The sequence below is a fragment of the Lactuca sativa genome, chromosome 3 (assembly GCF_002870075.4).
Source record: "Lactuca sativa cultivar Salinas chromosome 3, Lsat_Salinas_v11, whole genome shotgun sequence".
NCBI classification, from domain to species: Eukaryota; Viridiplantae; Streptophyta; class Magnoliopsida; order Asterales; family Asteraceae; genus Lactuca; species Lactuca sativa.
Window position 1 is genome coordinate 49,236,927 of NC_056625.2, and position 60,948 is coordinate 49,297,874.

At 41.6% G+C, this 60,948-nt stretch overlaps 2 protein-coding genes across 2 annotated transcripts; one reads left to right on the forward strand and one right to left on the reverse strand.

Moving 5' to 3' along the window:
• The first annotated feature begins 35,587 nt into the window (after positions 1 to 35,587).
• On the forward strand, positions 35,588 to 41,686 carry LOC111884361 (katanin p80 WD40 repeat-containing subunit B1 homolog KTN80.4). The gene is made up of 17 exons (XM_023880667.3): positions 35,588 to 36,156; positions 36,424 to 36,554; positions 36,657 to 36,774; positions 36,857 to 37,083; positions 37,181 to 37,283; positions 37,388 to 37,458; positions 37,671 to 37,889; positions 37,988 to 38,198; positions 38,303 to 38,830; positions 39,733 to 39,792; positions 39,965 to 40,098; positions 40,217 to 40,342; positions 40,446 to 40,520; positions 40,625 to 40,737; positions 40,834 to 40,950; positions 41,029 to 41,097; positions 41,189 to 41,686. The coding sequence occupies exons 1-17, from the start codon at positions 36,126 to 36,128 to the stop codon at positions 41,250 to 41,252; spliced, it is 2,397 nt and encodes a 798-aa protein (XP_023736435.1). The 5' UTR covers positions 35,588 to 36,125; the 3' UTR covers positions 41,253 to 41,686.
• An 807-nt stretch (positions 41,687 to 42,493) lies between these two features.
• Positions 42,494 to 43,108, reverse strand: LOC111884431 (uncharacterized). Its single transcript, XM_023880758.1, has one exon. It carries the CDS (start codon positions 43,106 to 43,108, stop codon positions 42,494 to 42,496), a length of 615 nt encoding a protein of 204 aa, XP_023736526.1.
• Positions 43,109 to 60,948: the final 17,840 nt, after the last annotated feature.

Consider the following 60,948-nt stretch of genomic DNA (forward strand, 5'->3'; position numbering starts at 1 on the left):
CCTGGTTCCCGATACGTAAATCTTATTTGAGTATTTTCCATTTTTATCCTTGGACTCGATGAGTCATAGGTCCGACTCATCGAGTAGGGATGGGACCCCGGGACGCGTTTAAGTTGATGACTCGGCGAGTCCATATTCCGGACTCAACGAGTCGCCGCTGCTGGATGAAAACCTAAGTTTCTGGGGTTTGCACCCTATTTAAACAACATGTCCGCCCCAAGCCAGCCCCCATTTTCCCCCAGAACTTCCAACCCTCGTTCTAAGCTGGTTCATTGAGAGTTTGAAGCAATTGTTGTGTGTTCTTGAAGGTTTTGAGGCAAAAAGGGAATTAGATCAAGAGGAAGGGAAGGAATCCAAGCATCCTTGTGCTCTCTCAGCAGTTCCTTTGAGGTATAACCCGTTTTCCCCCTGTTTCTATGCATATTACTTCATTTAAGTCATTCTTGAGCCAATCCCCAAGCTTGTATGTGCAATATAGGTCGTAATAGGTTGATTGGCCTTTAGATCTAGGCAAGATTGAGCTCCAGGAGCTCAGATCTGTTACCTTTATGGACCCATGTTGCTTGTTCACCCTAGATCTACCCTTTTGAGGCATTTTGAGCCCTAAATTCCTCATTGGTGAGTATCTACACGTAAAGTTGGAAACTTTACATGTCATTCATGCTCTAGGAACCCAGATCTGTAAATGGCATGGACTGGAATTGAGAAAAATCGCGTATATAGCAATTGCATGGCGACGACTCGGCGAGTCGTTCATCAGACTCGGCGAGTCTGCTCGCGAGTCTTCGAGTTGTCCCCTTTTCATAGAGTCGAGTGTGAGCAGTGAGTCACGGGGTGTGACTCAGTGAGTTGGGAGCTGAACTCACCCATGGAGGAACTCGGCAAGTCAATGCCCTGACTCGGCGAGTTCAAGGCAATCTCCTTAGATCAAGAACAGACTCGGCGAGTTGTTCATACAACTCGGCGAGTCGCAGCATAAGTGTTCATCGGATGAAGATGAACTCGACGAGTTGTTCATACAACTTGGCGAGTAGGATGAAGGACTTGAATATCAGTTTAGAAGGAGAACTCGTCGAGTCATCGCCTAACTCGACGAGTAGAAACGGGATTCCGGACAATCGTCTGGGTAGGGACTCGGCGAGTTGGAGAGCCAACTCGGCGAGTCGGGTCAATTGAAAGTTGACTCTGACTTTGACTTAGGGCATGATCAGGGGTAAAATGGTCATTTTACCCAAAGGACAACTAGCAGTGTTTGATTGAGTATGTTGTGGGATTTGCAACCGGAGGATTTCCGGAGCAGCAGCAGTAGACAGTCAGTTCCCGATCAGATCAGCAGCTACTTCGAGGTGAGTTACCTTCCAGTAGCGGTGGGTCTACGGCTACAATGTCGGCCCACCAGTAGGAGTCGTATGTTAGATGATTGTCTTTGTGATATCATCTAGGTTTGCTACTACCTGATATGTTATACGCTAGCATGATATGTTATATGAGATAGAAGTAGAGATCGGTTGATAGGACCGAAGGGTAGTTCAGACACCCCAGAAATGTCTGACAGTACATGATGATATGTTTGCATGCTGGTTTGTTATGTTATATGCGATAGAGGTAGTAGGAGGGGACTAGTCCCCGAAGATCGGTTGTTAGGACCGATGGGTAGTTAGCACCCCAGAATGGCTTGACACGGGTAGTCAGCACCCCAGAATGGCTTGACACGGGTAGGACGGCACCCCAGAATGGCCGCACGGGTAGTCGGCACCCCAGAATGGCCGTACCGGGTAGTCAGGCACCCCAGAATAGCCTGGCAGTATGTATGTTATGTGTTTGTATGGTATGTGGTACAGTGGGGGAACTCACTAAGCTTTGTGCTTACAGTTTACAGTTTTGGTTTCAGGTACTTCTTCTTCAAAGGGGAAGGAGCCGGCGCGGTAGCGGCACATCATGCACACACACTGGTTTCCGCATTTACGAGATTTCTCTGGGATTTATACTCTGATATTTCGATTGGTTGTATGATTGGCTTTTAGACATGGTTTACGTTGTGTTGTGGTTTGATCAAACAATGTTTTTAATTATTAATGTTTTCTAAAGTAATGTTTTAAAACGAAATTTTTGGACGTGAAAATTGGGTCGTTACAAGTTGGTATCAGAGCCCTGGTTTGAGGGATTTAGACACACCTTCGGGGTGTCTGAACTCAAATCGAAGGATTAAAAGATTTTCTAAAAGAAAATGTTTTCAAAAAAAATTGAGAAAAGAGTTTCGAGAAAGAACGAAGTGTGTGATGTGTGCGACCGGCCGAGCTCAAGTAAGTATTCCCCAAAGTACCCATACAAGTTTATGTTATGTTTATCAGCTTTTGTAGAACAACATGCTAGAATAGGACTAAGGATCTAGGAGTGATGCCTTATGTGCCGGCTTTATGTGTTTTAGTTGTATGAGAATTGCATGCTAGTTGTTGAGTAGACAGCAAGTAGGATAGCCTGATTAGGTTATGCCTGATAGTATGAGCTTAGCACTTTATGCTAGTACAGTTCCTGTAAGCAGATAGAGTTGATTGAGATTGTTACCCTTGACTGAATGCTGCTTGCTTCGTGCTATGTGGGACTCTGAATAATGGGAATTAGCCATTAGGCGAGTACGTCACGTCACATGTGATCAGGGTTGAATAATCTTAGAGTATCGGATTTGATCCTACTGCGCAACTCTTGTTTGAGTCCAACCGTTGTAGGGACGAGTCAGGTACTCGAAGGATTATCTGAGCCTCGTCACGTGTGATGGTATTCGGGTAATGGCTAATTGGCATTACAAGGAGGTCTGCAGCAGCTGAGGGCTGGATCGAGTAGAGTCGGAGATTTCCCCTAGGGCGAGCCTAGGATGAGTATAGTAGTGATCAGCCATAGTGAAAGGGATCTGGTGGGGTCGAGGCAGTCCTTGAAGAAGGTACGGATAGATGTGGAAGGTAGTATGGGCCCGTACTACTGAAAGCAGAGGATCCGTACCCGAACCAAGGAAGGCCAAGATAAGACAAGGGAACTTGTAGGTAGTTGTGATCCCTCAGGAAGTATTAGTATCACTAATGATTGTTGTGATGTATTGCAGAATGGTGGTACTTCGATCGAGGCCGGTGGATGGCGGTTCAGGAGAGGGGTTAGGTTCGGGATCAGGTTCCGAGCAGGTAGATGAGGGACTACGCGAGTTCATCGCGTCAGAGATCACCAGGGGTATCCTTGAGTCGACTCCCATTATCTTCGGGTCGATCAAGGAAGGGATCATCGAGTTGATGGAGGATCGCCTCAGGGCGTTCAGGAGCGACATGGCATCTGGCCAATCGGGTCCTCGTACACTGTCCTTTAAGGACTTCAAGGGCAGTGGTGCGCCAGATTTCCACGGGGTGAAAGACCCCATTGTTGCCAGGCGATGGATTGCAGACATCGAGTCTGCACAGTTGACTAGCTTTTGCCCCGAGAGGTCGAAGGTGAGGTATGCAGCAGGGTGTTTACGGGACCAAGCCCGGGATTGGTGGGAGTCAGTGGGTGACTCGTCGGGAGCCTCAACTATCGAGGCTATGACCTGGTCGGACTTTGTGACCAGGTTCAGGGCAGAGTTTGCGCCGGCTGTCGAGCTTCAGCAGCTGGCCAGGGAGTTTCTAGACATGAGACAGACGACGGAGACTGTGGCGGAGATCACCGCCAAGTTCCGGGAGAGGGCTTTGTTGGTGCCCCAGTATGCTGGTGACGAGGATATGAGGAGGACCCGTTATCATGATATGCTACGAGCTGACATCCGGGAGCATGTTAGCTTTTCGGCTTGCCCTACCTTGGACTCTATGATTGCCAGGGTGAGGGAGAGGGAGATAGATTTGGAGCACATCCGGAAACAGAAATCAGAGGAGGGACAGACAGGAGGGGCTTCGGGGAAGAAGCCTAAGGGATCAGATGGTAGGCCGAAAGGCCAGTTAGGACCGAGCCGCTGCAGGAAATGCGGCAGGCCGCACGAGGGGGCGTGCAGAATGGGATCATCAGGCTGCTACAAGTGCGGCAAGTCTGGGCACTTTAGCAGGGATTGCACTGCTCTGACAGCAATTATTCAGACATCGGAGTTGCTATGTTTCCACTGCAACCAGAGGGGCCACAAAAAGGCCAATTGCCCCCAGTTGACAGTTTCAGCGCCGGTGAAGGCGCCAGCTCTAGCGACCCTGCGGATCACGGATGGCCGGCAGGGCAAGGCAGAGGCTCCGGTGGTGAGGAGTTGAGCATTCCAGTTGACTACTGAGGAGGCACGCGCCGCACCCGATGTGGTGACAGGTATGATTTTTTCCCTCTATTTTATTTTTATGATGTTATGATATTGATATGTGCTCCGTATGTATATGTATGCATTAGGATCATTCCATGTGAATGGCATCCCAGTTTAGGTGTTGTTCGACTCGGGTGCATCCCGATCGTTTGTTTCCCTTGCGCTTAGCAAGAAGTTTCATGGGACTTCGGGCGAGTTAGATCGCCCTTTAGAGGTAGAGATTGCTGATGATCGATCGGTGCGAGCATCGATGGTGTTTCGAGATTGCGTATTGCGTTTGTTTGAGGAGCGCTACTTGGTAGACTTGGTTCCTATTCCGTTGCGCGGGAACAAGGTGATTATAGGCATGGATTGGTTGAGCCCTAATGGGGCGGTGATAGACTGCACGCAGCAGCTAGTGCGGGTCAGGACCCCAAGCGGGGGAGAGTTAGTGATTCATGGCGAGAGGCCGCAGTGTGGACCCGCAGTATGTTCAGCAGCGAGGGCGAGACGCTACCTTCAGCAGGGATGCGCAGGATATGTCGCGTACGTGATGGATACCCGGGAGGCGGGTAAGGAGATAGTGAGCGAGGTTCCGGTGGTGCGAGATTTTGCAGATGTTTTCCCGGAGGAGCTACCTGGGATACCTCCGGAGCGACAGGTGGAGTTCAGGATTGAACCGTTACCCGCTCCCGAGGATTGATGACCTCTTTGACCAGCTTCAGGGAGCATCTTGGTTTTCCAAGATTGATTTGCGTTCGGGATACCATCAGATGAGGGTCAGGGAGGAGGATACGCAGAAGATCGCGTTTCGGATGCGCTATGGCCACTATGAGTTCGTGGTGATGCCGTTTGGGCTCACCAATGCTCCTGCCGTTTGGGCTCACCAATGCTCCTGCCGCGTTCATGGACCTCATGAACCGCATATGCAGACCGATGCTGGATCGGTCTGTGATAGTCTTTATCGATGACATCTTGGTTTATTCCAAGACTTAGGAGGAGCATGAGGAGCATCTGAGAGAAGTGTTGGAGACCCTGAGGAGGGAGAGCTTGTATGCCAAGTTCTCCAAGTGTGAGTTTTGGTTGCGTGAGGTGCAATTTCTCGGACACCTTGTCAACCAGAACGGGATTCTGGTCGATCCGGCCAAGGTCGAGGCCGTGACGAGATGGGAGGTTCCGAAGTCTCCATCTGAGATTCGGAGTTTCCTGGGATTAGCAGGCTACTATCGGAAATTTATTCAGGATTTCTCCAAGATAGTCGTACCCCTGACGCGGCTAACGAAGAAAGTCGTGGTCTTTCGGTGGGGACCCGAGCAGCAGGCTGCATTTGAGACGCTGAGACAGAGACTGCGCGAGGCGCCGATCTTAGCCCTGTCAGAGGGCGTAGAGGATTTTGTGGTATACCGCGACGCGTCCATTTCAGGGTTGGACGCGGGACTGATGCAGAGGGGGCATGTCATTGCCTACGCTTCTAGGCAGCTCAAGCCTCACAAGGCGAACTACCCGACGCATGATTTGGAGTTGGGGGCAGTGGTTTTTGCCCTCAAGTTTTGGCGGCATTACCTCTACGGGGTTCGATGTACCATTTATACGGACCAAAAGAGTCTGAGGTACCTCATGGATCAGCCGAACCTGAACATGAGGCAGCATCGGTGGTTGGACGTGGTAAAAGATTATGATTGCGATATCCTATACCACCCAGGGAAGGCCAATGTGGTGGCCGATGCGCTTAGCCGCAAGGCGGCACCGATCAGGGACGCTTGCATGAGGTTGACCGTGGTGACTCCCCTGTTGGAGCAAATTCGGGAGGCTCAACAGGAGGCTATCAAGGAGGAATATCGGAAGAGCGAGCGTGTGGTGGGTCAGGTTTCCTCCTTTGATTATGATAGCCGAGGACTATTGGCACTACATCGTAGGGTGTGGGTGTCGTATCACGGAGGCGTGCGCCAGATTTTGATGGAGGAGGCGCACAAGTCCCAATTCTCTATTCATCCCAGGGCGACGAAGATGTATAGGGATCTTCGTCTAGATTATTGGTGGCCCTGAATGAAGCGGGATGTGGCATGGTACGTTGAGCGGTGCATGACTTGCAGGAAGGTTAAGGCCGAACATCAGAGGCCGCATGGCAAGATGCAGCCGTTGGATATTCTACTGTGGAAATGGGAAGATATCACGATGGATTTTATCACGAAGCTTCCCAGTACCACGCGTGGAGTGGATTTGATTTGGGTCATCGTGGATCGATTGACCAAGAGTGCTCACTTTATCCCGATTCAGGAGAGCATATCGGCCGAGAAATTGGCCGACATCTATATCAGGGAGATCGTGGTGCGGCACGGGGTGCCAGTATCGGTTATCTCGGACAGGGATGTGCGTTTTACTTCCAGATTTTGGAAGAGATTTCATGACGAGTTGGGAACTCGTTTGCATTTTAGCACCGCCTTTCACCCGCAGACGGATGGTCAGAGTGAGCGGACCATCCAGACTCTGGAGGATATGTTGCGGGCGTGCGTGCTAGACTTCGGTGGTAGCTGGGATACCTATCTTCCCCTGGCCGAGTTCTCCTACAACAACAGCTACCATACGAGTATCGACCGCCCTCCCTTCGAGATGTTGTACGGACGGAGATGCAGGACCCCGATATGCTGGGGTGAAGTTGGCCAGAGAGTCTTGGGGAGCACCGAAGTGGTGCTCAAGACGACCGAGAGGATCCAGCAAGTTCGGAGCAGGCTTCAGACTGCTCAGAGTCGGCAGAAAAGTTATGCCGACAAGCGCCGATCCGACCTGGAGTTCCAGATTGGGGATATGGTTCTCCTGAAGGTGTCGCCTTGGAAGGGCGTCATTCGATTCAGGAAGCGGGGCAAGTTGGGCCCGAGGTTTATTGGGTCGTTCAGGGTTGTAGCCCGGGTGGGCAAGGTGATGTATAAGCTAGATCTGCCAGTCGAGCTCAGCCATATCCACAGCACTTTCCATGTTTCTCAGCTGCGGAAGTGCCTAGTGGACGACTCAGCAGTAGTGCCGTTAGAGGATATTTAGGTTGATGACAGCCTGAATTACATTGAGCGCCCAGTCGCAATCCTCGACAAGAAGTCGAAGGATTTGAGGAACAAGATGGTGGAGCTAGTGAAGGTGCAATGGCAGCACCGCAAGGGTTCGGAATGGACTTGGGAGCCGGTGGACGAGATGATGGAACATTACCCCGAGCTGTTTCAGGATCGAGCAGCAGACTTCGAGGACGAAGTTTAAAATAAGCGGGGGAGATTTGTAGCACCTAGTTCCCGGTACGTAAATCTTATTTGAGTATTTTCCATTTTTAGCCTTGGACTCGACGAGTCATAGGTCCGACTCGTCGAGTAGGGACGGGACCCCGGGACGCGTTTAAGTTGGTGACTCGGTGAGTCTATATTCCGGACTCGACGAGTCGCCGCTGCTGGATGAAACCCTAAGTTTCAGGGGTTTGCACCCTATTTAAACAACATGTCCGCCCCAAGCCAGCCCCCATTTTCCCCCAGAACTTCCAACCCTCGTTCTAAGCTGGTTCATTGAGAGTTTGAAGCAATTGTTGTGTGTTCTTGAAGGTTTTGAGGCAAAAAGGGAATTAGATCAAGAGGTAGGGAAGGAATCCAAGCATCCTTGTGCTCTCTCAGCAGTTCCTTTGAGGTATAACCCGTTTTCCCCCTGTTTCTATGCATATTACTTCATTTAAGTCATTCTTGAGCCAATCCCCAAGCTTATATGTGCAATATAGGTCGTAATAGGTTGATTGGCCTTTAGATCTAGGCAAGATTGAGCTCCAGGAGCTCAGATCTGTTACCTTTATGGACCTATGTTGCTTGTTCACCCTAGATCTACCCTTTTGAGGCATTTTAAGCCCTAAATTCCTCATTGGTGAGTATCTACACGTAAAGTTGGAAACTTTACGTGTCATTCATGCTCTAGGAACCCAGATCTGTAAATGGCATGGACTGGAATCGATCAAAATGGCGTATATAGCGATTGCATGGCGACGACTCGGCGAGTCTGCTCGCGAGTCTTCGAGTTGTCCCCTTTTCGTAGAGTCGAGTGTGAGTAGTGAGTCATGGGGTGTGACTCAGTGAGTTGGGAGCTGAACTCACCCATGGAGGAACTCGGCGAGTCAATGCCCTGACTCGGCGAGTTCAAGGCAATCTCCTTAGATCAAGAACAGACTCGGCGAGTTGTTCATACAACTCGGTGAGTCGCAACATAAGTGTTCATCGGATGAAGATGAACTCGATGAGTTGTTCATACAACTCGGCAAGTAGGATGAAGGACTTGAATATCAGTTTAGAAGGAGAACTCGTCGAGTCATCGCCTAACTCGATGAGTAGAAACAGGATTCAGAACAATCGTCTGGATAGGGACTCGGCGAGTTGGAGAGCCAACTCGGCGAGTCAGGTCAACTGAAAGTTGACTCTGACTTTGACTTAGGGCATGATCAGGGGTAAAATGGTCATTTTAACCAAAGGACAACTAGCAGTGTTTGATTGAGTATGTTGTGGGATTTGCAGCCGGAGGATTTCCGGAGCAGCAGCAGCAGCAGTAGACAGTCAGTTCCCGATCAGATCAACAGCTACTTCAAGGTAAGTTACCTTCCAATAGCGGTGGGTCTACGTCTACAATGTCGGCCCACCAGTAGGAGTCGTATGTTAGATGATTGTCTTTGTGATATCATCTAGGTTTGCTACTACCTGATATGTTATACGCTAGCATGATATGTTATATGAGATAGAAGTAGAGATCGGTTGATAGGACCGAAGGGTAGTTCAGACACCCCAGAATTGTCTGACAGTACGTGATGATATGTTTGCATGCTGGTTTGTTATGTTATATGCGATAGCGGTAGTAGGAGGGGACTAGTCCCCGAGGATCGGTTGTTAGGACCGATGGGTAGTCAGCACCCCAGAATGGCTTGACACGGGTAGTCAGCACCCCAGAATGGCCGCACGGGTAGTCAGCACCCCAGAATGGCCGTACCGGGTAGTCAGGCACCCCAGAATAGCCTGGCAGTATGTATGTTATGTGTTTGTATGGTATGTTGTACAGTGGGGGAACTCACTAAGCTTTGTGCTTACAGTTTACAGTTTTGGTTTCAGGTACTTCTTCTTCAAAGGGGAAGGAGCCGGCGCGGTAGCGGCACATCATGCACACACACTGGTTTCCGCATTTACGAGATTTCTCTGGGATTTATACTCTGATATTTCGATTGGTTGTATGATTGGCTTTTAGACATGGTTTACGTTGTGTTGTGGTTTGATCAAACAATGTTTTAAATTATTAATGTTTTCTAAAGTAATGTTTTAAAATGAAATTTTTGGACGTGAAAATTGGGTCGTTACATGTGTGCAGTCCTTGGAATAGTGACCAGTCCTCCCACACTTGTAACAAGTCACTTCTTCGTTGCACTTCCCACCATGCTTCTTCTTGCATTTATCACACCATCTCGCTTCACCTCCATCTCCTCCTCCAAGCTTTGAGAATTTGCTTTCCTTGTTGGACCTTGAAGATCCTTCAAACTTCCGCTTCTCTCTTGCCTTATCTTTTTCTAGACCCTTTTCTCTTATTTTGGCCTCTACGTTCTTAGCTGCCCTAACAGCTGTTTTCAAGGTAGTTGCCATTTTGACCATTGGGCCAAAGTCAGTGGGCAGTCCGTTAGCAAACCTATCAATCTTGGAGAGTTCAGTAGGCACCAAGTAGGGAACAGCTTCATCCTCTCGGTGAATGCAGTGACATACTCATCAACACTCATCTTCCCTTTCTTCAGGTTCTGAAACTCGTTTTTTAGGTCTATCAGATCTATCTCCGAGCAGTAATGCATTTTCAACTGTTCCAAGAACTCCTCCCATGACATCCTTATGGCTTCTCCTCGTGGCATCGTATCTGCCAATAGCTTCCACCAGCTCAAGAATCTAGTTTTCAGTTGTCTTACGGCGAACACGGTCTTCTGTTTCTTGCTACAGTCGCAGTTCTCAAACACCATTTCCATCTCGGAGATCCAATCCATAATCTCAACAGGCTTTGGGCTTCCTGAGAGACTTGGTGGTTTCACACCCAAGAAATTCTTGTACATCCGCCCATCCTTGTTGTTTCTCCCTTCTGGGCCATCCCTTTGCTCACCTTGAGTCCCTACTTGACTCACTTGGCGGCTGTAGTTCCCTTCCTCAGATTGCTTGGGAATTGGCTCCGTCGGTTCAACATGTACGGTAGGTTTGTCCCTATTCAACATCCGTCTCATTTCTTCGCTTTGTTCAGCCAACATAGCCCGAATCATGGATTGAACTCCAGCCATGGTGACTGGCTCTGCGCAACTTCTTATACAACAGGTATTTGCTGAACCACTGGGGGTTGGTTTCTGTTCCCATTTGCGTTTACGTTTCCGCTACGGGTTCTTGCCATCTTGATCTATACACCGAATAAGGTGAATCTAGATCTTAATTTAGGATTGACATCTTAAATCATCCTTATCACCCCAAAACGTTTATATGCTAGTTCTAATATCGTAGTTAAACGCTTAGAATCCTAAACACATAAGGTTTCCAGATCCGGTCGACAACAGACCATAGATCCGAACAAATAACAACATATCATGCACAAAGCATTTAGCACATAAAAGCAATTTAGGCATCATTCCTAAAATAAGCTAGTGCTCACACCTCACAATCATTGCTTAGCATTCTAAGTTTAAGTCTAGAAATAAATCCATATTCCTAGTTCGCTTAAACTAATGCTTTGATACCAACTGTGACATCCCCGAAATCACGGCCAGAAAAGACCGATTTTGTTTATGCTTTATAAAAATCTGAGTACTTCATTTTATAAAAATGTTGCGGAATTTGTTCCCAGAAAAACATGGTAAATACGTTATTAAAACATTTTCGAAGAAACGTATTTATTTCATTTTAAAACGTTTGGGATGTCATCGTTAATACAGAAACATAAGCATAAACAGAACTTACATTTGTTTACACTAGTGATCTACATCTCTTTAAATCTCTCAGTGTAAAGTGACTTCATATCAACACCTGTGATATAAATAAACTGAGTGGGTCAGGTTGGGAAACCTGGTGAGTACATAGGGTTTTCAACCCACAATAATATAAATATTATGTTAAACAATCAAACAATCCACCCAATTACCCATCCCCATTATCTTCTTTACTCTTAAGGATTTAACCTAAGAGTCATCTATCCTGCATTCGTTTATTCCGAAGTCCCTTACTTCCAGGGTTATAGGACTGGCACTAAATCCATAGCTGCCGATGTTCGTTCGTAAAGCACTAAATCCATAGCTGCTATATCCTACTCATTGGGTACTAAATCCATAGCTACCAGTGTTTAATAGGTACTAAGTCCATAGCTACCAATTCCTAAAAGGTACTAAATCCATAGCTACCAACGTCTAACCAATAGGTACTAAGTCCATAGCTACTAATTCCTAACAGGTACTAAATCCATAGCTACCAGCGTCTAACAGGTACTAAGTCCATAGCTACCGGTGTTCGTCCCATAGGCACTAAGTCTATAGCTGCCAATGTATACTCACATCATCTTCTATCTCTCATCATTCATCTACCCATCTCATACCCAACATATTTGTATATATAAAGTACGCATACAGTTTAAATCCTTGAAAACATGTATAAAACGTTCATCCAGCATAGACAACAAATATTCAGATAATATGCACACATAGCACGTAGTTTATATAAAATACTTCATATCTATGTGTAAGATGAAAGGGACTATGCACTCACTTGAAAGGTGGTGACTCAACACTCGGACAACGCTTCGATACTCTCAAAACAATTATCCCTTGACGACACCTAGTATCAATACCACTAGGGTTTAGTCTAACGATAATCGTGACAAATTAATAGTCTAGCTATTATTATTATTATATAAGCGTTAAATAACACTCAATATAACTCATAATAATAGCCCAAATACTCATTATAAGTTCTTAATAACGTTACTATATTAAAACATAAGCCATACTAAAGATAGGGTAGGTACAGCTCACTTACAGCGGGTTTTTCGCAAAATGGGGCTTCGCTGGAGCAGCGTTCCAGAGCTGAAAGGCTCTTTTCTTGAGGCTCCGGGAGCCTCGGGGCTTCCTTCACGTGCTAGGGGGTTTACCCTAGGCTTTAGGGGGTTAGGGAGGCTTAGAGAGAGAGTTTAGAGAGAGAAAGAAGAGGGGTGAGGGGTGAGGAAGTTGGAATGCCCGACACCTCTATTTATAGTGAAAATATCTGATGGACTCGCCGAGTAGGGGGACCTACTCGCCTAGTTGGTCCATGTGGTGGCCTTCTGGTGGTGCCACGTCACCCCCTATCGCGTATCAGCCTTTGAACTTAGAAAAATCATAACTCTTGCATACGAGCTCCGTTTTCGACGTTATTTATATCCACGCGTAGGTAAAATCAAGATCTACAACTTTCGTTTAGACTCCGTCGGCTAACTCTCGACCGATCTCAAATTTAACAGTAGGAGGCGTTTAGACTGTTAAATGACCGCGAAGAATTCGTAACTAATTCATAAGAACTCCGTTTTCGTCCATCTTTTTACCGTTGAGTTCCTATTAATGAGATCTTCAACTCTCATTTAGGTCGCGTAAGCCAAAAACCGCTCGAATTAAAATTCGAGTTTCGGGTCGTGCACTCCTAAGCCGAATCTTAGAAAAATCATAACTTCCTCATACGAAGTCAGATTTGGGCGTTCTTTTTATCGACGCTCTTATTTTAACATATTCTACAACTTTTGTTTAGATTTCTAAGGCTAAATCTCGCTCTATCGTAAATTCACTATTTACGCTTCCCGGTGCCGTGCCGGTTTTGCCGTAAAACTTCGACGGGCCATAACTTCTTCGTTATAACTCGGATTTCGGCGTTCTTTATATGTACGGAAACCTTGAGACATATTCCACAACTTGGTTAAGATTATTTATTCTAAATAATTTTTTGTCGAAAAGTCATTTTCGACCCCTATTTCCTCTAAATTGACTAGCCCGGATTTGCGGGCGTTACAATTATCTCCCCCTTTGGATGATTACGTCCCGGAATCATCAACGAAACAGGGTCGTATAATGACTCCATACGTCATCTCTTCATCCTAGGTAATAATTATAACTTCTACATTCCTTCAATTCTATCTCTCAGACTTATTGACTGTATGCAGTACTCGATCGTGCACCTGCTCTCTACCTCATGCTAGACTCCCAATTATGACCTTCAAGTCACAATCTCGATCCTTAATGGGTACGAACTTGAGATGATTTCTTTTATTACTATTATGGATTGATGTGTCATATTCTAATGACCTATCATCGTATGTTGCAACACTTAGACTTAGGTCTCTTAGAGTTAAATTCTAAAACAGACTATGCCTTCCTTCATGTTCTAATGTGATATAATCACACTTTAACATTTGGCATTTCAAGCTACCAACTTCTTTAACAACGAGCGCGATATTTCTATTGATCGCTTTGATTTCAATCGTTTGGTTTAAGTCGGACGCTACATCGATCTTGATTTTCTAAACCACATAGCATACTTAGCATAGTCGGACTCAATTCGATATGACCACTAGGTTAGGAATATCAACAATCTTCTTAGTCATTACCGAAACAATGGTAACGACATACTTGAATAAAACGAAATCAATTACTAGCTTCTCGGTGACCTTGTGACTTTCCCTGATCCAAGTGTGAAACCTGTGCTTCCGGTAGTATAGGCCTCTACTACTGTTCACACCTACTCATACTCGTCCCAAGTATTGTCTCACAGTTTCCTAAGTCACCATACAGCAAATCACACAATCATTCAACACATCAGATAACAAAACGAAGGTTTTATATTAATTCTTGAAACGATGTTCAAGTTCACCCTAGACTATGCCTCTATTAGGCTACATCATACGAAACTATGACTACTGCATAATCCGATCTTCGGGTAAGAAGTCCTCCTTCTTGATTCATCGCATGGTTCTCTGCTTCGTCGAGGATCATGTGAAATGCCCTTGGCCTTGGTGGCGTTTCTGGTCTTGCTGCTTTATTTTTCCTTGGGCAGTCTCTGGACATGTGCCCTTTGCCTCCACATCCGTAGCATACTTTATCATTATGTGTTGTAGTACCTGGTTCCCGATACGTAAATCTTATTTGAGTATTTTCCATTTTTATCCTTGGACTCGATGAGTCATAGGTCCGACTCATCGAGTAGGGATGGGACCCCGGGACGCGTTTAAGTTGATGACTCGGCGAGTCCATATTCCGGACTCAACGAGTCGCCGCTGCTGGATGAAAACCTAAGTTTCTGGGGTTTGCACCCTATTTAAACAACATGTCCGCCCCAAGCCAGCCCCCATTTTCCCCCAGAACTTCCAACCCTCGTTCTAAGCTGGTTCATTGAGAGTTTGAAGCAATTGTTGTGTGTTCTTGAAGGTTTTGAGGCAAAAAGGGAATTAGATCAAGAGGAAGGGAAGGAATCCAAGCATCCTTGTGCTCTCTCAGCAGTTCCTTTGAGGTATAACCCGTTTTCCCCCTGTTTCTATGCATATTACTTCATTTAAGTCATTCTTGAGCCAATCCCCAAGCTTGTATGTGCAATATAGGTCGTAATAGGTTGATTGGCCTTTAGATCTAGGCAAGATTGAGCTCCAGGAGCTCAGATCTGTTACCTTTATGGACCCATGTTGCTTGTTCACCCTAGATCTACCCTTTTGAGGCATTTTGAGCCCTAAATTCCTCATTGGTGAGTATCTACACGTAAAGTTGGAAACTTTACATGTCATTCATGCTCTAGGAACCCAGATCTGTAAATGGCATGGACTGGAATTGAGAAAAATCGCGTATATAGCAATTGCATGGCGACGACTCGGCGAGTCGTTCATCAGACTCGGCGAGTCTGCTCGCGAGTCTTCGAGTTGTCCCCTTTTCATAGAGTCGAGTGTGAGCAGTGAGTCACGGGGTGTGACTCAGTGAGTTGGGAGCTGAACTCACCCATGGAGGAACTCGGCAAGTCAATGCCCTGACTCGGCGAGTTCAAGGCAATCTCCTTAGATCAAGAACAGACTCGGCGAGTTGTTCATACAACTCGGCGAGTCGCAGCATAAGTGTTCATCGGATGAAGATGAACTCGACGAGTTGTTCATACAACTTGGCGAGTAGGATGAAGGACTTGAATATCAGTTTAGAAGGAGAACTCGTCGAGTCATCGCCTAACTCGACGAGTAGAAACGGGATTCCGGACAATCGTCTGGGTAGGGACTCGGCGAGTTGGAGAGCCAACTCGGCGAGTCGGGTCAATTGAAAGTTGACTCTGACTTTGACTTAGGGCATGATCAGGGGTAAAATGGTCATTTTACCCAAAGGACAACTAGCAGTGTTTGATTGAGTATGTTGTGGGATTTGCAACCGGAGGATTTCCGGAGCAGCAGCAGTAGACAGTCAGTTCCCGATCAGATCAGCAGCTACTTCGAGGTGAGTTACCTTCCAGTAGCGGTGGGTCTACGGCTACAATGTCGGCCCACCAGTAGGAGTCGTATGTTAGATGATTGTCTTTGTGATATCATCTAGGTTTGCTACTACCTGATATGTTATACGCTAGCATGATATGTTATATGAGATAGAAGTAGAGATCGGTTGATAGGACCGAAGGGTAGTTCAGACACCCCAGAAATGTCTGACAGTACATGATGATATGTTTGCATGCTGGTTTGTTATGTTATATGCGATAGAGGTAGTAGGAGGGGACTAGTCCCCGAAGATCGGTTGTTAGGACCGATGGGTAGTTAGCACCCCAGAATGGCTTGACACGGGTAGTCAGCACCCCAGAATGGCTTGACACGGGTAGGACGGCACCCCAGAATGGCCGCACGGGTAGTCGGCACCCCAGAATGGCCGTACCGGGTAGTCAGGCACCCCAGAATAGCCTGGCAGTATGTATGTTATGTGTTTGTATGGTATGTGGTACAGTGGGGGAACTCACTAAGCTTTGTGCTTACAGTTTACAGTTTTGGTTTCAGGTACTTCTTCTTCAAAGGGGAAGGAGCCGGCGCGGTAGCGGCACATCATGCACACACACTGGTTTCCGCATTTACGAGATTTCTCTGGGATTTATACTCTGATATTTCGATTGGTTGTATGATTGGCTTTTAGACATGGTTTACGTTGTGTTGTGGTTTGATCAAACAATGTTTTTAATTATTAATGTTTTCTAAAGTAATGTTTTAAAACGAAATTTTTGGACGTGAAAATTGGGTCGTTACAAGTTGGTATCAGAGCCCTGGTTTGAGGGATTTAGACACACCTTCGGGGTGTCTGAACTCAAATCGAAGGATTAAAAGATTTTCTAAAAGAAAATGTTTTCAAAAAAAATTGAGAAAAGAGTTTCGAGAAAGAACGAAGTGTGTGATGTGTGCGACCGGCCGAGCTCAAGTAAGTATTCCCCAAAGTACCCATACAAGTTTATGTTATGTTTATCAGCTTTTGTAGAACAACATGCTAGAATAGGACTAAGGATCTAGGAGTGATGCCTTATGTGCCGGCTTTATGTGTTTTAGTTGTATGAGAATTGCATGCTAGTTGTTGAGTAGACAGCAAGTAGGATAGCCTGATTAGGTTATGCCTGATAGTATGAGCTTAGCACTTTATGCTAGTACAGTTCCTGTAAGCAGATAGAGTTGATTGAGATTGTTACCCTTGACTGAATGCTGCTTGCTTCGTGCTATGTGGGACTCTGAATAATGGGAATTAGCCATTAGGCGAGTACGTCACGTCACATGTGATCAGGGTTGAATAATCTTAGAGTATCGGATTTGATCCTACTGCGCAACTCTTGTTTGAGTCCAACCGTTGTAGGGACGAGTCAGGTACTCGAAGGATTATCTGAGCCTCGTCACGTGTGATGGTATTCGGGTAATGGCTAATTGGCATTACAAGGAGGTCTGCAGCAGCTGAGGGCTGGATCGAGTAGAGTCGGAGATTTCCCCTAGGGCGAGCCTAGGATGAGTATAGTAGTGATCAGCCATAGTGAAAGGGATCTGGTGGGGTCGAGGCAGTCCTTGAAGAAGGTACGGATAGATGTGGAAGGTAGTATGGGCCCGTACTACTGAAAGCAGAGGATCCGTACCCGAACCAAGGAAGGCCAAGATAAGACAAGGGAACTTGTAGGTAGTTGTGATCCCTCAGGAAGTATTAGTATCACTAATGATTGTTGTGATGTATTGCAGAATGGTGGTACTTCGATCGAGGCCGGTGGATGGCGGTTCAGGAGAGGGGTTAGGTTCGGGATCAGGTTCCGAGCAGGTAGATGAGGGACTACGCGAGTTCATCGCGTCAGAGATCACCAGGGGTATCCTTGAGTCGACTCCCATTATCTTCGGGTCGATCAAGGAAGGGATCATCGAGTTGATGGAGGATCGCCTCAGGGCGTTCAGGAGCGACATGGCATCTGGCCAATCGGGTCCTCGTACACTGTCCTTTAAGGACTTCAAGGGCAGTGGTGCGCCAGATTTCCACGGGGTGAAAGACCCCATTGTTGCCAGGCGATGGATTGCAGACATCGAGTCTGCACAGTTGACTAGCTTTTGCCCCGAGAGGTCGAAGGTGAGGTATGCAGCAGGGTGTTTACGGGACCAAGCCCGGGATTGGTGGGAGTCAGTGGGTGACTCGTCGGGAGCCTCAACTATCGAGGCTATGACCTGGTCGGACTTTGTGACCAGGTTCAGGGCAGAGTTTGCGCCGGCTGTCGAGCTTCAGCAGCTGGCCAGGGAGTTTCTAGACATGAGACAGACGACGGAGACTGTGGCGGAGATCACCGCCAAGTTCCGGGAGAGGGCTTTGTTGGTGCCCCAGTATGCTGGTGACGAGGATATGAGGAGGACCCGTTATCATGATATGCTACGAGCTGACATCCGGGAGCATGTTAGCTTTTCGGCTTGCCCTACCTTGGACTCTATGATTGCCAGGGTGAGGGAGAGGGAGATAGATTTGGAGCACATCCGGAAACAGAAATCAGAGGAGGGACAGACAGGAGGGGCTTCGGGGAAGAAGCCTAAGGGATCAGATGGTAGGCCGAAAGGCCAGTTAGGACCGAGCCGCTGCAGGAAATGCGGCAGGCCGCACGAGGGGGCGTGCAGAATGGGATCATCAGGCTGCTACAAGTGCGGCAAGTCTGGGCACTTTAGCAGGGATTGCACTGCTCTGACAGCAATTATTCAGACATCGGAGTTGCTATGTTTCCACTGCAACCAGAGGGGCCACAAAAAGGCCAATTGCCCCCAGTTGACAGTTTCAGCGCCGGTGAAGGCGCCAGCTCTAGCGACCCTGCGGATCACGGATGGCCGGCAGGGCAAGGCAGAGGCTCCGGTGGTGAGGAGTTGAGCATTCCAGTTGACTACTGAGGAGGCACGCGCCGCACCCGATGTGGTGACAGGTATGATTTTTTCCCTCTATTTTATTTTTATGATGTTATGATATTGATATGTGCTCCGTATGTATATGTATGCATTAGGATCATTCCATGTGAATGGCATCCCAGTTTAGGTGTTGTTCGACTCGGGTGCATCCCGATCGTTTGTTTCCCTTGCGCTTAGCAAGAAGTTTCATGGGACTTCGGGCGAGTTAGATCGCCCTTTAGAGGTAGAGATTGCTGATGATCGATCGGTGCGAGCATCGATGGTGTTTCGAGATTGCGTATTGCGTTTGTTTGAGGAGCGCTACTTGGTAGACTTGGTTCCTATTCCGTTGCGCGGGAACAAGGTGATTATAGGCATGGATTGGTTGAGCCCTAATGGGGCGGTGATAGACTGCACGCAGCAGCTAGTGCGGGTCAGGACCCCAAGCGGGGGAGAGTTAGTGATTCATGGCGAGAGGCCGCAGTGTGGACCCGCAGTATGTTCAGCAGCGAGGGCGAGACGCTACCTTCAGCAGGGATGCGCAGGATATGTCGCGTACGTGATGGATACCCGGGAGGCGGGTAAGGAGATAGTGAGCGAGGTTCCGGTGGTGCGAGATTTTGCAGATGTTTTCCCGGAGGAGCTACCTGGGATACCTCCGGAGCGACAGGTGGAGTTCAGGATTGAACCGTTACCCGCTCCCGAGGATTGATGACCTCTTTGACCAGCTTCAGGGAGCATCTTGGTTTTCCAAGATTGATTTGCGTTCGGGATACCATCAGATGAGGGTCAGGGAGGAGGATACGCAGAAGATCGCGTTTCGGATGCGCTATGGCCACTATGAGTTCGTGGTGATGCCGTTTGGGCTCACCAATGCTCCTGCCGTTTGGGCTCACCAATGCTCCTGCCGCGTTCATGGACCTCATGAACCGCATATGCAGACCGATGCTGGATCGGTCTGTGATAGTCTTTATCGATGACATCTTGGTTTATTCCAAGACTTAGGAGGAGCATGAGGAGCATCTGAGAGAAGTGTTGGAGACCCTGAGGAGGGAGAGCTTGTATGCCAAGTTCTCCAAGTGTGAGTTTTGGTTGCGTGAGGTGCAATTTCTCGGACACCTTGTCAACCAGAACGGGATTCTGGTCGATCCGGCCAAGGTCGAGGCCGTGACGAGATGGGAGGTTCCGAAGTCTCCATCTGAGATTCGGAGTTTCCTGGGATTAGCAGGCTACTATCGGAAATTTATTCAGGATTTCTCCAAGATAGTCGTACCCCTGACGCGGCTAACGAAGAAAGTCGTGGTCTTTCGGTGGGGACCCGAGCAGCAGGCTGCATTTGAGACGCTGAGACAGAGACTGCGCGAGGCGCCGATCTTAGCCCTGTCAGAGGGCGTAGAGGATTTTGTGGTATACCGCGACGCGTCCATTTCAGGGTTGGACGCGGGACTGATGCAGAGGGGGCATGTCATTGCCTACGCTTCTAGGCAGCTCAAGCCTCACAAGGCGAACTACCCGACGCATGATTTGGAGTTGGGGGCAGTGGTTTTTGCCCTCAAGTTTTGGCGGCATTACCTCTACGGGGTTCGATGTACCATTTATACGGACCAAAAGAGTCTGAGGTACCTCATGGATCAGCCGAACCTGAACATGAGGCAGCATCGGTGGTTGGACGTGGTAAAAGATTATGATTGCGATATCCTATACCACCCAGGGAAGGCCAATGTGGTGGCCGATGCGCTTAGCCGCAAGGCGGCACCGATCAGGGACGCTTGCATGAGGTTGACCGTGGTGACTCCCCTGTTGGAGCAAATTCGGGAGGCTCAACAGGAGGCTATCAAGGAGGAATATCGGAAGAGCGAGCGTGTGGTGGGTCAGGTTTCCTCCTTTGATTATGATAGCCGAGGACTATTGGCACTACATCGTAGGGTGTGGGTGTCGTATCACGGAGGCGTGCGCCAGATTTTGATGGAGGAGGCGCACAAGTCCCAATTCTCTATTCATCCCAGGGCGACGAAGATGTATAGGGATCTTCGTCTAGATTATTGGTGGCCCTGAATGAAGCGGGATGTGGCATGGTACGTTGAGCGGTGCATGACTTGCAGGAAGGTTAAGGCCGAACATCAGAGGCCGCATGGCAAGATGCAGCCGTTGGATATTCTACTGTGGAAATGGGAAGATATCACGATGGATTTTATCACGAAGCTTCCCAGTACCACGCGTGGAGTGGATTTGATTTGGGTCATCGTGGATCGATTGACCAAGAGTGCTCACTTTATCCCGATTCAGGAGAGCATATCGGCCGAGAAATTGGCCGACATCTATATCAGGGAGATCGTGGTGCGGCACGGGGTGCCAGTATCGGTTATCTCGGACAGGGATGTGCGTTTTACTTCCAGATTTTGGAAGAGATTTCATGACGAGTTGGGAACTCGTTTGCATTTTAGCACCGCCTTTCACCCGCAGACGGATGGTCAGAGTGAGCGGACCATCCAGACTCTGGAGGATATGTTGCGGGCGTGCGTGCTAGACTTCGGTGGTAGCTGGGATACCTATCTTCCCCTGGCCGAGTTCTCCTACAACAACAGCTACCATACGAGTATCGACCGCCCTCCCTTCGAGATGTTGTACGGACGGAGATGCAGGACCCCGATATGCTGGGGTGAAGTTGGCCAGAGAGTCTTGGGGAGCACCGAAGTGGTGCTCAAGACGACCGAGAGGATCCAGCAAGTTCGGAGCAGGCTTCAGACTGCTCAGAGTCGGCAGAAAAGTTATGCCGACAAGCGCCGATCCGACCTGGAGTTCCAGATTGGGGATATGGTTCTCCTGAAGGTGTCGCCTTGGAAGGGCGTCATTCGATTCAGGAAGCGGGGCAAGTTGGGCCCGAGGTTTATTGGGTCGTTCAGGGTTGTAGCCCGGGTGGGCAAGGTGATGTATAAGCTAGATCTGCCAGTCGAGCTCAGCCATATCCACAGCACTTTCCATGTTTCTCAGCTGCGGAAGTGCCTAGTGGACGACTCAGCAGTAGTGCCGTTAGAGGATATTTAGGTTGATGACAGCCTGAATTACATTGAGCGCCCAGTCGCAATCCTCGACAAGAAGTCGAAGGATTTGAGGAACAAGATGGTGGAGCTAGTGAAGGTGCAATGGCAGCACCGCAAGGGTTCGGAATGGACTTGGGAGCCGGTGGACGAGATGATGGAACATTACCCCGAGCTGTTTCAGGATCGAGCAGCAGACTTCGAGGACGAAGTTTAAAATAAGCGGGGGAGATTTGTAGCACCTAGTTCCCGGTACGTAAATCTTATTTGAGTATTTTCCATTTTTAGCCTTGGACTCGACGAGTCATAGGTCCGACTCGTCGAGTAGGGACGGGACCCCGGGACGCGTTTAAGTTGGTGACTCGGTGAGTCTATATTCCGGACTCGACGAGTCGCCGCTGCTGGATGAAACCCTAAGTTTCAGGGGTTTGCACCCTATTTAAACAACATGTCCGCCCCAAGCCAGCCCCCATTTTCCCCCAGAACTTCCAACCCTCGTTCTAAGCTGGTTCATTGAGAGTTTGAAGCAATTGTTGTGTGTTCTTGAAGGTTTTGAGGCAAAAAGGGAATTAGATCAAGAGGTAGGGAAGGAATCCAAGCATCCTTGTGCTCTCTCAGCAGTTCCTTTGAGGTATAACCCGTTTTCCCCCTGTTTCTATGCATATTACTTCATTTAAGTCATTCTTGAGCCAATCCCCAAGCTTATATGTGCAATATAGGTCGTAATAGGTTGATTGGCCTTTAGATCTAGGCAAGATTGAGCTCCAGGAGCTCAGATCTGTTACCTTTATGGACCTATGTTGCTTGTTCACCCTAGATCTACCCTTTTGAGGCATTTTAAGCCCTAAATTCCTCATTGGTGAGTATCTACACGTAAAGTTGGAAACTTTACGTGTCATTCATGCTCTAGGAACCCAGATCTGTAAATGGCATGGACTGGAATCGATCAAAATGGCGTATATAGCGATTGCATGGCGACGACTCGGCGAGTCTGCTCGCGAGTCTTCGAGTTGTCCCCTTTTCGTAGAGTCGAGTGTGAGTAGTGAGTCATGGGGTGTGACTCAGTGAGTTGGGAGCTGAACTCACCCATGGAGGAACTCGGCGAGTCAATGCCCTGACTCGGCGAGTTCAAGGCAATCTCCTTAGATCAAGAACAGACTCGGCGAGTTGTTCATACAACTCGGTGAGTCGCAACATAAGTGTTCATCGGATGAAGATGAACTCGATGAGTTGTTCATACAACTCGGCAAGTAGGATGAAGGACTTGAATATCAGTTTAGAAGGAGAACTCGTCGAGTCATCGCCTAACTCGATGAGTAGAAACAGGATTCAGAACAATCGTCTGGATAGGGACTCGGCGAGTTGGAGAGCCAACTCGGCGAGTCAGGTCAACTGAAAGTTGACTCTGACTTTGACTTAGGGCATGATCAGGGGTAAAATGGTCATTTTAACCAAAGGACAACTAGCAGTGTTTGATTGAGTATGTTGTGGGATTTGCAGCCGGAGGATTTCCGGAGCAGCAGCAGCAGCAGTAGACAGTCAGTTCCCGATCAGATCAACAGCTACTTCAAGGTAAGTTACCTTCCAATAGCGGTGGGTCTACGTCTACAATGTCGGCCCACCAGTAGGAGTCGTATGTTAGATGATTGTCTTTGTGATATCATCTAGGTTTGCTACTACCTGATATGTTATACGCTAGCATGATATGTTATATGAGATAGAAGTAGAGATCGGTTGATAGGACCGAAGGGTAGTTCAGACACCCCAGAATTGTCTGACAGTACGTGATGATATGTTTGCATGCTGGTTTGTTATGTTATATGCGATAGCGGTAGTAGGAGGGGACTAGTCCCCGAGGATCGGTTGTTAGGACCGATGGGTAGTCAGCACCCCAGAATGGCTTGACACGGGTAGTCAGCACCCCAGAATGGCCGCACGGGTAGTCAGCACCCCAGAATGGCCGTACCGGGTAGTCAGGCACCCCAGAATAGCCTGGCAGTATGTATGTTATGTGTTTGTATGGTATGTTGTACAGTGGGGGAACTCACTAAGCTTTGTGCTTACAGTTTACAGTTTTGGTTTCAGGTACTTCTTCTTCAAAGGGGAAGGAGCCGGCGCGGTAGCGGCACATCATGCACACACACTGGTTTCCGCATTTACGAGATTTCTCTGGGATTTATACTCTGATATTTCGATTGGTTGTATGATTGGCTTTTAGACATGGTTTACGTTGTGTTGTGGTTTGATCAAACAATGTTTTAAATTATTAATGTTTTCTAAAGTAATGTTTTAAAATGAAATTTTTGGACGTGAAAATTGGGTCGTTACATGTGTGCAGTCCTTGGAATAGTGACCAGTCCTCCCACACTTGTAACAAGTCACTTCTTCGTTGCACTTCCCACCATGCTTCTTCTTGCATTTATCACACCATCTCGCTTCACCTCCATCTCCTCCTCCAAGCTTTGAGAATTTGCTTTCCTTGTTGGACCTTGAAGATCCTTCAAACTTCCGCTTCTCTCTTGCCTTATCTTTTTCTAGACCCTTTTCTCTTATTTTGGCCTCTACGTTCTTAGCTGCCCTAACAGCTGTTTTCAAGGTAGTTGCCATTTTGACCATTGGGCCAAAGTCAGTGGGCAGTCCGTTAGCAAACCTATCAATCTTGGAGAGTTCAGTAGGCACCAAGTAGGGAACAGCTTCATCCTCTCGGTGAATGCAGTGACATACTCATCAACACTCATCTTCCCTTTCTTCAGGTTCTGAAACTCGTTTTTTAGGTCTATCAGATCTATCTCCGAGCAGTAATGCATTTTCAACTGTTCCAAGAACTCCTCCCATGACATCCTTATGGCTTCTCCTCGTGGCATCGTATCTGCCAATAGCTTCCACCAGCTCAAGAATCTAGTTTTCAGTTGTCTTACGGCGAACACGGTCTTCTGTTTCTTGCTACAGTCGCAGTTCTCAAACACCATTTCCATCTCGGAGATCCAATCCATAATCTCAACAGGCTTTGGGCTTCCTGAGAGACTTGGTGGTTTCACACCCAAGAAATTCTTGTACATCCGCCCATCCTTGTTGTTTCTCCCTTCTGGGCCATCCCTTTGCTCACCTTGAGTCCCTACTTGACTCACTTGGCGGCTGTAGTTCCCTTCCTCAGATTGCTTGGGAATTGGCTCCGTCGGTTCAACATGTACGGTAGGTTTGTCCCTATTCAACATCCGTCTCATTTCTTCGCTTTGTTCAGCCAACATAGCCCGAATCATGGATTGAACTCCAGCCATGGTGACTGGCTCTGCGCAACTTCTTATACAACAGGTATTTGCTGAACCACTGGGGGTTGGTTTCTGTTCCCATTTGCGTTTACGTTTCCGCTACGGGTTCTTGCCATCTTGATCTATACACCGAATAAGGTGAATCTAGATCTTAATTTAGGATTGACATCTTAAATCATCCTTATCACCCCAAAACGTTTATATGCTAGTTCTAATATCGTAGTTAAACGCTTAGAATCCTAAACACATAAGGTTTCCAGATCCGGTCGACAACAGACCATAGATCCGAACAAATAACAACATATCATGCACAAAGCATTTAGCACATAAAAGCAATTTAGGCATCATTCCTAAAATAAGCTAGTGCTCACACCTCACAATCATTGCTTAGCATTCTAAGTTTAAGTCTAGAAATAAATCCATATTCCTAGTTCGCTTAAACTAATGCTTTGATACCAACTGTGACATCCCCGAAATCACGGCCAGAAAAGACCGATTTTGTTTATGCTTTATAAAAATCTGAGTACTTCATTTTATAAAAATGTTGCGGAATTTGTTCCCAGAAAAACATGGTAAATACGTTATTAAAACATTTTCGAAGAAACGTATTTATTTCATTTTAAAACGTTTGGGATGTCATCGTTAATACAGAAACATAAGCATAAACAGAACTTACATTTGTTTACACTAGTGATCTACATCTCTTTAAATCTCTCAGTGTAAAGTGACTTCATATCAACACCTGTGATATAAATAAACTGAGTGGGTCAGGTTGGGAAACCTGGTGAGTACATAGGGTTTTCAACCCACAATAATATAAATATTATGTTAAACAATCAAACAATCCACCCAATTACCCATCCCCATTATCTTCTTTACTCTTAAGGATTTAACCTAAGAGTCATCTATCCTGCATTCGTTTATTCCGAAGTCCCTTACTTCCAGGGTTATAGGACTGGCACTAAATCCATAGCTGCCGATGTTCGTTCGTAAAGCACTAAATCCATAGCTGCTATATCCTACTCATTGGGTACTAAATCCATAGCTACCAGTGTTTAATAGGTACTAAGTCCATAGCTACCAATTCCTAAAAGGTACTAAATCCATAGCTACCAACGTCTAACCAATAGGTACTAAGTCCATAGCTACTAATTCCTAACAGGTACTAAATCCATAGCTACCAGCGTCTAACAGGTACTAAGTCCATAGCTACCGGTGTTCGTCCCATAGGCACTAAGTCTATAGCTGCCAATGTATACTCACATCATCTTCTATCTCTCATCATTCATCTACCCATCTCATACCCAACATATTTGTATATATAAAGTACGCATACAGTTTAAATCCTTGAAAACATGTATAAAACGTTCATCCAGCATAGACAACAAATATTCAGATAATATGCACACATAGCACGTAGTTTATATAAAATACTTCATATCTATGTGTAAGATGAAAGGGACTATGCACTCACTTGAAAGGTGGTGACTCAACACTCGGACAACGCTTCGATACTCTCAAAACAATTATCCCTTGACGACACCTAGTATCAATACCACTAGGGTTTAGTCTAACGATAATCGTGACAAATTAATAGTCTAGCTATTATTATTATTATATAAGCGTTAAATAACACTCAATATAACTCATAATAATAGCCCAAATACTCATTATAAGTTCTTAATAACGTTACTATATTAAAACATAAGCCATACTAAAGATAGGGTAGGTACAGCTCACTTACAGCGGGTTTTTCGCAAAATGGGGCTTCGCTGGAGCAGCGTTCCAGAGCTGAAAGGCTCTTTTCTTGAGGCTCCGGGAGCCTCGGGGCTTCCTTCACGTGCTAGGGGGTTTACCCTAGGCTTTAGGGGGTTAGGGAGGCTTAGAGAGAGAGTTTAGAGAGAGAAAGAAGAGGGGTGAGGGGTGAGGAAGTTGGAATGCCCGACACCTCTATTTATAGTGAAAATATCTGATGGACTCGCCGAGTAGGGGGACCTACTCGCCTAGTTGGTCCATGTGGTGGCCTTCTGGTGGTGCCACGTCACCCCCTATCGCGTATCAGCCTTTGAACTTAGAAAAATCATAACTCTTGCATACGAGCTCCGTTTTCGACGTTATTTATATCCACGCGTAGGTAAAATCAAGATCTACAACTTTCGTTTAGACTCCGTCGGCTAACTCTCGACCGATCTCAAATTTAACAGTAGGAGGCGTTTAGACTGTTAAATGACCGCGAAGAATTCGTAACTAATTCATAAGAACTCCTTAATACAAGGCAATCCATGGCCCAAATTGCAATTATCTTATAATTACAATTCCAGTCCCTTAAGTTTAATTAATCTCTTTTAGTCACAAAACTAATTACCAATTAACTATTGACTAATATTAATTAAACAATATGATTTCTCCTTTAATATATTATTCTCATAATATATTAATAAATCATATTTAATCCTTTCTCTCCATGATTCATCCTATCAAGTTGCTTTGGTGAAGGCAACCCAAAAGGACCATGCACCATTGGGTCGAGTACATACCAAAATAGTTATGGACTTAGACACTAATCCAACAAATTGATCATATTAATTACATGAATCTATGTCGTAAATGTTTATGATCATTAAATAATTAGATTTAGGATTAATCACATCTTAGTTTAAGTAATTAAAGCTAGTAACTTTAACTGTGTTAGAGAGCATAATTAGTGTTAACTAGTGCTTGGTTGCTTAAGTTGATCATAGGAGAGTGACCAATATCATTCATAGTCCAATTGTTCTATTATCAATTTGGTATTTAAATTTTGCATGATCATTGCTTTGTCATTCATAAAGTGGCAGGCCTAGATATTTGATCATAATAACTAGAAAATTGGTAATCAATATAATATATCAATTAGAAATCAATCATAGGAGAAAGTGTAAATAATCTATGTATATTATGATCCTATAAATCTCTATTGATTAATAACATAATACAATACTTTTATATGAAATATGTCGATATTGAATTCTATATATAAGGAATTAAAAATTATGAATTTTGGTAATATATATATATATATATATATATATATATATATATATATATATATTTAAAACCATTGATCTTTAATATTATCTACAATATGCCTAGCAGATTGAAAAAAAAAATATATAAGAATTTTGTGAGTCTATACCGTAATCACAAGTGTGAATAGTCTTGGATTTGATTTTGAATCTCTAGCCAATTGAAATTGTGATCCTTTTGATGGGATTTAGGTAAAACAAATAAAGTTAAAATCCTTAAGTTCACATGCAACCTAAATGATATATGTTTTCACTATTGAACCTATAACTATAAACATCAAATAAGAAACCCTAAGAACCTTTGGTAATTTTCAAAAAACACAAATTAGTTGTTCGGAATCCATACAAATCGTAGTATTAAATTAGCAGAGTACAAATTATTTCAAATGCGGAAACCGTGAGGGGAGGATGCTATGCTATCACGCTGGGCCCTTCCCTTTGGAACTGGAAGTACCTGAAACCATAAACAAAATCTGTAAGCATAATGCTTACTGAGTTCCCCAAGTACCAAAAACCACACATGAAAGAAGACAAATGCTATGGGCCAAATCATAGTCTTTCCGTTCAGTGCCGAGGGCAAATCCCGGTCTTTCATAATAATGCCAGGGGATAGATCCTAGTCTTTCATACAACTACCAGGGGCCAAATCCCGATCTTTCATAATAATGCCAGGGGATAGATCCTAGTCTTTCATATAACTACCAGGGGCCAAATCTCGGTCTTTCATAATAATGCCAGGGGATATATCCTAGTCTTTCATATAATTGCCAGGAGCCAAATCCTGGTCTTTCATACAAATGTCCGGGGCCAGATTCTGGTCTTTCATGCAAGCATCATAGAGACATCCAAATTTCTACACAACAAACAATGGGTCGACATTGGTGCCTTCGTGTAACGCTCTATAAATTCCAACCAATTTAAACTTTTCAAAAACAACCCAATTTCATTACGTTATTACAAAAAGGTTTTCGATACATTTATTATCAGTGTATTCCCAGAACCATATCATAAAACATAAACATGAGGAGCGGTACGATCACGCCTTTGCCTTGCCACGGTCTCCTGAAGTACCTGAAACGTTAAACCACAACTGTAAGCCTGAAAGCTTAGTGAGATACCCCCAAAATACCAACTACATATACCATACACATAACATGTCATATCATAACAGAATAGCCATGCACTTCGGGTCTACTGTGTGACTGGTCCGCCGCACCGGGCCTTTAGTCCACTCGGTCCACCCTCTGAGTCTAGCCATATACAACGAGTCTGCATTGTGGTTGGTCCGCCCGCACTAGGCCTTCAACCCACCTAGTCCACTCTCTGAGTCTACAGTATGACTGGTCCACCCGCACCGGGCCTTCAATCGGCCTGGTCCACTCTCCGAGCCTCGGCGCGTCTGGTCTGTCCTCGTGGGGCCTACAGCCTATCCGGACCGCTCGCTGGGCCTTCGGAATATCCGATCCGCCCTGGGTATGTTGGCCTAGAACACAAAGCAGGACCCGCCTCAACCCAACCCCAGTCAACCAACCATGTTCACATAAACATACAATCATATAACAATTAACCACCAATCAACCGATCTAGCAGATCACATACATAGCATACTCTAACCAGGATACCGACCTAACCGGTCACTAACATAACATCATCCTATATTCCAGGATTCCGACCTTAACCAGGTCTCTAACATATACCATCCTAACTACCGGGATGCAAACATATAGTAAATCAATAACATAACAACTACCCAGATTTCCATCCGATAAAGGGCCGACCTTGGTGCCTTAGACCCTATCGATATAGTGAGGATAACTCACCTCGCAACTGTTGACTGAAAAGATAAGATCACGCTGCTCCAACCTCCGACACAAACTCCACCACTGGTCAATACCATAAGACCGAACTCAATAAATGCTAATAATTACCAAAATACCCCTGGAAGTCAACTGGTCAACTCTTGGTCAAATTCAAAGTCCTCAATCAAAGTCAACCTTCCTAGTTGACCCTACTCGCCGAGTCAACACGTTGACTCGTCGAGTCCCTATACTCAGAAACTCCCAATCACGACTCAACTCGCCGAGTCGCCCCAAGACTCGTCGAGTTCAACAAGCTCTGAGTCCCTTCTTGCTCAACTCACTGAGTCATCCCTCGACTCACCGATTCTCAGCTCAACCAGAAAAGGCTAGGGTTCCACGACCAGACTCGTCGAGTCCAAGCATAGACTCGCCGAGTCCCAGGCAATCTTTAACAGACTCGCCGAGTTGTTCTTCCAACTCACCGAGTTGTTCTTCCAACTCGCCGAGTCCATGCACATATTCATACAACTCGTCGAGTGCACCCATGTGACTTGCCGAGTCTCTTCAGTTCTCATTCCAAACATAGACTTTTCAAGCCATGCAGGGACTCCAATCCATAGATCCATTCATTTACAGCCTAACCCTCACATAAAGTTGCTAACTTTACGTGAGAGCAAGGAGATATAAGCCTAAAACACTTCTAGGGCTAGGGTTCAAGACAAAGGGCTTCACCAATGGCTCCTAGACATGAACTTTATGATCTTTTGGACCATCTCAAGTCCAGATCTGAGGTAGCAACCTCAGATCCAACCTCCAAACCCGAAATAACTCTAGAAATGCCCCAAAACTCAAGCAACAAGGATCTAGACTCAAAGGAGCTTAAGCAATAGATTATTACCTCAAATGAAAGCCCCCACTGAAGTAAACCTCAGATCTATACCACTCCCTTGCTACAATCCCTTAGTCTTCAAGTTCCCTTTTCAAGATTTCCTTTCCCAAAGCTCCAATTTTACTATCAATGGGGCTCCACTCGATTTATAGGGTTTGTAGGCTCTCAAGGGTGGTAAGGAGGATGAAGAAAGGATGTTATGTTCTTTATATATGGCACAACCCCTGGGATTAGGGTTTTCTCTTTTCAGCACCAACTCGCCGAGTCCAGCCGCCGACTCGCCGAGTTGGTTACTTAACACTTGACCAGAACCGCGACTCGACTTGTCGAGTCTATCCATCGACTCGCCGAGTCGACCTTCCTTATTTACACTAAGAACCCTAAACTTGCACCTCTGAACTCAGGGTGTTACACTTCGACCCATGGATCTAGTAAGAAAAACAAACCTCAATTGCTGAAAATCCCAGATAAACTCTTGAGCTGCTGGAGTGGAGAAATCCCCGTGCTAACTAAACAATAGAGTCCCAATTAGTAATTGAGACATAACCTACAACACTTGCCTAATGTCCAAGGTAAAATGGGCCAAGCTAGTCTTTAAAGCCCAATAAAATCCTAGGCCCAAACCCAAGGATATCTAAGGTCCAAAATGAGTCTAACATCTGGAGTGGTCCAACAGCAAGAAAGTCCATGGTCTAGCCTAAATAGCAAGCCCAACGATTAAGGCTCAAAACACACCCAAAGCTAGACCGTGCCGTACGCTCAACGTACCAACTGGTACGCGCAACGTACTCGGCCGAAGTGAGTCCAACAAAATCCTAGGCCCAAACCCAATAAAATCCTAGGCCCAAACCCAACTGGTACGTGCAACGTACCAGCTAGTCTTCAAAGACCAATAAAATCCTAGGCCCAAACCCAAGGATATCTAAGGTCCAAAATGAATCCAACATCTGGAGTGGCCCAACAACAAGAAAGTCCATGGTCTAGCCTAAATAGCAAGCCCAACGATTAAGGCTTAAAACACACCCCAAGCTAGACTGGGCCGTACGCTCAACGTACCAACTAGTACGCGCAACGTACTCGACCGAAGTGGGAGGATCACGACTGGGATGTAGTACGCGCGACATATAGAGAGTTAAGCATGACGTATGCACCCCTCATGAAAACCATGCAAAAACATCTTAAAGCCTTAAGACCCAAACAACCAAAACTTAGATATGAACCCACTAAGACCCCTAAGGCCATAAAGTTGCAAACTTTATGCCTTGGAATGGCTACAAGAAGCCCAACACTAAAATCCTAGCTTACTTCATCCTTTTCTACACCCTGACTCATGGATGGGGACAAATCAAGATTCAAGCTTGCATCCTTATGACTTGAGATAACTTAAAACGTCTTAAAGGACACCTTATAGGCTTTGGAGTACCTTCTACTCACCAAACACTTGACTTTTGGACAAAAAGATGAAAAATCAAGGCTTATCCAAGATCTAATGAAACATAAACCAATTTTAGAGCTTTATACCTCCAAATGGTGCCCAATGAAGATGAGATGATGAATCTAAATTCTTGGTAGCAAAGCTTACACCTTGAAGATCCTTTTTCACAACCAAGGAAGCACACAATCACTCCAAAAAGCTCAAATAGCTCAAAATGAACCTGGGTTTGCAAAGAGGGTCGATCGTGGGGTGGAGGCTGGTAAAGGGAAAGGTCTTGGGGCCATAATGGTGTTTAAATAGTGCACAAACCTTAATTATTAGGGGTTTGGTCTAAACCACATACGCCCGACATACCGGAGTACGCATAACGTACTGGCATGGGACCTAGTATGCTCAACGTACCAAGGTGTACATCCCGCGTACTCGAGCAACACCAAAAAGTCATGGAATTTGACATTAGGGACCTTTCTTGCAACAAATCAAAACTCAAGGGTCCAAAAGCAAACTTGAAAAATATAGATGTTACAGAAAACAAAGCCCAAAAATTACAAAAAAAAACACACAAAAGGTCTATAACTCCATTTTGAAAACGATTTTGGGATTGAAAATGGGTAAGTCCCCGTTGGGAACTTATCATGACTTGCTCCTCGTTTCAAACTTTGATTTGACTAGTCGCATGCCTAAAATGAAGCCCTATAGCCAAAGTTATGACCATTTTCGTGAAGCTCCAGTCACTCGATCATAGGCCTCTAGAAACATAAAAGTTTAATCATCTATGTTAGGTCCCACATTAATCACTTAGGTATATTGCGACAATTAACATAGTGGATAAAAGTAATTGGATGTGTTATACTTGAGCTTTTGGAACAGTCAAACTAAAGAAAACAACTTTACTTGGTAATTTTCTCACATTGTTTCTTTTTAAAAAAACTAATGAAATAGATATCAAACAAAATTATAATAATATTAAGTTAAAAAATACAATTATTAGTTGACTTACTGCTATTTCATGAAATATGTCTATATTCGTGAAAGGTATACGATCTCACATGTATACTTTGAACAACATAAAGATTTTGGTATATCAACAATGATGCAATAAGTTTAAGGAATCACTTGATGGTGATATAATTTTTTATGCCTAGGAACGAGAGACAACTTTGCGAAAATGTAACATTCGGAAAGAGAAATCATTTAAGATTTTTATGGCAAACGAGTTCCAGTGACATGATATATAGTCTTTTGACTTATTTCATGGATTCATATAGAGTCTTTTGACTTATTTCATGAATTCATAAAACAATTATGTTAAAGCTTAAGATGTTATCCCTTAAACTATTTCATAAATTTAATGAATTTCACAAATCATAAGTAATTGCCTCAAATGAAATTATTTCGCTAACATCGGTTTTTTGACGCATTTTTGGTTTTATACCATTTTTGGCCGGCTTAGGACAAACTCATGAAATACTACCTTCAAAATAATTATTAATATTTTGGAAACGAATAAGAGACATTACTTAAATGTAAAACAGACATTACAGATTGTATATGAAAATACAATGCCTAGAAGAAAACTAATTTCCTATAATGAAAGTAGAATGCCTAAGTAAATAATGACCGGATGAGACACGACCACAACGATGTTGATGGGTGTGCAAATACAAGGTGTAAGTTGTGTGGGTTGCTTCAAGCAAATCACCAATGAAATGACATGGGGTAAGATGCCAAGTTATGCTTCCACACATTTTGGTTATAATAAAAAATATTGTTACACATAGAGAAATTTGAATATGTCATTATTAAATATCAAAATATTATAGTTGTCCTGTATAACTCTTAAATATCATAATTATTTTTCATAAACTTTCATAATATCAAATTTAATCAAATCCTTATCTTTAATATTTTTAACTATGTTATAATCATTTTAATTTCTTATCAATTGATCGTTATACATCTCTTATAAATTGAAAATATCATAAACTTTTTACTTCCACATTCCTATCTTTATTGTTGTTGATGCTTGATAGGGTAAAAAATTAAAAATCTTTCTTTATTCTCAATGTCTCATAACATATGGTAAGTTTGGTAAAACTATTGTGTTATGTCACTACAAGGTAATTGAGCCAATAATAATAAACTCTAATTAAATGAAATAGATTGTACACAGTACATAAGGCGTTATTACATGTACCATTATTGATTTGATATTTTCCAGAAAAGCATAATTGAATTAATGTACAACAAAACACTAATATACAATAATCAAAAATAAATGTGGCTTCTTGTATCAATTTCTGTCGGTGATACAATTAGCTAACTAAAAAACGCTAATATATAGTTAAGCATAGATCTGGCAGAATTAAGATTAACACGTCGGCCCGGAGATAACATGATAAGATGTATTTAAATTTTATAAAACAATAACTCTGTAGCATGAGTCATCATGGGCCATCTCAAGTTGGGCCGATTAGTAATTTTGTTAGTTATTTATGATTTCTAAACAAACATAACTTTTGACGCATATGGCATGATTTTTTATAGTTAGATATTTTTACTTTTTTTTTTTAAATAAAAAATCAAGTATCATCGAAATGAGTCTCTCTAATAGGGAATGATAATATTATAAAAGTTTATGCTTAAGTATATATGATATTTTAAATTTGAAGTATGAAAACTTAAAATAATTATAAAACATTAAATTAAAGATTGGTGGACGAGCAAACATAATATTTGGAAGAGAAATTAAATATCCTCCTACCGTTTGTTCCTACTTTTTTTCCTACCATATTAAATATTGACAAGTGGATTAAATGATTATTAATTTCATTAAATGTCTAATTAAATGTGACACATGTCAATATTTGATATGGTAGGAGGAAAAATAAGAACAAATGGTAGGAGGATATTTAATTTCTCTACTTGGAAATTTGGTAGAAAAATATGATATCTTAATATTAATATTTAACAAAGACATATATGAAGTGTCTCGGGTTATATGTATTTTCAATAAAAACTAATAATATTGTTATATTAATTGTGATTTTTTTTTTAAGTTATCCAATCCTATATTAAAGTAGAATATCTTTATATGTTCAATTAATTTATTTGTGGTGAAAATTTAGTCATATTAATTGTGATTTTTCTAAGTTATTCAATCCTAAATTAAAGTGGAATTATCTCTATATGTTCAATTAATTTATTTGTGGTGAAAATTTAGTAAAACTTGGTCTTTTGTAAAGTAGAGGGAACAAAGTTGTAGTCTTTATGGTAATACTAATAACACCAAGTCAATTCCATGTTTGGGTGCAGGTAGCCATCAGCCATAAGGTTTGGAATTGGAGGTGACCTTGTTAAAACCATAAAAGTGAAATAAGAAGAAGGCAATATCGTGATCCCTTTATATTACAGTGGGGTCGGCTGCAAAAGCATAAGCATGATATGCATTCATTTGAGTGGTTTTCCCTCTCATTGCTCATGAAACTAATAAGGTAGGTAGGTAGTAAAAAAGACATCTCAATTGTAGTAGTAAAATTTTTCTTAAAAACAAATTAAATCAACTGAAGTTGAAATGGGGTTTCAGAGATCTTGAAAAAACTTGAAAGCTCCTTCTCCCTCCCTCCCTCCTTATTTTCGTTTCTTTCTTCACAAATTTGAATGGAAATGGGAATGGCTTCGCTTCTTCTCTTCTGAAAGGGGAATCTTGTAGCTTTTTGTTCTTCTTCCACAGAATTTTGAGTTGTCAGTAGGGGTTTTGTTCAAACGAGAGCCAACTGGCATTATTTCGTTCTAGGGTTTGAGATCTTTTATCTTTTCAAAAAGGGGAAGTTCGGAATACCCAGAAAATGTGTATGGATATGGAGATCTGGGTATTTTGAAAGCAACGGTTAATGATTGTGTTCTAGGGTTTTCTGCGTTTTCATCAGATTCTTGAGAGAGTCTCTCATGGCGACCACAAAGCGTGCTTATAAGCTACGTATCCTTTTACTACATTTATTTTCTTTACGTTCTATTCTATACTTCTGTGTTTTTCTTGTAGTATCGCATCGTAACTGATAATATATGTAGCGGATTAGTGAACAACGAACTAAATCCCTTTGTAGGCCTACTTTTTTTTTGATCTAGGGAAGTGCAACCGATCTGTACATACTAAATGTGTGCCTGCGATTTCAAATGCCAAATGGGCTTGCTTTGAATCTAATGATGAATACGATTGGTAAACTTGACTTAATTTGATTTATAGAGGAATTTGTAGCTCATACTTCGAGTGTGAATTGCCTCAAGATTGGTAGGAAATCTTCAAGAGTTCTTGTTACTGGAGGAGAAGATCACAAAGTTAATCTATGGGCTATTGGCAAACCAAATGCCATACTGGTAAGCTACCCAATTCCACTTTTAACAGTCTGCTTTCTTTGTTTCTACAATGAAAATACCCTTTTCCTTAAAACATAATACAAAACGCAATTCTTGTCACAGAGTTTGTCTGGACATTCAAGTGGAATTGATTCTGTCAGCTTTGATTCGTCTGAAGTGTTAGTAGCTGCTGGAGCAGCAAGTGGTACAATTAAGTTGTGGGATTTAGAAGAGGCAAAAAGTATGATATAACTTCTACTTCATTGATCATTGTCCATTTTCTGCATTATGGTAAATAATGTGTTCTAATTTATTCCTCATAGTTGTTCGCACTCTTACTGGTCATCGATCAAATTGCATATCCTTGGATTTCCATCCATTTGGGGAGTTTTTTGCTTCTGGATCTTTGGACACAAATCTAAAAATATGGGACATAAGAAGAAAAGGGTGTATACATACCTACAAAGGTCACACACGTGGGGTCAATGCAATAAGATTTACACCAGATGGTCGTTGGGTGGTATCTGGTGGAGAAGACAACAGTGTAAAGGTAACATAATTTATTTATTTTATTATAAAAATGTCACTTTGTTTGTAAATTGGAACTATGGTAGTTTGATGTCTGCAATATTTGACTGTTTTTACAGCTATGGGATTTAACTGCTGGAAAGCTTTTACATGATTTCAAGTTTCATGAAGGCCAAGTTCAATGCATAGATTTTCATCCACATGAGTTCTTGCTTGCTACAGGTTAGACCTTATGCTGCAAACATTCATTCACATATTCTTTTACAAAATAGTATTTTGTTTTCAAAGTTTATCAATTTCCTTTTATTTGCATTCTTATCTTTCAGGATCTGCTGATAAAACCGTTAAATTCTGGGACCTTGAGACTTTGGAACTCATAGGTTCTGCTGGTCCAGAGGTAAATACTTTAGGGTCAATTTGGTCAAAGACTATTTCAAAACTTGATTCCATTTTCATTTTCCATCTTGTAGGTCCCATTTTCAACCTTGAGGATTTGTATATATGGGACCCACATAATAGAGATGCCAAAATGGAACTAATCTACTTAAACTTTTCATTGCATGTTGTCCTTTTTTTTCAACATTTGTTTATTATGTTTTTATATTTCAGACTAGTGGAGTACGTTGTATGACATTTAATCCTGATGGGAGAACCCTGCTATGTGGTTTACATGAGAGTCTAAAAGTCTTCTCATGGGAACCAATCAGAACTCATGATGCAGTAGATGTAGGATGGTCAAAATTGTCAGATCTTAATATGCATGAAGGAAAGCTTCTAGGTTGTTCCTACAATCAAAGCTGTGTAGGAGTTTGGGTTGTAGATGTCTCGGTAATAATATAACTTTCTACATTCTACCAATTTTCAGCTATTCTTTTTTCTTATATTGTATTAATGTTTCTTGTGCAATCTTTTATATATCAATCCAGAGAATTGAACCATATAGCATTTCCAAGATAAATGGTCAGCAAGAACAAAGTGGCAACCTTTCGATTCTGTCCGATAATACTTCAAAGTCAAGTTTGAACAGGCTTTCAATTTCACAAAGTTCAGATTCAATGAAGGAGCCAAAATCATTGGGGAGGCTTTCAGTTTCTCAAAACTCAGAACAAACAAACAAAGATTCCAAAACCTTTTCATGTATGCTTTTTTTTTTTATCTTCTATGCTGTATCTCAATTCTCAATGATTATAATATAATATTTTTTATCTTATATTCTTATCTATAACGTGTATGTAATGAAGCTACGGGAAATGCACCTGCTATTTCTCAAAAGATGTATCCAAATGTTGTTCAAAAGATCAGTCCACCTGCTTCAGTTACTGTTCCAAGTGCACCTGCAACTTCAAAAAGAAGTGTTACAAAGAACCAGTCAACACAAAATGTGTCAACTTTCAATAGGTTAGATGTTGCTCCTGTAATTGTGCCTAGAAACAACAGTAGGTCAGAACAGAGTGGTGAGTTAAGAAGAGAGGGTATTTCTGGAAGATTAATGCCAACAATGGTACTATCGAAAACATCTGATTCTAGAAAGTTCTCGAATGCAAAGGATGAAGGAGAGAAGCCATTAGCTTCTGGACATTCTGTGAGTGATTTAAGTGACACTGAGTCAAGTCGAGTTGCTGATAGAAGTGGTTTTACTTCAATGAAAGAGTCTGGTTTTGGGAATCCTGCAAAGGAGACAAGTTTTGAAGATGACAGGAGTTCTGTTTCTGGAAAGGCTGAACAAAATGTAGTGACAGAATCGCTTCCGAGTTATCAGCCTGAAATCTGTACGTATTTAATTCTCTATTAAAATGTTATGTTTATATTGTTGTTCATGCCAACATTTGTTTTATTGGATCACTATTAAAATGTGTTCCTTTTAAACAAAGCCATCAATTTATCTTTCAGATCATGTATTTGACTGTCATGATGTTGATGTAGTGTTATGACATGTCATCAACCAAGAAATGTTATGACCTAATGACTGTTAATCTGTAGTTTTGTAATTGCTTTAGTAGTTTAGCATATATGTTTTTCTAAGAAAGAATGATAAGCAGCCAAAGTTGTGTAGAGACTGAATTAACTCTATACACAAAGAATATCCAAATCAATGTAGGTTGTTCTACTTCTTTCCCACAAAAGACCCAAGTCGATTTTTGCCACAAAACATCCAAATTAATTTAGGTCAATCTTTGCCACAAAACCCTGAAATCATATAACACCCATACCGATTTAAAATTGAGGTTTCATAGCTCTTATCTTGACTACAATTTTCCAATTTAGGTCAATCTCTGCCACATAACAGTGAACACCCAAATAAGAAAGATTCATGTTCTCACTGCACATAGCTTTGTTATCAAAATTCAAGACACCCATGTCAATCTTTGCCACAAAACAGAGAACACCCAGAAAGTGAAAAGAAAGACCTTTTGCAGTTAGGATTATATGAAACAGAACCCCAATTTTCAAAATTTAGAGTAGTTATTTGTCATCCTGAAATTCGTAAGTCTTTTGAAATGATAACTTATCAACCGAACCCTGCGGTCTGTTAAGATGTCACCTTTTATTCCTTTTTCATCTTAACATGTTAACTTATAGGTTCTCATTCTTTTAGTATATTGATGATTTCTCGATTCACAAATATACCAAAAGTATATATCATTATTTATTCTTATGGCAATTGTTGCAGATGAAGGACGCCTACAACGACCACATAGAGATAATTATTCTATGGAAAGCAAACGAAGAGGTATAAATATAATACCCATTCTTCTTCCTGCTTCCTGTTCTTACACAATCAACAACATGAATGAAGAATATTAAACTCTCTCTCTCTCTCTCTCTCTCTCTCTCTCTATATATATATATATATATATATATATATATATATATATATATATATATATATATATTATATTCAGGAAGAACACGCACACTTGTTTCTACTTGGGACAGAAAAGAAAGAGCACCTTATCATGACACTCTTCCTTCCAGAAGCCTCTCTGATAGCGTCTCTGTCTCTGTCTCTGCTGTCAACACACTGCCAAATCCTGTGGTATGACACTTGTAGATACTTTTATAGTTTATACTCATTCCTCCAGACACTTGGTTTTCATTATAAACAAAAAGATAATCTTGATTTTTCTTCTGCTATTGTATATGAATCTATGCAGAAACAGTTATCTGAATCTAGTGCGAAGGAAGCAGAACCTCTCACAGAGGAGGATGCTATTGTAGATATAATGGGACGACATGATCAATTCGTATCTTCAATGCAGTCTCGTCTAGCCAAACTACAGGTTTTTTTTTTTTATTATTCTCATTGTTTTTTTCTTAAGATCCAAGTTAGTTATGCTATTGGAAAAGTTTATATATGGATACTTTTTCTCTTGTTATCTGCAGATGATCCATAGATGCTGGGATAGGAATGATATTAAAGCAGCAATTAGAGCAATGGAGAGAATGGCTGATCATTCTGTGAGTAAAAAAAAAAAGAAAAAAATCTCTTCTTATTGCATGCATCTGTTGGTGATTGATTCTTTTTAGTCTTGACTCCCAATCTTCTTTTTATTACAATTCAGGTGACTGCAGATATAGTGAGTCTTTTGACAGAAAAAATGGACACCATCACATTGGATATTTGTTCTTGTCTACTACCTCTCCTCACAAACCTCCTTGAAAGCGACATGGATAAGTACGCGAGCGAGTTCATCATTATTACATGAAAATTTTACTATGATATGATATGCAAAAGCGTAGTATTTAACTTAATCATGGTTGATGAATTTAGGCATCAAGGATTATCACTAGAATTGCTGCTAAAGCTGGTGAGGACATTTGGTTCACTCATATATTCATCTTTACAAGCATCAGCCTCTGTTGGTGTTGATATAGAAGCAGAACAAAGGTGTCTTCTTTATACACATTAAAACTTATTTAATTTCATTTTCTGAAATTTATATATTAACAAAATGTTGGGTGCCAGGCTGGAGCGTTGCAACCTCTGTTACGTGGAGCTTGAAAAGGTCAAGCGTTGCTTGCCGCCTCTAACTAGGTCTGTTTTCACTTTACTCTCCAGTTTTTCCAATGAAAATATTTTTTTTTAAAAAAGGCATCTAAATACGATCTCTTTTTGATTTTTTTAGAAGGGGGGGATCGATTGCCAAGTCAGCACACGAGTTGAATCTTGCACTACAAGAAGTGTCATGAGTTTGGGTGAAACTAGAGTTTTTTGTTTTTTGTTTTTTTTTTTACTCGGTTGCTTTTTAGGATAGGGAGTTTGAAGAATTCTTTCTTGGCCCATATGCACTTGTGCAGAAGATGGGAGGGAGATTTATGTAAATTTGATTCTATGCACTTGTGCAGAAGAAGAGCATTATTATTAACCACCTGCCACATGCAAAGTTGCATACCAACCAATCAAAGGGAACAACTCACTAATCAACATGTATCCATCCATATTCCATACCCAAACCCAAACCCAAACCCAACCCAACTTAGTAAATATTTTCGAGTTCATGTGTCTTTTTGGAGTGAGAGTTAATCCATTGGTTTATTTATGTTATACCAGTTGGTCAATTACTTGAAATGTATTTGAATTGTGTAACTTGATTGTAGTAGGCATGAATTTCTTAAGTTGTGAATGTTTGCCTGCTTTTGGCTTTCACCAGTTCTTCATTTTATTATTGTTTTAAATCAAACTTTATCTACGTAGCACTTGATGAAAAGAAAAAGTAGGAAACTAGAAACCTATGTCTTAAAGATACCACTAAGGACTACACAAAAATGAGTAATGAAATGTAGAAAACTATGTCTTAAAGATTGGAATATGTAAACACGATTGTTTTAATCAAAATAACTCTTTGATTATATGAGAAACTCTCTCAAAACTCACGATATTACAATGTTTTCCAATGATCCTAACTCGATCTAAAACAATGTATATATATACTCCTAACTACCGACTTGTAATTAGATTACAATTAGGAAACTAGAAACCTACTTGTTTATGATTTCCTAAAAACTAGGTTGCTATTACTTGGTCTCCAAGTCCTACTTGACTTAGGATTCCAACAATCACCCCCGAATCTTTAAGTCCTTCTAGAGAATCCTTCGACCCGATCCGTATTTAAAAAATGGATTCGTCACTATCGTCACGTTCCGAAAAATCACCTTCTTGTAATTTTTGGAGCCGTTCCGGACATTCAGAAGCAAAATGACCCGGTTTGTCACACCGAAAATAAATTACCTTAGATCGGTCCTTTTCCTTATTTTTCCGATTTTTGTCACAACAACAATTACATTTTTTGCAATTGTTGGAATTGAGTTGAGATGAATCAGAATTGGACAGTTTATTGGGCCGATTGCTTTGAGAAACCCTATTATTCCCTTCGGGCCCGCCTGATCCGCCCGACCCAGATAACCCACTAGATCCGGATCCACTTGACCCGCTAGGCGCCAGTCCCATTAAACCCATTCACTTCACTCGTTCCTTTCCACTTTCCATTTTCCTTCGTTCCCGACGAGATACCTCCACCATCGGCGAACAGGACTTTCGATTCTTCTCCACCGTCATCCGCTTCCTTCACCCTCTCCTCGTAAGCTTTCAGGCGACCAACAATATCCTCGTATCCGACGGTCTTCAAATCAAGAATCTGCTCAAGTGACGCCACGATATGAAGGAACTTTCTGGGTACGAATTTCAACAATTTCTTCACCATCTTCGATTCTACGATGGTTTCTCCTAGTGATGCCAATTGGGAGGCGATTCCTGACAATTTCCCGATGAAGGAATCGATTGATTCTTTCTCTGACATCATCAATCTGTCGAACTCAGAATTTAGGGTTTGAAATCGGGCTTCTTTCACCCGATCGGTGCCAACGTGCCTCGCTTTGATCGAGTTCCAAAGGTCTTTTGCCGATTCGACATCTCCCAATTGCATAATCAAGGATTCTGGTATTGCTTGGTAGAATAATCCGATTGCCAGGTAATTTTTTTCTTCATTCTCTTCTGTTCCAGGGTCAATTACACTCCATGCTTTATGAATTCTGAGTACTACTTTCATCCTTAGTGCCCACACAGTATAATTAGTGGAAGTAAGCATCAGACATGCTACTCAGGTTGTCCCAACCTCCTTCACTCTCACCGGAGGAGCCCCTGCACCATCTTCTACGTCTGACATGATGATCAGGTAACAAACTCGATTTCATAGCCCTCGATTCCTTGGCTCTGATACCAATTAAAGATTGGAATATGTAAACACGATTGTTTTAATCAAAATAACTCTTTGATTATATGAGAAACTCTCTCAAAACTCACGATATTACAATGTTTTCCAATGATCCTAACTCGACCTAAAACAATGTATATATACTCCTAACTACCGATTTGTAATTAGATTACAATTAGGAAACTAGAAACCTACTTGTTTATGATTTCCTAAAAACTAGGTTGCTATTACTTGGTCTCTAAGTCCTACTTGACTTAGGATTCCAACATGTCTTTCCTCTTTGATGGTAACCGTAATTGGTGAAACGTCATATAATAAGTAAACAGATGCATAATCACATGAAAGAAACTGAATTTTAAGATCTCACACATAATGGTGTAAAAAGATGTTGGGGTATGAAGTCTTGTCCAACATGAAGCATTTAGATCACAATGGTGCACTTGGGGTTCATGGAGCATGTGAAAAATGAACGGATCATCTGAGAAAGGAATGGATAGTCTAACAAAGGAATGGATCAAGTGCCAAAGGAACAAATCATATAGAAGGGGGTTTGGAGCACCTGGAAGAGGTTTAGAGTACTTGGGAGTGATATGGCGCAACAAGGGAACCTTGTTGCGCCATCTACTGAAGACTTGGGCCAAGAAGGATGTTGTCGCGCCAATGACACTCCTTGCGCCAAGATACTCCCTCTTGCGTCATGGGGTATCCCTCTTGCGCTATGGGGTACTCCTGTTGTGTCATGGAGTATGATGTTATTCTAAGCATTACCTTGTTGCGCTAAGATGGCGATGTTTCTCCAACCTAGATGTTCTTGTGCCACACTTGATGCCTCTTGCGCCATCCATATTCCTGTTGCGCCATGATGGCGCAAGACGGACCATTTTGGTCCTTAATGAGCCAAGTATGCTATGATGTCCTTTACGATGCTCAAGATGGAAGAATGTTCCAGAAGATGTTGCATGGTGGAATATGATTAGTTTTCACCATTCATTGGCCAATAGGCTTGGCCCATTAGGGTTTCAGGTTTGATTCCTCAAGTATAAATAGGTTCATACCCCTATCATTGTAAATTGCTAGATATTTGTGAGAGCTCAAAGTGAGATATATTTTTGAGTGCTTGTAATTGTTCCAGAAAGTTAATAAAATCCTCTCTCTCTCTCTCACTCTCTCTCTCTCTCTCTCTCTCTCTCCCGTGGACGTAGGTCACCTTGACCGAACCACATTAAATATCATGTTGTTTTGACTTACTTTTTTCAGAAGTTTTGTCGGTTTACCGAAGTTTGTGTTTTTAATATTTGTCTAAAGTGCTTAACTTGTTTTGTTGTCACCCAACAAATTGGTATCAAAGCTATGGCTGAATACGGGAGAGTTAAGATCGATAAGTACCGTGTAACACCCATAAAATTCGAGCCAAATTAAAACATTTTATTTCATTCAAAAACCATTAAGTTCATACATTCATTTTCAAAATAGTTTAAACATCAGAGTATTCCCCAGAACCATATAACATAAATCATAAAACATGAGGAGCGGTACGATCACGCCTTCGCCTTGCCACGTTCTCCTGAAGAACCTGAAACAAAACACTGAACTGTAAGCCCGAAGCTTAGTGAGTTACCCCCAAAATACCAACCACACATAAACATACTCATAACATATCGCAAATAGAACAGCCATGCACATCGGGTCTACTGTGGGACTGGTCCGCCGCACCGGGCCTTCAATCCACTTGGTCCACCCTCCGAGTCTAGCCATGTATATCGAGTCTACAGTGTGATTGGTCCGCCCGCACTGGCCTTCAATCCACCTAGTCCACTCTCTGAGTCTACAGTATGACTGGTCCGCCCGCACCGGGCCTTCGGTCGGCCTGGTCCACTCTTTAAGCCTCGACACGTCTGGTCCGCCCTCTTGGGGCCTTCAGCCTATCCGGACCGCTCGCTGGGCCTTCGGAATATCCGGTCCGCCCTGGGTATGTTGGCCTACAACACAAAGTAGGACCCACCTCAACCCAACCCTCGTCAACAACCATGTGCACATAAAACAATTAATCACATAACAAATCCTTAACCAGACAGACAGTCTAACAGATCACATGGCATATCAACATCCTAACCAGGATTCCGACCTAACCGGTCACTAGCATAACATTACCCTATATAACGGGTACCGAACTTAACCAGGTCACTAACATAACATTATCCTAAATACCAGGATGCAGATCTAGCAAAGCAATAACATAACAACAATACCCGGATTTCCATCCGATAAAAGGGTCGGCCTTGGTGCCGTAGACCCTGTCGATATAGTGAGGATAACTCACCTGCAATTGCCGACAGAAGAGATAAGACCAAGCTGCTCCGACCACCGACACGAACTTCACCTCAGAACACTACCAAAGAACCAATTCCATAAATACCAGAATTACCAAATTACCCTTGGAAGTCAAACCGGTCAAAGTCAAAGTCCTTAGACAAAGTCAACCTTCCTGGTTGAATTCTACTCGCCGAGTCACCCCGTCGACTCGCCGAGCTCCCACGCCCAGAAAACTCTCATATCACAACTTAACTCGCCGAGTCGCCCCAAGACTCGCCGAGTCCAATGATCTCTGAGTCCCATCCTGACCACCTCACCGAGTCGCCAATCGACTCACTAATCCAAAGCTTTAACCCAAAAGAGATTGGGTTCTGGGACCATACTCGCCGAGTCTAAGAACAGACTCGTCGAGTCCAAGGCAATCTTCAATAGACTCGCCGAGTTGTTCTTCAAGACTCGCCGAGTCCATGTGACTCGCCGAGTCTCTCCAGTTCTCAACCCATTCAGAAGTTATTCGAGCCATGCAGAGGCTCAGATCCATAGATCCACCCTTCTACAATCTAACCCTCACATAAAGTTGCAAACTTTACGTGAAACCATGGAGATTTGGGCCCAAAACACACTAGGGCTTGGGTTTTGGACAAAGAGGCTTCACCAACCACTCAAAGACTGAAACTTTATGATATTATGGACCATAACAAGCCTAGATCTGAAGTAGCAACCTCAGATCTAAGCCTCTAACTCGAAATAGCTCTTAATCATACCAAAAATGCCCCAAATTTCAAATGATAATAGATCTAGATACTAACGAGCCCAAGCAACAAATTATTACCTCCAATATATGCTCCAACTGAAGTAGATCCCGGATCTACACCGCTCCTTTGAAGCAAGCCTTTAATTCCTCAAGCTCTTTCCCACCAATTTCCTCTTCCAAGCTCCAATCTCCTCAATAATGAAGTCTCACACGAAGGTTAGGGTTTCTACAACTCTCAGGGGGATTAGGAGGTTGGGTGAAGGACATAAAGTCCTTTAAATAGGGTGCAAACCCTAAGATTAGGGTTTTCTCATTCCAGCACCAACTCGTCGAGTCCAGCTTCCTACTCGGTGAGTTGATCACTTGATCCGCGATCCAAACCCGCTCCGATTCGGTGAGTAAGCGTACCTACTCGTCGAGTCCCTTCCTTTATTTACACTTAGCACCCTTCACTTCTTGTTCGAACCTGGGGATGCTACAATTCTCCCCCACTTAAATTAGGCTTCGTCCTCGAAGCCTGCGGCAACACAAACTTCCGGATGGTACTCCCACAATGCATCGGTGCAAATTCATCTCTTCCCTTGCAGGGTCCTGATAATCGCTTCAAGTCAGCCACCGACTTCCCTTTCCTGATAACAACACTCATCGACCAATTGCCACCAGAAGACATTACCTTACTTCCAACTTACACATTCATTCGCTACCTGCGAGAACTGGATACCATTCTAAACCACCGGGTCTTGACCCAGTATTAGCTTACTATCTTTCACCCAACTGGTGTCACCTTTATCAATCTGCATCGATGGAAACTCATCTCGTTCCCTCCCTGGATCAAATCCCTTACCGAGCTGACATGATGAAAGAATTTACAGCTTCCGAGCAACCCTTCTGATCACCTGGCTATAATGTTCATACACATCGCACCTGCCCTAAACAACCTCGGGCTGAAAAACCAGGCATGCTTACGATGGTCCAGCCATCCCTAGGATGGAACACCACTACATCTATAGCTCATGACCACAACCATACTTGGAACCAAGGATCTTGTCCTTGCGTCACCCTCAAACCCTTAGGTTCGACACAACGGGGTGCAACCTACTCACACCTCCCTATCACGATTCTAGGTCCTTGACCTCCGACTGTAATATCCTTATGCAGTCCTCAACACCAGTCCAGACTACTCCCGAGTCTGTTAACCTGCTGTCTCACCCTTCTTCGTCCCAATCTCTAATCTAGCACCACTATCATCCTCCTCTTCCAAGGAGACTAAAAACATGCCTGCGCATCATCCTACATTGCCATAACCTCAACGGGCATCCAACCCGTATGTGTTTCCATATATCTGGTACAATCCCAGTGCTTACTACCAGCAACTGAAGCACTTCCGATCATCCGTTTACACTACTGTTTTCCTTTCAGAGGACCCACACTCCTTCCGGAGCCATATACCTTTCCTTTCCAGGAAATCTACTCAATAACCCTTGCCACACCTGCAAGTGCCATTGTGCTAACCCCACTCTACACTATCTATGTAGAGCTACTGCTATTCTCGAACTCTCATATACTCCGAATCCGATCACATACTAACTAGGCCCACGCACGACCTCCAGCCAACTCCACCGCCATGATCAATACTTGGGGTCAGACCATATCGATTACCATTTTCTGACGACATATTCACTCATTCTCCTCGTACTGATCCACTAACACATACCGAGTCTTCAGCATGACTGGACCGCCTTTCTAGGCCTTCAACCTATCTGGGCCACTCTCAGAACCTTCAGCATGTCTGGACCGTTCCCCGAGCCTTCGGCCTGACTGGTACACCTCCCGACCTTCAGTCTATCCGGACCGCTCAAAACCGATGCACGTCGCCCTGAACCATTCTTCACGGGAGTCTCTCCCATACAGTCTGTTCTAGCCCTCTAGGGGTTCCAAACTCCCGCTCTGTTCCCGGAATCCTTTCTGTGACCCAAACTCGGGCCTCACATCGACCAACTACCTTCCCTAAGACCATGGTTATTTCCCTGCCCCACTTGTCGGGGAAAACCTAATTTAAGTAGGGGAGAATTGTAACATCTCGACGAGTTGGTGGGTCAACTCGGCAAGTTGACTTGGTTTTTCTTGATCTGTGCAGATTTATGGAGAACACTCGACAAGTTGGGTCAACTTGGACCGCTGGCTTTGACTTTCGATTTATGTCTTTGAACAAGTTTTTCCCGAAGGGTGTTTATGATAACCTGATTTGGATTGAAGGAAAATATGGGCTTAGGATAAGACCCATATGGGGTTGGGCCCAATTCGGAAAATTGGACCATTAGTAGGCCTTTATGGATCTTTTGGTTTTGAGCCTCATGGATTATAGCGTGGGACCTAATTGCTAATTGGGTGTGTTATTGGTTTTGATAGCTCGGAAGCTGTGACATCTCCATTTTCACGGCCAGAAAATATCGATTTTGTTTATGCTTTATAAAAATCAGAGTACCTCTTTTAATAAAAATGTTGCAGAATTTGTTCCCAGTAAAACATGATAAATACGTTATCAAAGCGCTTCCGAAGAAAAATATTTTTATTCATTTTTAAACATTTGGGATGTCATCGTCAATACAGAAACATAAGCATAAACAGAACTTACATTCATTATCACTAGTGATTTATATCTCCTTAATCTCTCAGTGTAATGTGACTTCATATCAACACCTGTGATATAAATAAACTGAGTGAGTCAAGTTGGGAAACTTGGTGAATACATAGGGATTTCAATCCCACAATGTTATACCATATATATAGTTTAAAACTCACAAAATATACAATTTCACCATATATATAAACAACTCTTATCCCACCCCGTCGATCCTCACAACGAGACTGTCCATACTCTCGGACCTAAGATTAGCTGTTTTACCTAATCCATACTCCCGGATCAGAAATGAACGACTTTACCTAATCCATACTCTCGGACTAGGGACGAATGACTAATCCATACTCTCGGATTAATGATGAATGATTATGCCTAATCCATACTCTCGGACTAGGGACAATGACTATGTCTAATCCATGCTCCCGGATCAATGACATATACTAAGGTTTTATTCTCTGAGTATAATTCACTCGTACTCGTAAGAAAACACTACCCAATATTCCTCATAATTAATTTAGGTTTACTCTTTATCCTAAATCAGCATATATAATCAGGTATGTTCTTTAACAAGTATCTTAGGCAACATCAAATAATTCGCACATAAACATATATTTAATACTTCAATCGATACTTGTATTAAAATCATGTTCATGAAAGGGACTATGCACTCACACATAAACTCTTTAACAAATATTTAACTCTTTAACATATATTTAATACTATAATTAATACTTGTATTAAAATCATGTTCATGAAAGAGACTATGCACTCACTTGAAAAAGGTGGCGATTCCGAACTCAGACAACGCTTCGCTTCTTAAAAATAATTTCCTTCGACGAAACCTAGTATTATTACCACTAGAGTTCGGTCTATTATTTGTCGAGACTAATTAATAGTCTAGCTATTATTATTATTATATAAGCGTTAAACAATACTTATATAACCCATAATAATAGCCCAAATACTTATTATAAGTTCCTAATAACGGTACTATAATTAAATAAACGATATATTAAAAATAGCGTAGGCGTAGCTCACTTACAGCGGGTTTTATAGAAAACCGGGCTTTGCTTGGAGCAGCGTTCCCGAGCCGAAAAGCTCTTCCTCTCAGAGCCGGTGAGCACTCCGGGGCTTCCGCCTCGTGCTAGGGAGGTTCCCTAGGCTTTTCGGGGGGTTTCGGGGCTAGAGAGAAGTTCTAGAGAGAGAGAGAGAGTAAAGAGAAGAAATAATGGGAAAGGTGTGAAGAAAATGAGGGTGTGAGAGGTTCTATTTATAGGGTGAAAAATGGTTGAACTTTGTGCCACATGTCACCATCTAGTGGCAAGACTTGGGGAGAAAGCAATGACCAAGATTGTGCCACATCATCCATTTTCGCACAACACACTCACGACTTCTAAAATCCGTAACTTTCACATACAACCTCCGTTTTTTACGTTCTTTATATCCACGCGTAGGTAAAAATAAGATCTACAACTTTCATTTTGACTTCGTCGGCTAATTCTCAACCGATCTTAAATTTAACAATACGAGGAGATTCTACTGTTAATTATCCGCGTAAAATTCATAACTTCTAGATACGGACTCCGTTTTCGTCTATATTTTTACCGCTGAGTTCTTATTAATGAGATCTTCAACTTTCATTTAGGTCGCGTAGGCCAAAAACCTCTCGAACTAAAATTCGAGTTTCGGGTCGTGCACTGCTATGCCAAATCTTAGAAAATTCATAACTTCCTCATACAAAGTCAGATTTGGGCGTTCTTTTTTTGTATGTTCTCGGTTTAACATATACTACAACTTTTATTTGGATCGATAAGGCTAAAAAGTCATTTATCAAAAATTCACTATTTACGTCTCCCGGTGCCGTGCTGGTTTTGCCGTAAAACTTCGACGGACCATAACCTCTTCGTTATAACTCGGATTTCGGCGTTCTCTATATGTACGGAACCCTTGAGACATATTATAAAACTTGGTTAAGATTATTTATTCTAAATAATCTTTTGTCGAAAAGTCATTTTCGACCCCTATTATCTCTAAATTGACTAGCCCGGATCTACGGGCGTTTGCATTCGTGGTGAGTTTTCCTCACTATACTTTCGGGTCGAAGGCACCAAGGCCGACCCTTTGGTTGATAGCCTGATATTGTTGGTATGCAGAATATGGAATAGATATGCATGCTAGTCTAGTTATGTTGGTCTTGATATGTTAGTCTGGTAGATCTGTAGGACTACCTATGATATTGTCTGTTAATCTGTATATGATATTATCTGTTATATGTCGACATATTGTGCGGGTTAGGTTGAGGTTGTACTGCTTTGTGTTGTAGCCAACAAACCAAAGAGTATGCCATATATGAGCTGAGGGCCAGGGAGGGCATGCCAGACTCATACTGAGGACTCATTAGCATTCTATACGTGAGTTGAGGGCCAGGGAGGGCATGCCATACTCATACTGAGGGCTCATTGGCATTCCAGATACGAGCTGAGGACCAGGTGGTATGCCAGACTCGTACTGAGGGCTACTCATTGGTATTCCAGTCCAATGACTGAGGGAGTAAGCCAGTCATAAGTTGTGGGCCCAAGGGCAAGCTAGACTTATGTTGTGGGCTCCAGAGCAAGCCAAATATGAGTTGTGGGCATGATAGGCAAACCAGATTTATACTGTGGGCTCAAGGGGTAATCCAGTCTTTTAGTTATGGACCTAATATATGTTGTTATTTGTATATTTTATTTGTATGGGTGTTGGTATTTTGGGGAAACTCACTAAGCTTCGTGCTTATAGTTTTGGTTTATGGTTTCAGGTACTTCAGTGGATCATGGCAAGGTGAAGGCGTGACCGTACACATCCTCACGTTTTGGACTTATGAATTATGGGAAACTCTGATAATGTGAATGATTTGAAAACTATGTTAAAAGAGATTCTGATTTTTAAATAATATTTTGGGAACAATGGTTTTTGTAAACACTTTTATAGAAAAATGGTTGTTTTGAAAATTTTAAATTTTATGAAAATTTTGGGATGTGACACAAATGGTCAAATGATGAAATGGTCGTTGCTTGTGCATGTTGTGAACTTATTGGTACATCTCTATAATTTCTTTATGAAAATGTGAAAATATGATGTATTTATGTTTGTAATCAGAAGTATGCCGGTAAAAATGTGATGTATTTATGCTCTTTGAAATTACACTTTGTTGGGTCAAAATTATGGTTTATACTTTGCTTTTCTAGGCAATTTTATTTTTTTGTAATGTTTTATGAGTTTACAGCTATGTTTACGGCCGTGAACCTGTTCATGGTCCATGTCTCATATATATAGGGTGAGGAGTGCATATGAGTGTATGGAAGGAGCTTAAGTGTGTGAAATTCAAGATGTTTTAGAGAGAGAAAGTTAGAGAGAAGAGAGGAGCTTTAGTGTGTGTGAATCTTGTATCTGGATCATCATTCTAATCAATTCATACAAGATTCATCATCATCTTCTTCTCCTTATTCTCTATTTTGATCTGGCATCATCCGTTTGATTGGGATTTCGCACCATCAAACGGATCTGATTGATACAAGAAGATTGGAGACTTACAAGTGGTATCAGAGCTTGGATTGTATCAGTATATTTTGTCAAATCTGGAGCTTATTTGATCTTTTTTTGGAAGGATTCTTGCGTTTTTGGATAGATCTTGGCAAAATAAGGGGGTTTGTTCTTTGCGTTTTTCATAAAAATGGGTTTTTGATCGAGTTTTGGAGCTAAAAACGAAAAAACGTTGTTTTTGGTTGTAACCAGCGAGGGGGTGACGACGTGTACGGCCAACAACTAGGGTTTCCGAGGAGTTTACAGTCCAAGGTCTCGCGGGTTTACAGTCCGAAGTTCACGGCCTGCATCGCATGTATACGGCCGGAGTTTGGCCTCGGAGTTTACGACTTGCTCATTTGCGGTTAGGCCTGGCAATCATGTCGTGTTCGGGTTGGCATGTCGCGGGTTGGCAGGTTGGCGGGTCAAATTATGCCAACCCAAACACGAACCATTTAAATATACAGGTCACGGGTTGGCGGGTCACAAGTTTGTGGGTTTGGAACATAAACCCATATATGACCCGCCAACCCATTTATTTATACGGGTTCACATGTTGGCGGGTTCGTGGGTCAGATTTGGGTTTGTGGGTCAGATTCCATAAATAAATTTGACAATTAAACATGAATAAATTCTTGATGGTTGATGCAAATATATCCGAATTTTCGACACTAAAGTCTTAAACATCCAATGAAAATTAAAAATATTCACAGAAACATGTTCAAAATAAACATTAATATAAACATAGATAATTCAAGTGTTAAAGTAATAGTCACAGTTCCCTTTTTTTCTCCCAAAAAACAAATGCAATTCTCCAACATGATTTTGATACCTGATTTCAATCATAGAGTAACAGAGGAGAGAGTGAGACTGTGGGAGACTGGAAGTATGGAAGAGGGAGATACGCTCATACACGATTTGATTTTGAGATTATTATTTAGGGCAAATGGGCAAAACGGTTACATACTTAGCCTTACAGGTTACGACTTACGACATTAGGTCATTCACCACGAGTCAAAATGTCAAAACAGTTAAATGGTCTATGAATCAATGGTATATATTATATAATACTTATTCAATATTAATATTTGATACATAAATACATATAAAAATAAAATAAATTTTTTTATTAAAAATATAAACGGGTTGACGGGTCGACCCGTTTATTTTTTGAGAAACCCATATATGACCCGTTTAATAAACGGGTCGGGTTGGCAAACCTATTTATTTCGTGAACCAAATTTTGTATTTTTGTCACTTTTAACCCCAAAATCAATTCTTTTTTTTTTTAAATTACTTTTTTCAACCCAAAAATTTTAGTTTTTAATTTTTGATTTTTTACTTAAAATTTTGACTTTGACTTTCAAGTTTTACATTTGACTTTAAACTTTGACTTTTTCGTTTGACTTTCAAAATTTCAAATTTAGCTTTTCGGTTTGACTTTTAAGTTTGACTCTTAAGTTCGACTTTTTAAGTTTGACTTTTTTAATTTGACTTTTAAGGTTGACTTTTGAGTTTTTAGTCAAAGGGAATTTTTGGTAAACAATGAGTTCTTCAAGCGTTTCGGTCAATGAAGTTTTATGTACTCCATCTTGTGAAGCAACGATTAAATTTCTTCGTGAACATAATGATTTGCTAAAAAGGGAAGTCGAGGACCTAAAATATGAAAGGTATCAACTTAGTAAAGGACAGAAACCCCTAAAGGCTGAATTAGAAGCAAAAACCAAAGACTTTAGAAAACTTCAGAAAGAGTATAGCAATAAGAGTGCGTGTTATAGATATGTGACTGAACAACTTACTGAGGTAACTGCTGAGCTTGACACATTGAAAAACAAATTTGAAAATGCATATTTTACTTTTAGAAAATTTGACGTGTCAAGTGAAGTGGTTGCATCCATGATAGAACATAATTTGCAATTCAAAGAGAATCAACAAAAGGGTTTAGGATATGACAAAGTGCCTCCTCCTTATAATCATAATTATCAGTATAACCCTTTGACAAAAGAGGAAATGGACAGAGAGGCACATCTCAAATATGGCAAACAAACTGGATTTGTGTCAGGAGGTATTCAGGTTGAAAATACTAATGTTTCTACTTCCCATGCAGATCAATCTTTAAGTCAATCCAAACATGAAGTTGAAGGAAGTGTGTCTGATAATAAAATTGTGTCAAAGTCTGATGACTTAAATTTTTTTAATATATTTGATGATATCTTTGATAATTTGGCCGTGGTTGTGCCAGAAAGTGTTGAGTTGAGCGATTCTAATGCTTCTACTTCTTGTGTAGGTAAAGTAATGGAATATCAGAACAAGGAGAAAACCATTGAAAAATCCAATGACTCCTTGAACTTTGACTCTGTTGCTTCTAATTCTATTACTCCGAACAAGCCTGCTGTTGAGAAATACAGGCCACCAAAACAAGTGAAACAGAGTGCTTGCTGTAATTGTGCTTGTAGGAACAACAAGAGACAAGGCATGGATACGCCACCAGGGGCAGGAAGAAACAACTTCCCAGTGAAGAAAAAGACATGTTTTCACTATGGAACACCTAGACACATTGCCAGAAATTGTCCTAACCGTGCATACATTCCTTACTACGCACAAGGCTGGTAGAACGAGCAAAGGGGGAGATCCTACAAAAGACATCATTCGAACCCACAAGGCTAAGAATCAAACCCACAAGGCCAAAAATCCAACTCCCAAGAACAAGAAGGGAATGCCGACCAAGAAGTCCTATACAAGAGATGCTCCTGTGAAGCCAAAATAAAAGTCATCTCGACGATCGGCTTCAAATTCAAAAGCAAGCGATAAGGCACCCAACAAATCGAAAAAGAAATGGGTTAAACCCGACTACAGATGGGTTCCGAAGGTTCACTCTCCCAAATCTCCTAATGCTTCTAATATTTCTACATCTTCTGTTTGTGATAAGTATGACATGTCACGGGAGAAAGTACCTTGCAAAGATGACAAAGGTCGACCCAGTTTCAAAATGGACTGGGTTCCAAAGACCAACTGATCCTGCTCTGTGTCGGAACAATTATGGAGGTATATCACCAGACTTCAGTTTGTTGATAGTGGTTGTTCCTTGCACTTGCTAGGAGGCAACTCTCAACTGTACAACACTTAAAACATTGTTTAAGAGTATGTGTCCTTTACGGGAAAGGAAGGAAGGAGAGGATCACACATGGGGTTTGTGCTTAACAATGTGAAGAGTTTTCGGGTCTGTTCTGAGTTTATGTGTGCTATTCTCAGACCTTCTGGATGCAAATTCAATCGGTGACTTACGGTTTGCGCTTTCTTCTCTATACTCCTGAGCTTATCTTAAACTGATTCGTTTTGAAGACAGTTTTTTATTTCCTTAGATTTCTTTCTTTAGTAGGTTGTTTTGGGAAGTGATATAATAATGTGATAACAGACAATCTGAATCTGTGTAAGGTGCCAAAGTCGAATTGTTTGTGCTCTGTGTTCGATGCGTTAGTAGGCACAAAGGGTTTTAAAACGGACTTCACTAGGATCAGATGAACTTAAGGAGTTTAGAGACTTGACAAATCTTGACCTAGATAGTTCCATTTATTCTGACAATACGATGTTTGGGTAGGTTGAGCAGAGAGATATACATGAGAATCTGCGGATACACTAAATGATCTGTATCTATAACCGTGGATTAACTTTCCTTGATGTGCGGACTTTGTCCTTAATTCCAGTATTGACGGGGCGACTGGGGAATTCCGATAAATTAGGTATGTAGAAAGTTATTTTCTTTCTTTCTTAATGTCAGTCATATGTTACCTCATCTGTGTGATCGAAAGATCCGACCTGGACTATAACATATGCAACTTTGTCTCTCTGTATCTTCCTCTATGCTGTTCTTTCTACCTGTGAGCCATATGTTGTCTCCTTTGCATGACTAATAATTCGACCTGGTACACAGCATATGCAACCTTCAACTTCTCAATCCCTCTAAACTCTAGTTAGTCATATGTTTTCACTCTCTGTGTGATAGGGGTGAGCAAATCCGAACCAAGAAACCGAGAAACCGACAAAAACCGACGAAACCGAAACCGGAAAAACCGAAACCGAATCAAAACCGACGGTGTGGGTTTTAAATTTGTAAAAACCGACTTTCCGGGTTCGGTTTCGGTTTTTACCCCAGAAACCGACCCAACAACCCAAGAAACCGACCCCTCTTTAAAACCGAGAAACCGACCCAGCAAACCCGATGCTTTTTACTGATTATTTTATGTTTATATATATATATATATATATATATATATACACACACACACACTAATGTTTTATACTTTTTACTGATTATTTTATGTTTATATATATATATATATATATACACACACACACACTAATGTTTTATGCTTTTTACTTATTATTTTATGTTTATTACTCAATAATCATTGATCAATACAAATGTTTTTTGGTTTGTAGATGAATGGGGAATTGGTGAACAGATTTACATGGATGTGAATTGAAGATTTATGTTTTCGTGTTTTGGACTTTTGGTTGTAATCGACTATTTGACTATTCCAGACTTTATGTTTTAGTTTGATTGTGTGTTTGGTTGTAATCGTCTAATCGAAAATTTCAGACTTTATGTTTTAGTTTGATTGTGTGTTTGGTTGTAATAGACAATTTGGTTGTAAAACTCATGTTTTTTGAAGTATTTAACTTCAATTAGGTGTTTTTTTTTTAATTATTTAACTAATTGTTACATTTCTTGAAAATGGGTTCAAACCCAAAACCCATGGGTTTAAACCCAGAAACCGTAAGTGTATGGGTTGAACCCAAGAAACCGAGAAACCGCCCAAACCGATATCAGAAACCGAGAAACCGAACCGACCAAAAACCGACCCTATTGGGTTCTGAAAACCAGAAACCGATCATTTACGGATTGGGTTGGGTTAGGGTCCAAAACCGACCCAAACCGACCCATGCACAACCCTACTGTGTGATTGGAAGAGATCTAACCTTAGTGTACAACACATGCATTCTAAATCTGACTTCTTCCTTAATAACTGTCTGCTCATCTGAAGTAAGGAGTATTCTGGAAGTCCTTGATTATTAGGGTATATTAGAAAGTGGGAAACACGTTATAATATATCTAAAATTGAACCATTTAATAGGTTGTCTGTAGATCTTGTTGCTTAATTTAAGTGGACAACAATATCCTTATTCGTCGTCAGCTAAATGTTCATTTAGGAATATATATCATAATGACTTGTCACCAATAAACTGTCCAAATTGTCAACATCCTTTGTGTTTAAGTGGACCACAATACCAATGATTGACCAAATCTAGACATGCAGGCGTGTGCTGATAAACGATATTGGATTGCTTAAAAACTTTGATCCCAAATCACTCTTAAAGTTAGCTATTATTTTTGTTTTTTTTTTTTATTTTTTTAAATTTGTTCATAGTTCTTCTATATGCACAAATTTATGGGGATAATTAAAAAAATTCAAAAATCAAACAAAAATCAGAAAATGAAAAATCCAAAAATAATGTTATTTCTGTTTTATTTCTTGTTAAAAAAAATCCAAAAATATTTTTGTTTCTGTTTTAATTTCAGAAAATATAAAAAATCCAAAAATATTTTTGTTTCCGTTTTTGTGTGCTAAATTTTCTTTTTAAGTTTTGTTTTGTCATGAAAAGTGAATTCAGATGTAAATGAAACTTATGGAGACTGTATCGAGAGTTTCTGAGCCAAGGTTTCGCCTGTGATCATCGAAGAATTCTCATTCGAAGGAACAATAAATGAAGACTATTCTATCAACATTCAATCTTTCAACCCTAGAAGAAAGGTCAAGAAATTGAAGATTATGTGACAGATTGCATTGAAGCCTCCTTAATCAGTCTGATGCTATCTTCTACCTGCTAAAGTGATCTAGAAGATTCGTTCTCTCTGTTCTCTCTGAAGATTCTCAAGCTGAAAGCGCTATCTTTCAAGAATCTTATCATGAAGCCTCCTCACCTAATGTGCATTCAATGTCAAATTTTGAAGATAAGACCAACCGCTCAAGATGAAGTCATTCATTGAAGATTCATCAAGTTCATCTTGAAGTTGTGAAGAATTTGAAGATTAATGTTGAAGCCAAACTCCCAATGAAGATTAACAAGAAAAGTTAGCTACTTTTAAGGGGGAGCTTGTTGGGTCAATTAGAAAAGAAAGTTATAAACCAAGGGGGAGTTTGTTGGGCCAATTAGAAAAGAAAGCTATAACCAAGGGGGAGATTGTTGGGTCAAAATTATGGTTTATACTTTGCTTTTCTAGGCAATTGTATATTTCTAGTAGTGTTTTATGAGTTTACGACTATGTTTACGGCCTTGAACCTGTTCACGGACCATGTCTCATATATATAGGGTGAGGAGTGCATATGAGTGTATGGATTAGGAGCTTAAGTGTGTGAAATCCAAGGTGTTTTAGAGAGAGAAATTTAGAGAGAAAAGAGGAGCTTTAATGTGTGTTAGTGTGTGTGAATCTTGTATCTGGATCTTCATTCTAATCAATTCATACAAGATTCATCATCTTCTTCTTCTCCTTCTTCTTTATTTTGATCTGGCATCATCCGTTTGATTGAGATTCCGCACCATTAAACGGATCTAATTGATACACAAGAAGACTGGGGACTTACACACTTGTATTTTTGGAGTAGGTAAAGTAAAGGCAAATAAGAGCCAAGAGAATGTTGTTCTAGGTGTTGAATCAAGATTTTGTGAAGGAACTCCAAATCAAGAGCAATTTGAAGCAACTCACAAGGATATTATTTAGTAAAAACAATATAATTTTAATGTTAATTTATTTAATTTGTAAATAGTATTTAATAGTATTAAATGTTTTTATAAAAACTATAATGAATTTTATTTCAATGTTATAAGAATGGAATTATTAAAATTTTGGTGTTGAAAAACTATTTTAATTTTGTAAAATTAGTTTATTTAAATTTCAATTTATTATAGTAGCTTGCAGATGTTAAAAAACAAACAAAGTTCTTATTATAAGCTGCAGCCGTTTGATCCACCTCTTCTGCTTTAGAGAGTTTAGAGGTGGTCCGCAGACTTCATAAATTTTCATATCGAAAATTAAACAACACCTTAATCTACTCTAATAAATGATTTATTATTATTATTATTATTATTATTATTATTATTATTATTATTATTATTATTTGCATATGTCACATTCTCATTCAATTTGCCATATGTCATTTTGTGGTTATTGTGAATTAATTTCTTTTTCACATGTCATTTTATGAATTTTTCTATTTTAATAAATTCCACATAATATTTTAATGTAATAATTACAATAAATGTAGTAATAAATGAATATCAATTTCATTAATGGACTTACCTTTTTATTTCAAACTTCTCAAATTAAAGCTAATTAGTTTATTTTGTTTATTTATTTAAATTTAAAGATAAAAAATCAATTTAATAATTCATTATTTTTCTTATTTTCTTATAAATCCAAAGTTTTTAAATATTTAGACCTATATATATATATATATATATATATATATATATATATATATATATATATAATACATGAGTCTTACACCTACTATTTAACAAATACCTTTTTAACTTATTACCTTTTTAAAAACCAATAAACTAATAAGAAAATACATCATAAATGTTCCATGTGGTTTTCTCAAATCTTAAGTTTAGTCCCCGTGGTTTAAAAACATAATAAATGGTCATTATGATTTCAAAACTTTTGACGATTGGTCTTTATTACTAACTCTGTTAAGTTTAGTCCGTTAACTGAAGGGCGTTTTCGTCATTTCACTACACAGAGGCCATTTATGATGTTTTCTCTTATTTAAAAAAATATGCAAGTGGGGTCCCACCCTCTCTCTCTCTCAACAAAGAAAAAAAAATCAAGAACACATATATACTAACATACTTGAATTTTTTTTGGGTTTCTTTTGAAGATACACAATCATACTTACGAATCTGAAACATTTAAGGGACTATAAAAATAAAAAATCGAATATGAATCGTTTTTGAAACAAAAAAACCTAGAAATCGATTCTGGGGTCGATTTATTTATATGTGTTCATCCCTATAAATTGATTTGTTTGTATGTGGGTTTTTTTTTTTTTTTTTTTTTTTTTTTTTTTTTTTTTTTTGAAATCGAGTTCTAGAAATATATGTGATATGTGCATATCTATACACATAATTTGATAACATATCTTAATGCTTTAATTACTTTTATGCCCTTATTTGAACAAAAGATACTTAATTTGTTATGAATTATGTTGTAGGGACCAAAAAACATGTTTGGAGCAAAAAGGAAGCTGGAAGCTGGATGTTTGAAGTTGAAAATTTGAACCAAAGCTCTAAAATGAAGAAAATATACCCCTACCACGTCGTGGTGAATGCACCAAGGCGTGA

Bases quoted from the DNA above. Each gene is read 5' to 3' on its own strand.
- LOC111884361 (XM_023880667.3), top strand. From the start codon at position 36,126: ATGGCGACCACAAAGCGTGCTTATAAGCTAC. The intron at 37,284-37,387 runs GTTAGACCTTAT...CTTATCTTTCAG, and splicing joins TGAGTTCTTGCTTGCTACAG to GATCTGCTGATAAAACCGTT. The intron at 37,890-37,987 runs GTAATAATATAA...ATATCAATCCAG, and splicing joins TTTGGGTTGTAGATGTCTCG to AGAATTGAACCATATAGCAT.
- LOC111884431 (XM_023880758.1), bottom strand. From the start codon at position 43,108: ATGAAAGTAGTACTCAGAATTCATAAAGCATGGAGTGTAATTGACCCT.